The sequence below is a fragment of the Nuphar pumila genome, chromosome 12 (assembly GCF_984573655.1).
Source record: "Nuphar pumila chromosome 12, dmNupPumi1.hap1.1, whole genome shotgun sequence".
NCBI lineage: Eukaryota > Viridiplantae > Streptophyta > Magnoliopsida > Nymphaeales > Nymphaeaceae > Nuphar > Nuphar pumila.
Genome location: NC_143260.1, coordinates 106,738,882 through 106,810,970, shown reverse-complemented (window position 1 = coordinate 106,810,970; position 72,089 = coordinate 106,738,882). Strand labels below are relative to the sequence as shown.

Genomic DNA, 72,089 nt, shown 5'->3' with positions numbered 1-72,089 from the left:
TAGGCCGATGCAAAGAAAAGTTTCTTCAAGAAAAAGAATAAGAAGAAAACCTCTGAAGAGAGTTTAAACTCTCAGACGAAAGTCAAGTCCCAAGTAGGATGTTCTTCTATAAAGTATTTCTTTTGCAAGAAGAAGGAACATAAGAAGGTGGATTGCTTAAAGCATAAGAAATGATTCGAGAATAAAGGTAATAAGTCATTCATTTCTCATGAGTGCAATTTTATCTATGTTCCATTGCATAGTTGGTGGATTGATTGTGGTGCCATGGTGTACATTGCCAACTCTTTGTAAGCATTTCTGAATAAAAGAGAACTAACAAAGCATGAAAGAAGTATCTTCTTATAAAACAAGATGCATTTGCATGTCAAGAACGTTGAAACCTGCAGAGCTGTGTTGGAGTCAGGATTTATTTTGGATTTGGTCAATACATTTTATGTTTCGTCCTATAGTTAGAACCTTATTTAAATTTCAAAACTTGATAAGTTTGGTTTTATTTTTAAAATTTGAAAACTCCAAGCTTATCATTGATACAAAATTTATTCATGTAGGTTTTGCATATATATGTAATGGTTTGTATCGTATGAAAACTAAATTTCAGATTTAAGAATCTCACTCCATTGAGAACACAATGATTAGCAATAAATGTGACCTAAAGGAGGATCATTCCTAATTGCTGTGGCATCGAAGGTTAAGAAACATCTTGAAAGCGAGAGTCTAAAGACTTGTGAAAGAAGGAATTCTTGGATCTCTTGATTTCACAGATACAAAACCACGTGTTAAATGAATAAAGGCTAAACAATCTAACACATATAAGAAAGATAATGAAAAATTAGAAATCGTGCTTACGGATGTTTGAGGGCCTTTTTTCTTGTGTTATACGGCTAAAAATATTTTGTCACTTTCATAAACGATTACTCACAATATATGTATTTCTAATTATTTGAAAAATCAGAAGTCTTTCAGTTTTTTAAAGACTTCAAGAAAAAAGTAAAGAAACAAATCAATGAAATTATTAAAGTGGTTAGGTCTAATAGAGGTGACGAATATTATAGTTGTTTCACTAAGATGGGACAAAAGGATGGACCATTAGTGTGGTTTCTAAAAGAGAAAGGTATTGCACCTCAATATACCATACCTGATAGTACTTACAAGTTATGGACTAGTAGAAAACCTTTTTTGTCATATATGCGCATATGAGGATGTCCAACTAAAGCTAAATTGTATAATTCACATATAAAAACCTTTGATCCTAGGACAACTAATGGATTTTTCATTGGTTATCCAAAAAGATTAAAGTCCTTTAGGTTTTATTGTTCATCTCATACCCCACAGATAGTGAAAACAAATAAAACAAGATTTCTTGAAAATTGTTCTATTGGAATAGATGCATGTCAAAGTATTGAATTTGAGGAATTGCAAGATTCAGGTTCCATACCTGCGAAGGATAAAGACCCAATTTTTTCTATTATTGTCCCTTTGGATAATGTCACAGAAAATTCGGTCAATAAAAAATAATCCCAAATATAACATGTTGTTGATGAGGATATACAACAACAATAAGATGCAGAGGTTCATTTTAAACCGCTTGTGGCACCTGTATAGAGGTCTACAAGGACCACGAAATATGCTATCTATTCAAACTATATGGTGTATTTGCAAGAGCCCAATGATTTCATAGACATTGATGATGGTCTATTTACCTTTGCAGAAGCCATTAAAAGTGAAAGATCAAAACATTGGATCAATGCCATGAAAGAAGAGCTTGACTCTATGACAAAGAATTAAGTATAAGATCTTATACCTTAACCTGATGGAATTAATCCTGTTGGTTGTAAATGGGTTTTTAAGATCAAGACAGACTCCAAAGGGTAAGTAGAGAGGTACAAGGCTAGGTTCGTTGCAAAAGGTTTTAAACAGATAGAGAACATTGATTATAATGAGACTTTTTCTCCTGTCTCAAATAAGAAATCATTCAGAATAATGATATTTCTCGTAGCTCATTTTCATTTAGAGCTACATAAAATAGATATGAAAATTGTTTTCTTGAATGAGGACCTGAAAGAGAAGGTATACATGTAATAACCACCTAATTTCAGTGTAGATGACTCAAAGCATTTAGTTTGCAAATTGAAGAAGTCAATTTATACACTTAAACAAGCCTCTCATCAGTGGTATAAAAAGCTCAATCAGGTAATTCTGAACTTTGGATTAACGAAAAACATTGTTGATCAATGCATATACTTTAAGCATACTACATGAGACACACAATTTTGTTCTTATAGCTAATTATTTGAACATACTACATGAGTCACAAAATTTTCTTTCCTCTCATTTTGACATGAAGGACAAAGGTGAGGTCGTATATGTCCTTGGAATTGAGATCTGTCATGATAGAACTAAGGGTGTCTTTGGCCTCTCTAAAAAATCCTATATCCTTAAGGTTCTTAAAAGATATGGGATAAAGAATTATTCTCCTAGTTCGGCACCAATAGTAAAAGCGGATAAATTAAGCTTGAAGGACTATCCTTAGGATGATAATAAAAAGACTCAGATGGCAACTGTTCTATATGCTTCAGCGGTTGAGAGTTTGCAGTACACACAGACCTGCACATGACCAAATATCGTATTTATTGTGAAAATGCTTGGTATATATCAGTCAAATTCAGGCATTGAACACTGGAAGGCAGCGAAGAAGGTCATGTGTTATTTATAAAAAATGAATGACTATATATTGACTTATAGAAAGGTTGACCACCTAGAGGTCATTGGATACTCTGATGCTGACTTAGGAGGATGTCTCGATAATCAAAAATCCACTACTAGATACATCTTCCTACTAGCAGGTGGTGTCGTCTCATGGAGAAGCGAAAAGCAGTCTACAACTGTTGTGCTCATACTATGAAGGTGAAATTCATTGTTCTATACAAGACTTCATCTCAGGCTATTTGGATAAGAAACTTTATTATGGGTCATGGGATTGTGAACTCTATTGAAAGACTACTAAAGATCTTTTGTGATAATAAAGCAGTTGTGTCATTCTCAAATAACAACAAGAGTTCAACATCGTGTCGATACATGGAGTTAAAATACTTTATTGTTAAAAAAATGATTGAGAATAATCTTGTATGTATTAATACAATCGATACAAAAATAATGTTTGTGGATCCTCTTACTTAAGAGCTAACACCAAGATTATATTCCCAATATGTAAAAGGGATGCGTTTGTTTGATTCCTTCTGATGTATGACAATATATTATGATTATATATGAGAACATTTGTAAAACTAAATTGATTCTTTATGGCTTTGTGTATTGTTGATTCTGTATAAAGGATCCTCGTTTGATTAGAGAGAATAATAGAATAACAATATTAAATGACTAATAGAATGATTTAGAGACCAACTTATTCATAAAGGTAATCTTAACATGTTAAAGCATTAAAAATGAATTATATTAGTGCATGAAAATATGGCATTTCATAAAGAAGTGTTCATCTCCATGACTCATATGATTCGTTCTTGTGATACTGGATAGCATGTGAACCCACATAAAAACTAAGTCAAGATAACTGTATGAACCTCGATTTTGTATCTTTCTGTGCCAATTGGTCAAGTGGGAGAATGTTGGACATTTCGAATCGGGTCGAACCCTATGTGTGACTTGATTTAAAACTAATGAAGGCTTTAGTGAGAATTAGTAGAGAAGGGGTTACGTCACATTCAATATGGCATGTAAAGGGTTCACATACATGAATGCCATGTATGTAACCCCCTACTTTCCTCCCCATATAAATTGAGGCATGACTGCTTGATGAGTGCAACCAAGGTGTCCTCATTCTTCATTGGGTTCATGGTCCTACTCACAATCGACTTGATGGCCTGGGCTCATCGTGTGCGTTGATAGGTTGAGAAAAATGCCGTGTACCTATGCCAACACTCGTTTATTCCATGGCGAATACCGGTATGTGCTATTTGTTTTTACATTCCGGTTATGGTTTTATGTAACGCCAAAACTATGTACATATTATATTGGCAACATACATAACACAAAGGGTTTTACCTTAATCTGTAAGGTGTTGGGCGTTCATACAACAGACTTCTATTTCAAAACATTTTTGAGATAGAGATGTTAGGCTCGAGCAGGGCTGAACTTAGCTCAAGCTCAACCACATGCTATATATTCAAGCTTGGCTTAAGCTGAGGCCGAGCTTGAACAGCCAGTTTTTTTTATGAGCAAAGTTCGAGCCAGCCTAGCTCATGTGCTGCCCTAAGTGAAGGGTAACACTTAAATCTGTAATTGTAATAAGATGGTAGGTTACCAGAAAAAAACTGTACTGAGGTCGACCATCAAATTAAGAGCTTACAATCTTCTTATCCAATCTGGATTAGGTGCAATCACATTGCACAAAAAGGATGTGCTGCTGCACCGGACTTATGGGCTCACCTTTTCTGATCACATGTTCTGCGAGTCCCACTAACGCGCATGGAATGGTCATATGCAGCAGCACATTCTCTCTGTGAAATGTGATTGCATGCACCTGATCCAGGCTCTCCTGAACCTCAGTTGGATTTGGTCCCCTACTCCATCCCATTACCATCATCCCATGTCCAGACCTACACAGGCTGAGCTCCACATTCCTCAAGGATAAAACTCCACAAAGAGGCCACGCACCATTCAGGTTCATGTGAGAGTTTCTAGAGGTTAAAACAACACTAGCCAAAGCTTGAGTTTTCGGATAGGGATGTCAATGATTATCCAATACCAACCGAATCCGACTTGGGTTAGTCACATTTAGTAAACCGAAACCATATCCGATTGTTGTCGGACGCTGATAGGGTTTTTTATTTTAATCTAATAGATCTATGGATTTGGATGGATATTCAAATCCAATTACACGTAAAAAAGCAGATTTGGAATGAGCTTTTCACCATCTAAGTCCAAATAAGAATCCGAGTCCATTTAGGCAGCATTAGATTAGTCAGATATTATTTACCACATCTTACATTCCTATTTTCGTATGGTCTAGACCAGCGTTGTCAGTATGGGTGCACATCGGCGATACTTATCATATTGCCAGAAAGTTGATACGATACTGACCTGAATAGGCTATTTTTTATAAATATAAAAATAGCTTAAAATTATTTTTTTTATATTATTTAATAGCTTTAACACATGTCACATTTTAATTACACATAATATTTTTTAATTATTTTTTTGGCCAATTCAGAACTATTCACTTGAGAATCGGTATCCAATCGATTCACCCGAATAGTTGGCCAAACGATACAGGTCAGATTCCAATACTAACAACATTGGTCTTGACTCTAGATCCCATCAGCTAGTCTTGGGTGAGAGGAGATCCAGTGATCAGACCAAGTACATTGCAGAGTACTGGGTCCAATCACTGGATTCCAGGCATCCAAGGGAGGTCCAGTGAATGGATGCACAGCATCGGTTCCTTTCAAGGTACTCCGCAAGGATCTTCTCTCAATCTTGGCAACCACTCTTTTTGTTTTTTAAAGTCAAGTTGGGGTTAGGCGAACCCCCACCCGTTATTATTCAATGGTACCACTGAGGTTTTGAACCTGCAACGTCCCACCACATGGAGACCTGCACTTACAGCTCCTACCAACCACGCCCAGCCCCTGTTGGTATAACCACTCTCACTCTTGATCAGCAGAGTGTCACAAGACTTGGTCAGGCTATTTTCTTTATTTGAAAAGCAAGTTGGGGTTGGGCAGATCCCTACCCGTTAAATAAGGATACCATTGGGATTTGAACTTGCAACTTCCCAACACAAAGTGACGTGCACTAGCTGCTTCTACTAGACAAGCGGAGACCCCGTTGGTAAGACTGGTCAGAACATTATGTTGTCTCTACTCGCAAACTATCACTACTCTTTTTGTTGCTTTAGAAAAGCCTCAACAACAAACAACAACAACTACGCCTTCATTCCAAAACAATTGGGGTCAACGATATGAACCAACAAAGAAAATCATTAGGAGTCTTCCACATGAATCCTTCTCTTCCATTCATTTCTATCCAATGCCATGTTCTCGGTGAGGTTCAAAGCATTCATATCCTTTTCTATCACCTCCATCCATGTCTTCTTAGGCCTACTTCGATCTCTTTTAACTAATATATTTTTTCATTTCTTCATTCTTCTAACTGGAGCATCATTATGCCTTCGTCGAATATGTCCAAACCACTATAAATGATTCTCTCTCATCTTATTTTCAATGAGTGCAATGCCTACCTTCTTAGGTATCTTTTTGTTCCGAATCTTATCTTTTATTATATTTTCATACATCCATCTCAGCATACGCATCTAAGTTACGCTCATTTTTTGAATGTGATGTCACTTGACAGCCCAATATTCCGTACTATATAATAAAGCGGGCCTAATACTCGTCCTATAAAACTTTTACTTCAACCGCAATAGCATTTTAGGACCCCACCACAACACTCCAGTTGCACTCATCCCTGCAAATCTTATTGTAACTCTCCGTAATCTGATTAATAATATCTGTTATTTTTCTTAAAAATAAAACTGAAGGATGCGTTCATTGGTACGGATGACTTATAAACGTCACCAAGCTTAATGGACATCAGAAGTTCGAAACCCAAGACTAGCCGAACAAAAGGGACAGCAACGAGTTCGAAACACGGGATTTTTATAATGAATCATCGTGGTGGTTTTATCCGATCATTAAAAAAAAAAAAAATCGGAGTATGCCAGTAAGGCAATAATGCAGGACCATTAATGATGATGCAAGGTCCCCGTCATCATCATCATCCATGCCCCTCAATTATTATCTAACTACTTCAATGCAAAGTGGCTGCATTTCTTCCTTCTGCCTCTTCATTATCCACATTTGGAGACTTCTAAAAATATCAAAAATTCTACGTCATCGATAAGCACCGTCTCTCTCTCTTTATACAGAGAGAGGGAGAGAAAAAAGATAATAATGGGTAGGTGCTAAATGATAGGCTAAATGAGTTTTTCAGGGTTTTTTTGCTTTTATTTATAAAATCTGAATGTATAAATGTGATCTATGTACTTGATTTATAGGGATCAGCTCTTGAAGTATTCTATTCGGACACATCGGTAAATTTTTTATAAGGTTCAAAAAATCAACAGTCTTAAATCTTTGTAAATTTTGAGGCTCCAAATATCATTTTTTCATCGAAAACCCATGATCCAAGTGTGGATTCCTCGTAAATCGATCATGCCCAACACATTTAAGTGGTCAAAACTGCAAAAAAAATATTGAAAGGACAGAAAAACCCATTTATCATGAATCAATTTTGCACCTACCCATATATATATATAGCTGCTTGTTAGGTGCTAAATGATACATGTTAAATGGATTTTTATGTCCTTCTAGTATTTTTTTTTGCAGTTTCGATCACATAAATGTGTTGGGCATGATCGATTTACGAGGAATCTACACTTGGATCATGTGTTTTTTATAAAAAAATGATATTTGGAGCTTAAAATTTTTACTAAGATTTTGGACCGTTGATTTTTTGAACCTTATAAAAAATTACCAAAGTGTCAGAATAGAATACTCCAAGAGCTGATCCTTATAAAATCAAGCGCATAGATCAAATCTATACAGTCAGAATTTATAAATAAAATATAAAAAAAACTGAAAACCCATTTAGCATGCTCATTTAGCACAGCTACCAATCTCTCTCTCTCTCTCTCTCTCTATATATATATATATATATATATATATATATAAAAGCTGCGAACAACTTTTCTAGCCTACCGTCAGCTTATGAAGTTTAGAAAGGGTTGTTTTCCAAAATCTAACCATACATTGTGATCTACATATTGGATTAACTCTTATAAACTAAAAATATGCTAATTAAAGAAAAGAAAATAGAAACCTGATGACCTAGTTCACCAACAGGTTGAAATTCTATGAACGAGGAAACCAATACAGCCCAAATTGATAGTCCCTACAGAGAATGTGAATCCTAACCTAATTTATTAGAAGAAAAAACCAAATATGAAAATTTCACATAAATATATGATAATGTCGAGTTCCAACAAACCACAAGCCGGAGTCGCTTTTGAATCTGATTCATACATGCAGGTAAGTTTTTATAAAATTTAAAAATTGCTGGTCAATCATTTTTAAAAGAATTCAATGCTTAAAAAAATCATATTTTTTAATAAAAAAACATGATTCAAGTGTCATTTTCTAGCAAATCGATCGTACTGAACACATTTGGAGAGTCATATTTTGCACAAAACAACCTAAAAACACCTATTCAGTTGTGGTAGGGAAGCTCAAAAAGTAGTAGGCAAGTACCACTTTTCCTTATATATATATATATATGCTAATTGAGTTTTTCGATTTTTTTTTGTGAATTTAACTGCATAAATGGGTTGTGCATGGTCGATTTTGCTAAGAATCCATACCTAGATCATGTATTTTCGATGAAAAAATGATCTTTAGAGCTTCAAAAAATTATAAAGATTTTAAACCATTGACTTTTTTGAACCTTATAAAACTTACCCATGTGTCAAAATAGATGCTTCAAGAGCTTATCCCTATAAAGTCAAGTACATAGATCACATCTATATGGTCAAAATTTAAAAATAAAACAAAAAATGCCTAAAAACCCATTTAGTGGGTAAACCATCATCTCTCTCTCATGGGTGAATAATTCATGAAAATTGTGGTTAACAAAGTAGTTTTCATATTTCTAGTTCCGGTATTCTATGTATATGGGTTAGCACCAAATTATATGAAACTATTGAGCTAAAACCATAGGTTCAAGCTTTATCAACTCAACCTGAGCACATAAACGCATTCAGGAAGGTTTGTTTGCTAAGGATCAAGCCTTGGATGGTTATTTTTTGACCCAAAAATATAATTTTTTGAGTCATAAAATTTTAGTGCACTGTACACCGTTCATTGTTTTAAACCCTTAAAAACCTTATGTGTCACAAACTCATTTCCCACTAAACAAACAATGTGGATCAAAACCTTAAGATTTAATTGACAAAAAAAAAATCAAAAGTTATGATTTTCAACTCAATAATTCTATATAATTTGGTGCCTTCAAAGGCACCAAAATAGTAATCTAGTAACTAGAATACCAACTGGAAATGTGGGCGGGCATGGTGAATTTGCTAGGAATGAATTATGTATTTTTGATGGAAAATGTGATTTTTGAATGCTTGAATATTTATGAAGATTATGAGCCATTGATTTTAAAACCTTATAAAAATCAAGCTCATGCATCAAAATCTAATGATTCAGGAGAAGTTTCCTATAAAAGGATGTAGATCACATGAACAAAAAACCACGAAAATTGCATTTCACACATTAGGTCTTTTATATATATATATATATATATATATATATATATAGAGAGAGAGAGAGAGAGAGAGAGAGAGATGATTCAAAGCATCTCGAATAATTCAATTCCAACGACGCTGTCGCTTGGCATTATCGTAAACCTTTATTCACGTGGAGCAGGCAAAAATCGTACAGCAGCATGCCTGTCTGTCATCCCCACTTCCTTTCTCATATTGAAGCAAAAGGTACACATTTCAGCAAACAATAAAGCAAAAGATAAGATGTGAAAAAGGAAAAAGATGAAAAAGATTCAATTGATGCTTCCTTCATCCTTGTCTACAAATTGCAGCACTGCAGCAGGCAAATACGGTTTTCAATGGAAATACACACTACAACACATAAAATAAACACGTCACTATTGATGTACAAATGCATTGACTGAGGCCACTAAGCAAGCAAGCACAGAGGTTACAGGGAGAGAGATGGCAGTGATGGTTTACACTCGAAATAAACAGTACAATAGAAAAAACTGAAAGGCAAAGGTGGAACTTGGAACGCCTGAGAACTCATGGCCTGGACTTGAAGGGGATGGCCCTGATCACAATTTGATGGTAGATGGCAGCAAGGGCAGCACCAATGAAGGGGCCAACCCAGAAAATCCACTGCAGAGATGCAAAGTTGATCACAGTTTAGTATCTTTGATTGTTTTCACACAGAAAGAACAAAAGTAGCTATTATTTTCTGGGGTGTTTTGTGAAGGAAGTATTTAAAGATGAAGAGAGAGAGGATTAAACTCACATGGTCATGCCAGGCATGGGGTTTGTTGAAGATGATGGCAGCTCCAAGACTCCTAGCTGGGTTAATGCCAGTTCCTGTGATGGGGATGGTAGCCAAGTGGACAAGGAAGACAGCAAACCCAATAGGCAGAGGAGCCAAGATCTGTTCACCGATATCAAATCACAAACATCTTATTAAAACTAAAAAAAACACCAACCTATTCAAAAAACTGAAAAGATAAACAGAAAAACAAGAGGAAAAATAAAACTACAACTGAAAATATAAACAGAATAATAGTTAAGAAATCACGGGCTATGAAAGCAAAATTTCCCTATGATGAATGAAAGAGGAGACATGAAGGCTATGATGAATGAAAGAGGCGATAGGGAGGCTTTACAAGCTCTAGGCTGCTCTCTCTTCAAAGATTCAAACCCTTGAGAAAACCCCAATATACCCAAAATTCTTATAGCTCCTTTCAATATAATTAGCATGTAAAAAATTCCTAATCGCTCAATCCCTCTGCTACCACCACAAACTTTCATTTTTTTTTCTCCTGAATTATATTGAAATGGGTCATGAAGTGGATCCAGAATTCAAGGCGCACGTAACAAAAGGGAGAAAAACTAAAACCCAAAACATAAGTAGAAACAACAAGCAAGAAAATGCCATGGGAGCATAAAGAATTTCAAAGCTCCGCATCAACTAAACCCTGGTATTAAATAACGATATGTTGGACATTTAAAAGCCAACCAAGCAAATTTAAGAGAGGGAGAGCTTACAGGGACGTGAGAATCCCTAGCGTTTCTCTTGGCATCGGTGGCAGAGAAGACAGTGTAGACGAGCACAAATGTGCCGACGATTTCAGCACCGAGGCCGTCCCCCTTGGTGTAGCCCGGCTTCACAGTGTTGGCACCACCACCGCTTGTCTCGTACAGCGTTTTCCCGTAGCCTTTGACAACACCAGCACCGCAGATGGCGCCCAGGCACTGCATCACCATGTAGAAGATGGCCCTGGTGAGGGACAGCTTCCTCGCCAGAAACAGCCCAAAGGTCACAGCAGGGTTTATGTGCCCACCTGCATCCCCACCAACCAGAAAATCAACCCTTAAATTGTTGAATATTTTATATAGCTTTTTATGAAATCCATCTCAACAAATGCAACAAAGAGAAAGCAAAGCTAAGCAGCTTGTTCACATAATTTTATGCCGTCCGAACTGAGACCATGTGTATGGCAGGCTAAGACCAGCATGACTCTAAAATAATTAAGAGAGACAAAGAAAGTGGTGCATACCAGAGATACCGGCGGTGCAGTAGACGAGGGCAAAGATCATACCACCGAAGGCCCAAGCGATGCCTTGGATGCCGACGGTGCCGCACAGGCTGGGGGACCTGTTGACGCCCATGACGGTGAGGATGGTGATGTAGAGGAAGAGGAAGGTGGCCATGAACTCGGCGATGCCCGCCCTCCAGAAGGACCATGACTGGATCTCGCCGGGCTCGAACAGGGGCGCCGGTGGTGCCTCCTTGTAGTCCTTGTCCTGCGCGGACGTGCCTATGGGCTGCCTCTCCGAGTACTTGTTGGCTCCTACCCTTACGTCTTCCTCCTTTCCCTCCATTTCTGCTTTTTTTTTATCTCCTTCCTCCTCTCTCTTGCCTGTTTGGAGTTTCTCTGCGCTCTGATTTGGATAGAAGCAGGGCGCACATGGCGTGCATTTATAGGATCAGGGCAAATGAACTATCCAAAAGTGTGGGCCCACCTCTTTTGATAATTTATTAATTTAGGGTTTTTATCCACCACCTGGTGACCGTTCTAGATCACCAGAGGTTGAATTTACTTTGCCTGTTTTTTTTTTTTCCTTGAGGTAACTTTTCGTTGGGACTTTTGGTTGTGGACTTTTTACATTTCTTTTTTTTTTAATCGGCCCCGGAAGACAGTCTAAGCTAGCAGTAGGATTTCTGAAGTTTTTCATATTCAGTTTTATTCTGAACTTTTAATTGGCACTTTTGGTTGTGGATTATTGATTGTACGGTAAGGTGCAGCTGCTGATGATTTTTCTAGCTAACCGCTCTGCTAATTAGTTTTTTCAAGGATTTTTCTCATGTATTACTTAAATATGATTGTAAAGATGTGTTCCTCGATATTTGATCAAAAATATGAATTTTTAAGGCTTGAATATTTACAAAAATCTTGAACCATTGAATTTTTAAACCTTATAAAATCTAGTATCGGGATTGGATGCTCCAAAAATAGATTCTTATAAAGTCAAGCACGTAGAATGCATCTTTAGGGTCAAATTTAAGGAAAAAGATGAAAACTCCTTTGAAAAGCCTGGTTAGTATGACAGTTAACTAAAAAAGTGGTTAGTAGCCACAAACCTTCTCTTGATTGTACTTATAATCCAGTTGTGATCTCATGATGCTAGCCTATTTTGAGCTAATGTAACCTTGTAGATGTATTTAGCAGGGTTGATATAATGGGATGGAGATGGATCTTGTTTTTGATAAAAAAAAATTTAGTGTGTTTAATGCCGTGAATTTTTACATGACTTATAAAACCTATCGATACATTGGATTCTGGTGATCAAAAAGCCAATTCTTATTACTGAAGCATGTACAACACATTTATGAAGTTAGATTTTGTTATAAGAAAAGTTATGAAAACCAGTGTTAGAGGCTTACCCTCAGTACCCTGAAGGGTACGCCTCAGAGGCGAGGCGCACGCTCAAGGTACTGAGGCGTTGCTGTGATGCGCTTAAAGTAAATATAAAAAGTTTCTAACCCAAATCTGGGATTTCTGGGTTAGAAGCAGCCATGTTCACCATAATAATGATGAAATGTTTCACTAGTGCGAGGCGTTGAGTGTGATGCCACATATTTTTACTATATTTTAGATAATACCACGGATACTTGAGAGTCTCATGTTGTGAGAGGCGTACCCCTCAGTACCTGAGGCGTACACCTCAGAGGCGAAGCGCAGGCTCAACGCCTCGCTTCGCCTCATCGCATTTAACAACCTTGATGAAAACAGTTTTGCTAAAAATTGATTGTAAATGCAATGGGTCATAACAATAAATATTTAAGGAAACTGGAATATGTTTACCAAGCAAATATATTTGCTGGTATGAATCAAGAATTTTTGTTTGCAAATCTATCAGAGGTGCCTCTGACATGATCCTCTCTTTACAAAGTAGTGATGGAGAGTCCTTCTTAACCTAGCCCCCAAAAACACGAGTGCTTATGACATTTCATCTATGTTACTCACCGCAAGAACACATGATATACATGAAATAAATTCTGAGAGAGAGAGAGGAAAACTTTCATGGCAAAACAAGCAAGCAAAAGTAGGCCATTTTAGACAGGGTGGTCATGGGCTCCACTTGAGGTTTGGAGATGGGTCCATCAAGTAGCCGGGTTCTCTCGCTAAGGGTTTTTCATCATAAAAATAAATAAATAAATAAAAGCTATTTTTTATCTTCATATTCACGGCGGTTCTCAGTCTTATCAAGTGCTCTCCTTTTCTACCCCACCACTTAGCACGACATTGAATGGGCGGGGGTGGGGTTGCTCTTTTCCTCCTTCTCTTTCGTCTTTTCCTTCATTTTTTCCTGCTGTATATGATGACCGTTGGTACCAAGCCAGCTGGCCGCACAGGATAAGCTTGACACCAAAAAGGTAGTACCAAAATTGCCCTCCATTTCAAGTGAGAGAGATTCAATCATATTCCACATCACCTTTCTTGGTAATATCAAATTTCAGACCACAAAAGGAGCCCACCATTGAGTGTATCGCTGCACCTGGCTGCCCTCCATCTGCATTTGGGCCCCACAATTGACAGACTGTCAGTGAAAGATAGAGGGCATCGGGTAGAGCAGCACACTTCAAAGTGTGCCATGTGTGATGACACCTTATCCTGGCTCAAAGACGTATCCTCTATTGTCGAGGTGAAAAGATCAAGTGCAATGCGGTTGCACAAATATTTGTGCATTAAGCACATGATCACCCTCCATCTTGAGGACAGGACCTGTCATGTGTGAGACCTAAGACCTGATGGAGGTGCTTAATCCCCAAAATTTTGTGGAATCATATTGCACTCGATCCTGATTCATTATCGAGAGCTAAAAGCAAAAAAAAAAAGTATGATGCTGCATTCTCTGCGGTGACCACGATATTACAACTTTTTGGCGATATTGAATATGACTGGATCTCTTCACATGGGCGGTTCACTAAGTTTTGTTTTTACGTGCTTGAGAAGTTCAAGTGTGGGGGCATTGTATAAGGCTCTGTTTGGAAACTGCCCAAAAAGTGGATTTCATAATGGTTATAGATTTATCAAATCCTCAAGGTTATTTGGGAGCACTATTTAAAAGTCCACTAAAATTCCCTAATTTCATTGTCATGCTATTTTTTATGAAGTTTTTACCTTAAAAAATGAACTGAAAATGTCATCAGAACAGAAGGTCACCACTGTGGCCATCAGGAGTATCACTAGTTTAAGTGTTTGCTAATTATCGCCTCACTCTGGTGGTAGCTGAAATGATAAAATTTGAATTGCCAAAGGTCAGGCATGTTCCTAATTTATTCTTTTACTTTGGCTTTTAAACAGTTTTGGAAAATGAAGATTTGATGTACCCTCAAATTTACTGCTATCTACTCTTACACAAATTGCACTGCAAAAGCAAAAGAAATGGAAAAAAAAAATTAATGCATAATTAATTCAATAAAAATAACAATAATTCATTCCATCAACTTCTATTGAGAAACCCCTATAACGAGTATTTAGAAGAAAACATGAGAAACCCTAAGTATATTTTGGATTCAAGATAGATTCAATATTAAAAGGATCCAAACACAAATAAAAGCATAAACTAAAACCATATTCAAATGGATCGCTTGAACCCAGGCTGCACGCTGTTTCACGATTCCACACTTACTACTCCTATGACCTCCAATGGTCACTTTCCAAACAGCGCCAAGTCAAGCGCTTCATTTTCGAAGAATATCAGGGAAAGTTAACTGCAATCTGCAACATAATATACATTGCTTAGTGCAATTTTTTAACTGTTAATAACATGGCAGGAGGTGAGCCCATTAAGTGACCCGGTTCTCGGCGAAGGTTTTTCTTTGCCATAAAAAAAGAACTGTTAATAATGCTGATACTTTAAAAATAAGTACATTATCACTGGCTTGGATTAGAACGCCATTACTTAACTTTCTTATATTTGGTAGGCCGATGAATTTTTTTCCCCTCGACATTGTACTTAAATATGATAAGAAAGGGATACCGCCAGAATGAAAGCTCAAAAACAAGAAGGAAGACGTTTTTTTAAATACTCCAGGATTGCAGCGATGTTTGAATTAATACTGATATTTCGTGTTGGTTTTTCCTTTGTTTATGGTTGAGAATTTCATAGAAAGCAATCAAATCATATTGTGTAATTTATTGCTTTTTTGTAAAGAAAATGAATAATTATTGTTATTATTTGACATTTTCAAATTAAGAATTCTTTGCTCTCTTTATATATATATATATATATATATATATATAGCTACACAACCCTTAAGTGCGATAGCTACACAACCCTTAAGTGTGATAGCTAGTCGTCCATGGCAGTCTTGATGGACAAAAAATGCACAAAAACTTACTAAAAAATAAGTTTTCTGTTTTTTTAAGCTTTAGAGACTGTCAAAAAACCATCACTAAAGGTCTCAGTTTTCATTGAGATCTTTAATGACAGTTTTTTTACCAAAGCCCCAAAAAAAGTAAAACTATTTTTTTAACCTCTTTTGTTTGCATTTTTGTTGCTGTCCATCACAGGAGCCAGCGAAATCACGTAGGTAGTTGTTCAGCAATCACTCAATATATATATATATAGAGAGAGAGAGAGAAAGAGAGAGAAAGAGAGAGAAAGAGGGGAACAATTCACTTTTGGTGACGAAAGGGTGGGTGGCTATAGAAAATAGATAAGATGGCCGCTGTGACAACCGACTTCCACCGTCCATACCTAATTCTGTACTCATTCACTGTTTGTGTGGTAATCAAATTAAGTGAGAAGATCAAATTCGCAAATTCGAGATATGCCTTTTGTTGCCACGTGTCCTTAGACCCAATAGATGCTCTGCTCGGTGACATCATCTGATATCAAAAAATTCTCCGGAACGTTCTAAGCCTGCCACGTTTTCATATGACATCTTACGTGCTATTTTGCCGAAGTTTTTATATGACATCACCTAGTGGGCGGGGGCCTGATTGGTAGGAGCTGTATGTGTCTCCCTGTGGTGGAACGTTGCAAGTTCAAAACCCCAAGTGAGCCCGGGTCTGCCTAACCCCAACTTACCTTTCAAGAAAACAATGAGTTAAAACTAAGTAATATCTTATTGCTCATGTGTTTTAAGGTGACTTCAACATTATAAATATGATTTACATGGCTTATTTGGTGGGGATTGGATTTTGACTCGAAATTCCATGCATATACATGTTTTTGGTGATTGAAAATTCAAATGATTGTAAATACACTAAATTTGGATGACTTCAAAAACATGTTTTTATGATGAAAAAGTAAAATCCAAGGATTGATATCTAACAAATTGACTATGCTGAAGACATTTATAGGGTTAGATTTACTCAAAACAACTTGTACCTATGAGTCTCAACTCACAGATCCGCACCAAAGGATTATCCTTTGCATAATTATCATATAAACAAAATATTGACATTGACATGGCTGAAAAATTGAGTCTCTCTCTCTCTCATGAAGTCAAAAGTTGTCGGCTGTTGATTTGATCAAATCTGACCTCATATAGGTATGATTTACATAATCCGGTTACCAGGATCTTCTTGTGATTCAAAAAACAATAGTTACAAAAAATACTAAAATTTTGTAGGAAAACGCAATCAAAGGTTGATTCTTATCAAATTGAGCATGCTGAATCCATGTGTGAGGTCAGATTTGATCAAAACAACTTCCATCTTCCATCAATGAGATTCCAGATAGGGTACGACAAAAAGGAGATGGATGGAACCGAGTTGTCCTGAACCTGACCATGAATCCAAATTCAAACCCGATATCATTATATCCAAAAATAGGTTGTTTTTTCTACCATACCATACCAAGTTAATAACCAAATTTAATGCGATCCTTCACTTTACCTTTACCACAACCTTCCTGATATGAGCACCGCAAGACTCCAGGAACTAGTCCATGAATTTGGTCACATTTCATATGACCCCCAAACAAGGTCTCTCTCTCTCTCTCTCTCTCTCTCTCTCTCTCTAAAAATGGCCTACTCAGATGGGAGAAACCACAAAATCGAGGAACGCAGAACGATCAAACTCAACGTGGGTGGTCGATTCTTCGAGACCGCCCTCCCCACCATCGAATCCGGCGGCCCCGATTCCCTCCTCTCCGCCCTCTCGTCGGCCGTCGGCCGTCCGATCTTCATCGACCGCGACCCAGAGATCTTCTCGACCCTCCTCTGTCTACTCCGTTCCCGCCGCCTGCCTGCCTCTTCTTTTTGTCGGTTCACCACCCGCGAGCTCGCCGGCAAGGCCTCCTTCTACGGCATCGCCGCCCTCCTCCGCTCTGCCCTCTCCCCGCCGCCCGTAAACGCCATCGACGCCTTTCTTAACTGATCGAACAAATCATTGATCCTCGGCAGAGGGTACTTGTTTTTCACCGTCACTTGATTCAACATGTGGTAGTAAATACAAAGCCGCATAGAACCATCTTTCTTCTTAACAAAGAGGACCAGTGCACCCCAAGGAGACACACTCGGTCTAATAAATCCTTTGTCAAGAATCTCCTGCAATTGCTTCTTTAATTCTCCTAATTTTGCAGGTGCCATGCGATACGGAGCGCGAGACACCGGTGCCATACCAGGCACTAGCTCAATCAAGAACTCAATTTTCCGATGCGACAACAAGCCCAATAAGTTCTCTGAAAAGACATCCAGAAACTCGCAGACAACATCTACTTGATTCAAGGGTGTCGCCTGACTATCTTGAGCGGACACACTGGCCAAGAACACCATGCAACCCTGCTTGTAGTACTTGGAGACCTTCAAGGCTGAGACAATCTTTACCCCGTTGATTGGTCTCGGCGAAAGGAAAAACAATGTAGACAGCTCAGGGCGCTCCAAGATTAATTTTTTGCCCCGATACTGAAAAGTCGCGTCATGCTTGGACAACCAGTCCATACCCAAGATGACATCATAAAATGTCATATCCAAAATAACCAGATCGGTCATGACCCGAAGATCTTCTCGGCCTTCCTCTGTCTCCTCCATTCCCGCAGCCTGCTCGCCACTTCTTGTAACGACCCCAACTAATACCATTTGAAAAATGCAGATTTTTTTTTCATGTGCGAAAAACATCCCTGAGACCCGGGGTCCTCACAGTTCCAATTCCATCTGGATAGCCCAACACTACACAGAGACTTACAATTATCACCCACCATAATCAAATCAGACCTCTTTATTTATGAATAAGAGTGAATTTCAGAGACAAGGTTTTACTCAAATGAAAATAAAGCAACAACTAACTAAGCAAGAAAACTGAAGAGAACAGTAAAACTAAAAGATAAAAGAAAGAGTCACTCTGTCTATTACTAAAACTGTCAAGAACCAAGTGTGACTCTCGTACCCTCCCAGGAGCTAGTCAAACCTTACTGATCTCTGATTCCTTTGAAAAATCAACAAAGTAGGGTGTCATAACCGAAATTCTGAGCACGGCTACTTCTAAAGAAACCAGATGAGACGAAGAACATGGATACAATTTCATGTAATAATTTGAATGAGTGCAGATATAACAATTTGCACTGTTTAAGAAATCACACATGCAACAGATTTCCTATACTCCCTAGAAAGGAACAGTAAAGCAGTAGCATATAGCAAGAACTAAGTAACCAAGTCTTTCAGCATGCATTTAGGAAGTAAATAACATACACCCACCATCATATCATGATTTAGAGAACAATTCAAATATCCATGATCTAGTGCAAAACAGAAAAATGCATGAATCCTTTAATTATCTTACCTTTAAGTTCCTTTTTTCCTTTCCATATGCATGCCCTATTAAATGCATACAACTTTAAGTTTCTCTTTTTAATTACCATTGCCCGTGGATACACCAAATGGGTATAATCCCTGAGGTTGAATTAGGTTCTCAGAGTAGCTTAACACACAATTTGTATTTTATTACTGGGTTCCAACTTAGCCCTTGACCGAATCACCTTAAGAACATTATACCTCCATATCTAATGTCGGGAACACCAGGGACACCCCACGCCCACATGTGTCACTTCTTTGGTACCAAAACAATCACAATTGTGACAAACACACTACCCCAGGTAAAGTGGCGAACTCTTCCTAAAATCATTGCTAGGAGAAGGAATCTCAATATCGGGTTCAGAGGACCAAATTTAAGCACACGGAGTTTTTGTATCCTCACAGTCTTCCCAAGACCGGATCTCTAAGATATTCGTTCTCCATATGGAAGATCTCAAAATATATATTGCATTGTTCTTATTTATTATATTTTTATTAAAGTCAATTCTTTAAGTTTGCAACACCATATGCAAAAGTAAAGTGAAAACTCATATTCTCCCTTGCGGGGACCCTTACAGGATTCCACCCCGTAAGGACAAAAGAAACAGTGTAGTAGTGTGCCATACCAACTTGTGTGGTTTAAGTGATGTAAATCAATATATATATATATATATATATATATATATATATATATATATATATATATATATATATATATATATATATATATATATATATATATATATAACCAAAGTAATATTTTATTCATAACACTAGGCCAAAGTGCCAAAAGCATCTGCACTCATGCAAACATAAACCCAATTATAAGCATGTCATTTTTCAATCATATGCATTTTCACTATGTGTACTACCTTCATCACATACGTGTATCCACCAATGCATATCTCCTTCAAGTGTGTGCATATGCATATAAATTACATATTTTTTATCGAGTGTACATGCCTACATTAATTGCACAATATCAATAACTTGGGAGTTAAATGACAACACATGCTCACAATAATGATGGCATAACCAGGACAATGAACCACTGCTTAGCAAGATCAATCACGTATACATATCACTGGGCAGAACGTATAATTTCGTACATGTGCACCTATGTCAACCTAACATGGATGAACAATATTAGCATTATGAATAGCATCAACCTTGACAAACATAGGTAACTTATTGAGTGTATACCAACGCGCATTGGGCTGCTGTTATGCCTGTTACAGCTTAAGTGAGGTCAACACATCCCTTCAATTCCATACAGAAAGTTTATTTTCTGTTTGGCACTGGGACAATTTTTCCATGTCTTAATTCAAGACGGAATAGTCTGTTATCTATTATTTTGCATAGATACAGTATCACCTTAGTCTAGCCTCTGAAGATGTGAAATAGTTTTGATTAAAAGTACAAATATCAATCCAATCAACCATGTTTTACTCAGTCGTGAAACCTTATTCAGATAGGAATGCGTCACAGGCTACCAGGCCAGATTAATTTCAACCCAAGGAAGCAAACAACCAAATACTAACATTTCATTGACAAAAACATAATACCTCACACAATAACACTTTGGACTATGCAATATCAAATCAAAATAGGTACTAACAGTTCATTCACAAAAACATGATACCTCACACAACAACACTTTGGACTGTGCAATATCAAATCAAAATAGGTACTAACAGTTAATTCACAAAAACATAATACCTCACACAACAACACTTTGGACTGTGCAATATCAAATCAAAATAGGTACTCGTCCACCCAACCAAGCGGTGAAATGAAACCAAGGGATTGAACTTTTAACGAGATTGCATTGTACATTTTAGTCTCTTCCACAAACCTTAGATCTTAAAGGAATCCCCTTTAGCCATAGTTTATGGATATCACTACTAAACAACAATGTTTCATTGTTTTAACAGTTGATTATCTTTATATTTATATTTTTTCCTTTTTAATGAGAAAAATACAGATTTGATAAGCTTAACAGTCGAACTAACTGATTCCTATGAGATTCTAGTTGTTTTCCAGCATGAAACAGAAAGTACTTAGGCTATGGAAGATTGGAATAACCCTGTCAGGTTGTTCATAAATGGCACTGTACTGCTTACATATCCAAATTTTAATCCCTAAGGTCGAGACACCAAATAAAATCAAAGAAGTAGTTCAATAAACCCCAAATTGAAACCCTAAATCAAAGCCTCAAATCGATCGAACCCTGAAATTGGAACCTCAGATCAAATGGACAGCCATCTAGAGATGTTTTCAAGAACTTTCATCTCAAAAGATCACACGGGATTAAACCCATGTTCAATCCCTCGCCTAGGTTCAAGAGAAGCATTGTACCTCTTTCGACAATTTTTTTGGTGATCAGAGACAACTGTTACGAGAGAAGGGTCGGTTAAGGGCGATCTCCCCACTGTCGAACTCAGATAGAGGGGAAACAACGAGAGGGAGGAAGAAGGAGCTCCGCTTGACAAGGGTGGCGTGTATGTCTGCCACGGGTGGGAAGTTGCCGACGACGGTGGCTCTGACGATGCGCACGAAAATGAGATGGAGAGAGATGAGGGTTTGGGAAAAAACAAAGAGATAAGGGGGAAATAAAAAAAATATTGACCTACTATTTTAAAGGAGGACGCCCTCCAAACATGGCAGAGGCCATTACCATCTTGTCGACGGTTGCGGCCCATCCTCCCCCCCCCCTCTTTTCCTTGCAATCGAGGTTAAGGTTCACAGATTGGATCCGAATGAATCCAATTGTGGATCCCCCGAAAACTCTTGTATAAGGGTTATTTTGTCTCTATTCTTAAGGATGTTTTATGGGTCTTGGATCCCAAAATTGGATCCTAGGCCCAAAAACCTCCATTAACAAATGGGTTATTACATCCCTACCCCCTTAAAAGAATTTCGTCCTCGAAATTTGAATGTACCGAATAAGTGTGGGTAGTGTTGATGCATATTCGCCTCAGGTTGCCAAGTTCATTCATTCAACCCATGATACTGCCAATGTACCTTCACGAACGGAATCATCCTACTGCATAGCACCCTTTTCTGGCGTTTCATAATCTCTATCAACTTTTTGTCCATACTTAAGTCAGGTTGTACCTCGATTGCCTCATAGTGAACCACGTGAGAGAGATCGAGTACGTACTTTCTTAACATTGAAACATGGAACACATCGTGAATCTGCAAAAACTGAGAAGGAAGTGCTATCCAATATGCAGTCTCTCCAACCCGTCCAAGAACTTCGAAGGGTCCCACGTACCTGGGACTCAGCTTCCCTTTCTTTCCAAACCAGAAAATACTTTTCGTAGGTGATATCCGAACGAAAACATGGTTGTCGACCTCAAAATTGAGCTCTCTACGCCGCTGATGAGCGTAGCTCTTCTGCCTACTCTGAGCTGCAATCAACCTTTGCCGAATTAAGTGCACTTGATCTGCATAGTGCTGGATGATTTTTGGAGATTCCACTGCTCTCACCCTGACTTCATCCCAGCACACGGGAGATCTACATGGCCGGTTGTACAGAGCTTCATACGGTGCCATACCAATACTAGTGTGAAAGCTATTGTTGTATGAAAACTCTGCAAGCTTTACATGCGTGTCCCAATCACCTACTCAATCTAAGGCACACACTCTCAACATATCCTCGAGCGTTTGGATCGTACGTTCCAACTGTTCGTTTGTCTGTGGATGGAAGGCGGTACTGAACTTCAAAGTAGTACCAAGGTCCTTCTGAATCTCATGCCAGAATCAAGATGTGAACCTCGGATCTCGATTTGACACTATCGAACGAGGCACCCCATGAAGCCTAACAATCTCATCCACGTAGAGATCGGCCAAACTTTCCAAGCTTTGACTGATCCTAATCGAAAGGAAATGAGCACTCTTAGTCAAATTATCCACAATCACCCATATGACATCTCGTTATCATCGGGTCTTAGGCAACTCTACGATAAAATCCATTGAGATATCATCCCACTTCCACTCCGAAATCTTGAGTGGCTATAAAAGTCCACCAGGTCTCTGATGTTCAATCTTCACCTGCTGACAGGTGAGGCACCGGAACACAAACTCTGTGACGTCCCATTTTATCCCATTCCACCAGTACGTCCTCTGAAGATCTTTGAACATCTTGGTAGAACCAGGGTGAACGAAATACCTAGATCTGTGAGCTTCACTCATTAGCTTCTCTCGTAAGGCTTTCGAAACCCACCATCTATCCCCAAACATGATGGTTCTGTCCTCCACTTGGCGAAACTGCGCTTCTGGCTTCTTTGCACTTTCACATAACTTCTCAAAGTCTGGGTCTTATGACTGAAGTTCATCAATTCGATCTATGATCTCTAGTCGTGCTTTCATCCCAGCACAAAGGATGCGTACAGAGTCATCGGCAAAAGGTTGCCACCTGACGAACTCCTCGACCAGATCTCAACTGCACCCAATCAAACTAGCAGCTGTGACTGATGCCTTTCTGCTAAGGGCGTCTGCCACCACATTCGCCTTACCCGGATGGTAAGCGATGGAGAAGTCATAGTCTTTCAAGAACTCCAACCACCTTCGCTGCCTCAAATTCAAGTCCCTTTGAGTGAAAATATATTTGAGGCTCTTGTGATCGGACATGACTTCGAATTGTTCCCCATAAAGGTAGTGACACCAAATCTTCAACGCGAAAACTATTGTCGCTAGCTCCAAGTCATGCGTAGGATAATTCTTCTCATGCACCTTCAGCTATCAGGAAGCATACACTATAACCTTTCTATGCTGCATAAGAACACAACCTAAACCAGTCCCTGACGTATCACTGTACACCACAAAACCACCCATACCGAAAGGCAATGCCAAAACCGTTGTCGTAGTCAACCTCTTTTTTAGCTATTGAAAACTATCTTCGCATCGAGGGGACCACTCAAACTTCACTCTCTTCTGCAACAACCGAATCATCTATGCTGCTATATAAGAGAAGTCCTGGATAAATCGACGGTAATATCCCACCAATCCCAAGAAACTTCTAATGTCTGTCACCGTCTTTGGTTGTTCCCATGACAACACAACTTTTACTTTAGCTAGATCAACCTCAACACCCCTCTCGGATATCACGTAACCGATAAACATTACCCTATTGATCCAAAACTCGCACTTTGAGAACTTAGTGTAAAGTTGGTGTTCCCTCAGTGTCTGCAACATAATTCGCAGACGATCTCGATGATCCTCTACGCTCTCCGAGTAGATCAGAATGTCATCTATGAACACAATGACAAAAGAATTCAGCCACAACTTAAAAGCATGATTCATTAGATCCATGAATGTTGCAGGGGCATTGGTGAGTCCAAAAGACATCACCAAGAACTCATAGTTCCTGTACTTGGACCTGAATGCTATCTTCGGGATATCCTCTGTCTTAATTCTCAACTGATGGTAACCAGAATGAAGGTCGATCTTCGAGAATACCTTTGCCTTTCTTAACTGATCAAACAAATCATTGATCCTCGACAGATGGTACTTATTCTTCATCGTCACTTGATTCAACATGCGGTAGTCAATACAAAGCCGCATAGAACCATCTTTCTTCTTAACAAAGAGAACCGATGCACCCCAAGGAGACACACTCGGTCTAATAAATCCTTTGTCAAGAATCTCCTGCAATTGTTTCTTTAATTCTTCTAATTTTGCAGGTGTCATGCGATACAGAGCGTGAGACACCGGTGTCGTACCAGGCACTAGCTCAATCGAGAACTCAATTTTCTGATGCGTCGGCAAACTCAGTAAGTCCTCTAGAATGACATTCGAAAACTCACAGACAACATCTACTTGATTAGAGGGTGTCATTTGACTATCTTGAGCGGACACACTGGCCAAGAACACCATGCAACCCTGCTTGTAGTACTTGGAGACCTTCAAGGCTGAGACGATCTTTACCCCATTGGTTGGTCTCGGTGAAAGGAAAAACAACGTAGACAGCTCGAGGCGCTCCAAGATTACTTTCTTGCCCTGACACTGAAAAGTCATGTCATGCTTGGACAACTAGCCCATACCCAAGATGACATCATAAAATGTCATATAAAAAATAACTAGATTGATGAACAACTCATGGCCTTCTATTACAATGCATACTGTTGGGAAATACTTCCCGCAGAAAGAGGATGCACCCATAGGTGACATCACATCTAGAGCCTTTTCGAGGCTAAAAGGAACCAAATTGAGCAACATTGCAAACGTAGAAGAAATAAAACTGTGGGTTGCACCCGAGTCAAACATTATACATGCAAAGTGATCAGCAACTAAGAATATACCTTCGATCAGGTCAGTCTGATCACCCTAAGAGGTTGTTGTCGCTGCGTAGACTCGTTCATTGGTCTTGTGTTGACCTTGTTGTTGTTGGGGCCTCTATTGCTGCTATTGTTGCCCTTTCAAAGCTGCAGGCTTGTTCAGACAGAAGTGGGCAATGTGCCCTGGCTGCTGGCACTGATAGCAGACCCCCTTGAATGTTGGACAAAAACCTAGTTGATGGTTCTTGCCACACCTGTGACATGTCGGTTGGGCCTTTCCCTGCTGTCTCTATGGCTGAGGTTGACCCTTTTGCGCGCCCTGCTATCGCCCATCACGGGTCTGCTGCTTCTTTCTGCTTTGCACCTTCCCTACTGTCGGAGGGTTCTTCCTTGTTACGCCTGAAGAACTCCCTCCATTGTTGCCTCCCTTCTGGGAGCCTCCCCTGGACTGCTCCCAGTCCTCGGTCACAGCTGTGGCCGACTCTATCGCTTTGGCCAAGGTAGGAGGATGACTCACAAGCACACGAGTTTGCAACCCATCCTTCAACCCGCGCACATACTTTGTTGCTCTCGCCTTCTCACTCTTGAAGAGGCTCGGGTAGTATCTCTCGAGGCTTCAGAATCTGGTTGTGTAATCCACCAGACTCATGGTCCCCTGAGTTAAATCAAGAAACTTTTGTTGCATCTGCTTCTCAACGTAAGAAAGAAAGTATGCATCCAGAAATTTCTCTCTGAATGTCTCCCAAGGAATCTCATCCCAGTCAGCAAACTTCAACCTTCGCAGGGTGTCCCACCACTTCTTGGCATCACCCTTCAGACGGTACATGCCAAAAAGTGTCTTTCTGTCCTCTGAGATAGGTAGGACATCGAATGCCCGTTCTATCTCCTCGACCCAGCTCTCTGCTGTCTCTAGGTCTGCCTTTCTCGAAAAATTTGGCGAATCCAACTTCAGGAACATCAAAGAAAACTACGTTGGCATTCGGAATGACCTCAAAAAGATGATCACATGCTGCTACTTGTGTTGCTGCCTGTGCAGCTTGTGCCGCCTACACAACCTATGCTGCCTATATGGTCTGAGCTGCTTGCACCGCCTGTGTTGTCTGAGTCGCCTGAGCCGTCATGGTCTTGGTGAAGGTGTGAATGACTTCCATCATAAAGTCTTTCTGCTCCTACCAGTTCGTGGAAGCATCAGTAGAGGATGAAACACCTCTGCGTGAATACGACATCTACAACACACATATTTTTCACACAATTAGACCCTCACCGATCCTACCCCCTTGGGGTTGATCCCGTACAAAATACCTTTAAAAATCACATATGACTACTAGTATTCTATTATGAAAAATTAACCAAGGATACAAGTAAGCATACAAAATGTTAATGCCTACTTGAAAGTATTTAAATAACCTTACCATTGAAGAAGACTGCTCTGGTAGACGAGTCACAACTTGTTGACGCTTCAGGACAAGACTCACATACCAAAATAAAATTTAATACTCAAAAGGTGATAAAATTGTAAGTCTTTGTGGTGGCTCTGATACTGTGAACACCCCAAATTTTTCAAAAAATTTGTAAAAATTACCTTTTTGCCTCTGGTTCCATCTTCTGAGAAAACCAAAGCTAAATTTCAGTCATTCTTCAGATTTTCTAGATTGAATACCATCCAAACTCGATTTCAGAGCCAACCCCGATGTTTAAGATCCAAATTTGAGCCTCGTTACTCAATCTACAAATGGAAATTATAAAATATCAAAAACATTTTCTGAATGACTCAAATAGCTCATTCGACACCCATTTGGATCCACTATTTTATATTTTCTCGATTCAAGGTCCAAACCTCGAATATCACTTCACATTCCAGGTCCAAATTCGCTTTCTGAAGAATTTTTCAGAGAAATAGCTTTGGATTCTCAGAAAAACTCTCGCTTGTAAATACTTTGCAAAAATATAAAAAAAAATAGTGTCTAATCTTTGTTTTTTCGTAAAGTCTTAGACTTTTATTCCAAAAAATATAAAAAAAATTGAAAAATAACACAAAAAACCAAAAAAAAATTATTAAAAAAACTACGAGAAAATCAAATGATTTTCAACCCTTTTTTAAAAAAAAAATCTTTAAAGGGGAGCCCCCTCTTTGTAAAATCTTGAAAATCCAAGGGGCTCCTCTGTAAAAACTTTTTTTTAGGGTTTTAAAACCCTTCGTAAGCAAGGAAAGGGCAAAAGAAAGCCACCCCTCTCACTCTCGCCTCTCTCTCCCTCTCTCTTTCTCTCTCCTCCATCGCCCATCCACCTCGGGTTTTTCTGCTGGAACCCTTCTTCCCGAACCTTCTCCTCCACCTTTAAAAGGTGTACGCATGAGGCACCCTGGAACCATCCGCCTCCACCCTACCATCGCGCCCTTCTCTTCTGAACAACCTGTTTTCACCCTACCACCGCACCTACTCTTTCACAAACCGCGTTTCACCCCCCCCCCCTCCCTCTTCCTTTACTTCTTCCTCAGATCATTTCTTCCCTTCCTTTAGAAACCCGGCGATTTCAGCAGTAGAAGCCCTCCAGACCACCAAAGAAACGACAACTCTCTCTGATCTCAGAATCCCTGCCAACAAGGAGAGAATTGCTGGAATACCAGTGGAATCACAAACCAAACTGAAGAAGGACTCTTCTCCAAGGCATCGCCTCTGTATTTGCATAAAAGGGACATTGAATCCTCTGCAGAAGGTAGTTCTGATTCATTAACGCCTGTACCCATTACATTCCATCCCTCTTGATTCACGCGTCTCTTCTTAATTCAGACTGACTCACGGTAGGCCTTGGCTCTTCCCTCTGTTTACTTTCCTTCATCGCAGTTTTCGTTTGAGAACATAACTTATTTCTTATTGTTTCCTTTTATTTTCTTCTTTTTCTTTTCCTTTTTCTCTATTTGTTTCTGATTTCTTTTAAACCCTCCTATTATTATCCCCATTAATGCACTATCGAGGGCGTTGGGTTGTTTATGGCAACGATTAACCCTTCTCTCGTGCAATAGCAGAGGAACGACTCCATTCCCACATTTTATTTTTCTGTTTTCCTTTATATTTTATTGTTTCATTACATTCTAATCTGTAATTTGCTTCATTTTACTTTCCCTTGTCATTTCAATTCTTCTATTTACATCGGATACATAATTCTATTTTATCCATCGACTGATATTTTGATTTCAATCTCCCCGTTTTCACTTTCTGTTGGTTATGATAATCTCTCGTATTTGATTTCCTGTATCTTTTTTTTTATTTCTCTCTGACTTTTACATGTTGTGAATACCTACTCATGCCTGATCTTTTACTGCCATAATTTTTAGCTGTTTTCCCTGATTTTCTGATTGTATTTGGTTCCTTTTGTATATGGCATGGTATATAATCAACATTGATTCTTTATATATATGTTCTTGTAATATCCTTGATGTCCACAGCATCTCTCGTACATTCTGTATGGCAAATGGAGTGTACGTTGGGATTAAGAATTTTGACATCCTTGTCACAACCTTGGAGGAATTTTCTTAAAAACCATTGAAGGCTACCTTGATGAAATTTAAACTTGTAAACCTTGCTGAAACCTATGATGAGGATAGACAGACACCTCCAGAGGCTTCCATTCTTATCCTACACTAGAAGATCTGAGTAATAAGACATTGTTATCAGGTTATTAGATGCCTCTTGGAAAATCCTTCAGCATTGGAATTTCTTACTATATCTGGTCATTACCCTGTTGCTTAATTTCTGGAAAAGTATTCCGATCATTATGTTGTAGCTGAGAAAGAACGTGATCTGGCTGAGAGAAGTCCAGGAAAATTCTCCTGCTTGACTTGGCTTGGTGGAGCTGAGTCATCGAGATATCTAGTCGACTGGGTGATTTATCAGAACAGACCATTTGAATGGTTCGACGGAAGGTAAGATAGATTAAACTTTTCCAAGTAAAGAAGCAAAGAGAAGTTGTTGAGAATACTAATGAAGGGTTGATCAAGAAGTAAACTGCTGGGGAGTTACGGCTTCATAGAGGTTCATTTTCTTTTTCTTCTTGTACATGCACTCCAGGTTTGGCTACCTGCTTTGGTTGGACATTTATAATTTTGTTACATTGCTGGATATTGGCACGAATCATGATTCAGACCTTGTAAAAATCTAATCTTAAGAACAATTGTCATATTCTTTTCTTATTCTCTGTTATAGAAAACCTGGTGTGCATCGCGTGAGGCTATAAATCTTGCTGGTGACGGCTCTGTTTAAGGTCATATTTTCTGTAATTGTCTCAGAACTCAAAAAAAAATCATTCTAGAGGAAGTAGATCTAAGGAGAATCGTTCTTCAGGTGCACATGTGTTCATACCTGCGTTGGTGTGTAAAGTTGAAAGAAAATATCTATTAGATATTAGGTAAGTATTCCTATATTCCAAGATGTTATTATTGAACAACATTTCTTTGCCTCTTTTAGTGTAATAATTTCCTTTTTTATCTGCCTTTTCTTTTTAAATATGCCAATTTATCATTTAAAAATTCCATTCGGTGTATCGATTTGTTCCATCATCGGTCCATGTAGGACAATTTGTTTTTTACTTTTTGCATTTCAGTTCCCATTTAGATTCGATTTTCTGTTTCCTTTTAGATAATTTTTTTGTTTGTTGCATGCTCCCATGTTATGTGCATTAGAAGCTTCTATTGATGAGGTTGCTAACAGAAAAGGTCATCACCTTGCTTCAATGAACATACTATCTCCAAACAAAGATAGGATCATTAAAAAATTTAGCAGATGACCCTGCTAAATGATTTGAGACTGTTCAGCATCATGGTTGCTCAAAACAAATCCCCACTAAGGTTTTGTAAAAGAAGATGGAGGAAATGCTGATATGGAGATAACACCCTTCATCGCTGGGTTTGTTAAGAAGATCAAAACATTTGCATGAAGTCTGGACATCTGTCAAACCCTACTTTTGGGTTTCTATATTACAAATGTTTTGGTTAACTAACAAATGCACTATGGTTATGGGGATGTTCAAGTTCCAGGAAATTTTGCTTGTGATAGGCTGCACACACGTTCATTGTGTCATAACATAACACTGCACTTCACAACCCATATTACCCTTCACATTCATTCACTTAACTTGTCATACATTTGTGTCTTCCTATAGGTAACATTATTCATCATGGCATCTAGCCATATTGGGCCCAATTCAATGTAGGCATTAACTTTCATGCCTGTTGTAACTTACAGCAGTGATATTCACACTCTAGCATTTAGTACCAACTATATCCTTAATTCCTATATCTTCCACTTCACTGTCAGCACCCAATAGCACCCAACGACATCTATACTTTCCTGTGTACAACACCTTACCCTACACTGTTGCCACCATCTACAGCCCCATTACACCACATTTAAGTACCCTGTGTCACTTCACTGTATTATACAGGTACACGCAGTTTTTGCACAGCACATCACTATGCACACCTCTGTATCGCTGTGCATTTCCCACTTATGGCACATGGTCACCATCTTCAGCATGCTGTCACCATAGCACTGCCACACCACCTATTGCACCTGCTACACAACAACACTTCAAATCCCCTTAACAGGAAACAACTCTTAACCATGTGAAGTGTGCTGGACTTTTGGGAGATGGATTTGGTTCAACGCCTGAGATGTCTAGGAGAGATTTGATATGGGTTGTTACACGGATACAAATTGTTGTTGATCGATACCCATCTTGTTTCCATCTTTAAAGCATTCAATTGATTGAAAGCTGGAGCTTGTGCCACAAAGTTCGTGTATACAGGCTCTCCTGATCATCAAAATGCCTGGGTTTTCATCATTACTGAGAGTATGTAGTTTTTGTCCAGATATCATACTGGATTTGGAAAGTCAACAATGGTACATCTATGAGATCATCTGTGGCATAAACGTTTCTATCCCTATACTGCATTTGAAGCAGTTTATTTTCCCACATGTAAAGATTTTCTGGATCATGCTAATTGTAGATGAGTTGTCTTGAGTGCAGTGCCTGTTCTTGTTCTGCTGGTATAAGTTAAAATGTCTATGCACATAAAAATTCTATTATGTATGTTTATAAGTGTTAATGGTGGCATATGTGGAGATGTGTCATAAAGGATCAACAAGCTTACATAGTTGATATAACCTTCCCTATACATCTGGCATCACACACACCTTACTTCCCCAGTCTTCACCATTGCTGCATATATGCCATACATATTCATTAGATGATCACTGGTGTACCCTACATATAGATGTGTATCTAGGAGCTGCATCTCTTCAGTGGATTTCATTGTATTGTTATTAGCACTAGCATCTACTTTCTTCATGTTTATCTCACTGACACCATCATGCATGCATACATCTTATTAGCTGTATACCTGTAAATTTCCTTTTAGATTATTATTTCCATGAGTATGCCTGAGTGTTTTATTAGTTAGGCTTAATGTGATGTAAACCGTTTCCTATATGTATCTTTTATGTGGTACTAATCCTGTTTTGCAGAAAATATGTAATGCTATCCTCTTTCTGAAATCAGAAGCTTTGTAAATTATAATTGATGTAATAGTTAGGTCTTAATGAAAATCTACATTTCCTGTTTTAGATAGAATGAATGAGCATTGTAAATATCATAAATATTTATTTTCATGTTTTTTGCCTTTATTCCTCAAAATCTCACAATGGAGAAACCATGAATGGCACGTGCACCATTTCGTAAAAGGTAATTGATCCTAAGTTAATGATTTACATCAATGGCCATAGTCAGGATGTAAACAAAACTTAAGGTTTTTATCTTTTATAAAATAACACTAGATCCACACTGGATCCTTTTCAAAATTCATCATATTTTTTTTAAATATTTTTCTTATTTATCAGAGTTTAGTTTAAAATTGATTCAATACATATATCAATGGCCATAGTCAGGATATATTGAGAATTAATTTCATTTTAAACTCTATAAAAGCACCAAAACGTATTTTACTCTTCATTTGAATTTAGATGTGATTATTATATAATACATTTAATGACCATAGTCAGGAGTGTATTATATTATTAATCTTACTTAAATTCATTTAAAGAATGAAATATGATTTTCAAAATCCAATTTCAAAATTACTTAAATTCATTCATCATTTAGGATAGAATTGCATCATATTTTCAAAATTTCTTTTTTTTCAAAATTCCAAGTAATTCTTTTCTCAGATCAAATCTTGTCTATGAATTCAAATTCAATTCTATCTCATTTTCAAAATTCAAATTTTGACTTTGAAATCAAATTCAAAGTTTAATTCAACTTGATTCATTTTTTAAAATTCCAAAATTCAAGATCCAAAGTCCAATTTGACTTTGAAAATCTTGTGTATATTCAAAATTTCATTCTCAAGTCAACTTTGAAATTCTAAATTCATTTTCAAAGATCCAAATTCAAAATTCAAATTCAATTCAATTCCATTTTTTAAAGTTCAATTTAAACTTTGAAACTTCTGAGTTATCTTCTGATTTCACATTCGAAATCAAGTTCATCTTCAAAATCAAAAATCAAAGTTTAAGATTGATTCTAAATCTCAACACTTGACTCTTCCCAAAATTTAAATCTAATATGGGTTTTCAAAACCCAGATCCAGCTTTAAAAGTCCTATTTAGACTTTTCAGAATCTAAATCCAAAGTTAGAATCCTCATCCCAACTTGGATCCAGATTTCCAAGTATAAACCTTCACTTTTTGGATTTCAGACTTCAGATCCAAAAGCCCATCTTAGGATCCATAATCCAATATCATCTTGGATCTCAGACTTCAGATCCAAATTCCATCCCAAACTTCAAATCCAAATTCCATTTAGGATCCAGAATTCACTTTCATTTCGGATCTCAGACTTCAGATCCGAATTCCATTCCAAACTTCGGATCCAATTCCATCCTGGATCTCATATTTCAGATCCAATTCCCCTTAGGATCCCAAATCCAGAATTCAGTTCATCTTGGATTTCAACTCTATTTAGAATCCAAACTTTTGATTCAAAATTCCATTCTGAACTCCAAATTTCAAATCAAAATTCTATCTCTAAATCTAAATTCCATTCCAAGTTTACCTTGAATCCAAAAATCAATTCTATTCCTCAATTCTATTTTGATTTCTCAAATCTTATTTTAATTTCAAACTTTACAATTGAAATTCAAATTACATCTCTATCCAGATTTAAAATCCTAATTCAAAGTCCATTTATGACTACGAATTTTCCTTTCTTCTCCTTTTATTTCAACTTCAAAAACCATTCCTCTTAAGATCTAGCTTTATTTTCCCAAGCTCTGATTCTTCCAAAAACTTAGAACTTTAAATTTTAAGTTCTAAAGTTAAAACCCATTTATTCACTCTATCATCAGATTCATCTCAGAAACACTTGCGAAATTTCCAAAATCATTTTTGAAAGAGCATACATCCTTGCATTTGCACAAACATGATTCTTTGTGTATTTAGGCTTAGAATAAATTCTTAGATAATTTCTTAGCAAAGCAAAATGCATGAATTCGACCCTTGGTTCGATTATCCCTGGTAAAGGCGCCAGGAACAGTTGAACCTCGTACCGACGAGCAGATCCCGTCTCCTAGTTTTCCCGCAAATATTTCAAAACGGAGGCGAGTTATTTTCTTAAATATTTTCAAAATCAAGGTCAAGTGAGACCCCGCAAAAGAGTTCCTCCTCTCTTTTCTTTTCTTTTCTTTTCTTTTCTCTTCTCTCTTCTTTTCTGTCTTTTATTCTTCTCCCATCAAAAAGGAGGAAATAGAGGTTGGAAAAGAAAAGAGAAGGAAGAGAGAGAAACCACAAGAGAAGAAAAATTTTGCGATGATCACAGATACCAAACCTGTAACGACCTCGACTAATGCCCTTTAAAAAATGCAGATTTTTTTTTCTTGTATGGAAAACATCCTAGAGACCTGGGCCTTCATAGTTCAAATTCCATCTGGATAGCCCAACACCACAAAGAGACTTATAATTATCACCCACCATAATCAAACCAGACCGCTTTATTTATGAATAAGAGTGAATTTCAGAGACAAGGTTTTACTCACATGAAAATAAAGCAACAACTGACTAAGCAAGAAAACTAAAGAGAATAGTAATACTAAAAGATAAAAGAAAGAGTCACTCTTTTCACTGTTGAAGTTGCCAAGAACCAAGTGTGACTCTCGTACCCTCCCAGAAGCTACTCAAACCTCACCGATCTCCGGTTCCTTTGAAAAACCAATAAAGTAGGATGTCAGAACCGAAATTTTGAGCACAACTACTTCTAAAGAAACCAGGTAAGACAAATAACGTGAATAAGATTTCATGTAATAATTTGAGTGAGTGCAGATATAACAATTTGCAATGTTTAAGAAATCATACATGCAACATGTTTCGTATACTCACTAGGAAGGAACAATAAAGCAGTAGTATATAGCAAGAACTAAGTAACCAAGTCTTTCAATGAGCATTTAGGAAGTAAATAACATACACCCACCATCATATAATGATTTAGAGAACAATTCAAATATGCATGATCTAGTGCATAACAGGAAAATGCATGATTTCTTTTTAATGCATGAATCCTTTTATTATCTTACCTGTAAGTTTCTTTTTTCATTTCCATATACATGCCCTATTAAATGCATACAACTTTAACTTCCTCTTTTTAATTACCATTGTCCGCGGATACACTAAACAAGTACAATCCCCGAGGTTAAATTAGGTTCTCAGGGTAGCTTATCACATAATTTATATTTTATTACTGGGTTCAAACTTAGCCCTCGATTGAATCACCTTCGAAACATTAGACCTCCACATCTAATGTCAGGGACACAAAGGACACCCCACACCCACATGTGGCACTTATTTGATACCAAAATAATTACAGCTGTGACAAACACACCACCCTCAGGTAAAGTGACAGACTCTTCTTAAAACTATGGCCAGGAGAAGAAACCTCAATATCGGGTTCAAATGACCAAATTTACGCACACAAAGTTTTTGTATCATCACAGTCTTCCCAAGACCGGATCTCTAAGATCTCCATTCTCCAGACAAAAGATCCCAGAATATATATTACACTGTTCTTATTTATTATATTTTCATTAAAGTCAATTCTTTAAGCTTGTAATACCATATGCAAAAGTAAAGTGAAAACCCGCATTCTCCCTTGCGGGGACCCTTACGGGACTCCAGCCCGTGAGGACAATAGGAACAGTGTAGTAGTATGTCATACCAACTTGTGTGGTTTAAGTGATGCAAATCAAAATATATATATATATATATATATATATATATATATATATATATATATATATATGAGAAGAAATCAAACCCACGACTCTTCAGGCCAGTGATGGTTAATTTAAGCCATAGATGCATTACATAACAAAACCAAAGTAGTGTTTTATTCATAACACTAGGCCAAAGTACCAAACGCATGTACACTCATGCAAACATAAACCCAATTATAAGCATGTCATTTTTCAATCATATGCGTTCTCATTATGTGTGCTACCTCTATTACATACGTGTATCCACCAATGCATATCTCCTTTGAGTGTGTGCATGTGCACATAAATTACACATTTTTTATCGAGTGTACATGCTTATATTAATTGCATAATATCAATAACTTGGCAGTTAAATGACAATACATGCTCATAATAATGATGGCATAACCAGGACAATGAACCACTGCTTAGCAAGATCAATCACGTATACATATCACTGGGCAGAACGTATAATTTCGTACATGTGCACCTATGTCAACCTAACATGGATGAACAATATTAGCATTATGAATAGCATCAACCTTGACAAACATAGGTAACTTATTGAGTGTATACCAACGCGCATTGGGCTGTTGTTATGCCTGTTACAGCTTAAGTGAGGTCAACACATCCCTTCAATTCCATACAGAAAGTTTATTTTCTGTTTGGCACTGGGACAATTTTTCCATGTCTTAATTCAAGACGGAATAGTCTGTTATCTATTATTTTGCATAGATACAGTATCACCTTAGTCTAGCCTCTGAAGGTGTGAAATAGTTTTGATTAAAAGTACAAATACCGATCCAATCAACCACGTTTCACTCAGTCGTGAAACCAAATTCAGATAGGAACACGTCATAGGCACAAGCCAAATACTAACATTTCATTGACAAAAACATAATACCTCACACAACAACACTTTGGACTGTGCAATATCAAATCAAAACAGGTACTAACAGTTCATTCACAGAAACATGATACCTCACACAACAACACTTTGGACTGTGCAATATCAAATCAAAATAGGTACTAACAGTTCATTCACAAAAACATAATACCTCACACAACAACACTTTGGACTATGCAATATCAAATCAAAATAGGTACTCGTTCACCCAACCAAGCGGTGAAATGAAACCAGGGGATTGAACTTTTAACGAGATTGCACTGTACATTTTAGTCTCTTCCACAAACCTTAGATCTTAAAGAAATCCCCTTCAGCCATAGTTTAGGGATATCACTACTAAACAACAATGTTTTGTTGTTTTAACAGTAGATTATATATATATATATATATATATATATATATATATATATCTTTTTAATGAGAAAAATATAGATTTGATAAGCTTAACAGTCGAACTAACTGATTCCTATGAGATTCTGGTTGTTTTCCAGCATGGAACAAAAAGTACTTAGGCTTTGAAAGACTGGAATAATCCAGTCAGATTGTTCAGAAATGGCACTATACCGCTTATATATCTAAATTTCAATCCCTAAGGATAAGACACCAAATAAAATCAAAGAAGTAGTTCAATAAACCCCAAATTGAAACCCTAGATCAAACCCTGAAATAAGAACCTTAGATCAAATGAACAACTATCTAGAGATGTTTCCAAGGACTTTCATCTCAAAAGATCACATGGAATCAAACCCATGTTCAATCCCTTGCCTAGGTTCAAGAGAAGCATCGTACCTCTTTCGGCAATTTTTTCGGTGATCGGAGACAGGTTTTACGAGAGAAGGGTCGGCTGAAGGCGATCTCCCCACTGTCGAACTCAGGTCGAGGGGAAACAATGAGAAGGAAGAAGAAGGAGCTCTGCTTGACAAGGGTGGCGTGTATGTCTACCATGGGTGGGATGTTGCCGGCGACGGTGGCTCTGACGATGCACACAAAAATGAGAGGGAGAGAGATGAGGGTTTGGGGAAAACCAGAGAGATAAGGGGGAAATAAAAAAAATTATTGACCTGCTATTTTAAAGGAGGATGCCCTCCAAACATGGCGGAGGTCGTTACCATCTTGCCGACGACTGCGGCCAATCTCTCTCCCCCCCCCCCCCCCTCACCCCCCTTTTCCTTGCGATCGAGGTTAGGGATGGCAGTGGGGAGGGGCGGGGGACAAGGTCTCCACCCCCGCCTCGCCTCAAGATTAGAACCTCCATCCCTGACGGGGATGGATTTTAACCTCCACCCCCATCTTCATCCTTGTTTCATGTCCTCCATCCCCGGTTCAAATGGGGATGAGGCGGGGCGGGGCGGGGAAAAGTGGGCGCGACGAGGATGAGGCAGGGAAAAGGGTACGTCCATCCCCAAACGAGGATGGATTTTAACCTTTGTCCCCGCCTCCATCCCCCATTTCATACCCTTCATCCCCGGTCCGAACGGGGTGAGGCGGGGAGGGGCCCTGCTTTCCTCCGGTCCACTACCATCCGCTTTCCTCATTGAGTTGCCTTATTAAAACCTCTCCTCTTTTTTTATCATTTTAACAAGCGAACTGGGTCTGGGTCTGCGACTCAGGATCCAATCCCGGTCGTGGTTCTGGACCCACACCTCCCACTCGATATGGGTTCACGGATTGGATCTGAATGGATTTAATCGTGGATCCCCAGAAAACTCTTGTATAAGGGTTATTTTGCCTCTATTCTTAAGGATGTTTTCTGGGTCTTGGATCCAAAATGTGGATCCCATGCCCAAAAACCTCTATTAACAAATGGGTTATTACACTTTTTCCCGCCGGTTCATCACCCGCGAGCTCACCGACGAGGCCTCCTTCTACGGCATCGCCGCCCTCCTCCGCTCCGCCCTCTCCCCGCTGCCCCTAAATGCCATCGACGCCACCGTCGTCACCCCCAAATCCCGATCCCCACCAACCACATTCGCAGCCAGCGACGGCGACGATGGCTCCCTTGTCATCGGCCACGCTGGCCGGATCCCTACCTTCGATTGTTTGCTCTCCCCAGCCGGAACCTTCCGAACCCACCTCAACCCGGTCACTGCCCTCTGCCGGATCTGTCCATAAACCGCGGTGCTCGATTCCATGGACGACCCGGGGCTCCACTTCAACAACCTTGCTAGTGGCCGACATGTGGGTTCGGTCCTCTGGAATGACCCGACGGATCTCCGGGTCTAAAAGGCGTTGATCACGGCCATGGCATCGTCGCTGGTGGGTGTTGTCTTCTTCGGATTCGAGTTGCCCAACAGGGAAAATTGCGTCCTTGCAGTTGATTCGGCGACACTTCGGCCCGTCGCGGAGTTGGGGAGGCAGCCTGAAAGGTCTGCCCGGGCGTTTGCTGATTTGAGGAAGTTGGGCGAGAGGGACCCGTGGGTCTACTTGGAAGAGAAAAAACCCTGCTTGAGGAATTGCGGGTCGGGTGAGAATAGCTCCATTTTCCGTTACTAGAAGCAGGTCTTTGTGGGTAGAGGTGGTGGTGGGCTGGAGGTGTGGTCCAGCCGAGTGAACAGATCAGGTCGTTCGGGCAGAACTTCATCGACAAAGTGTTGCCGGCAAAGGGCACAATCAAGAAAATGGAGGGCAGCGACAACCGGTTTTTTGTGAGCAAAGGCCTCGATGGTGTAGAAGTATGGGAGACTGCAGATGGATCCGGTTGCATTAGGTGTTCGTCATAGGGATGGCAATGGGTTCAGATCTATCGAAACCCGTTTGGATTGGATAGAGTCTTAATCTCTGAAAGAGGTCCAGATCCAGTATGCGATACTGTGATTTGGGTCTGACAGTAGCTTGAATTGACTATATGACGATAATTCAACAAAATGCAGAATTCTGTAGTCTCCCTAAATGAAGCATGCGTTCTGCTAATATGATTTTTTTTTACTCGGAGACGCAAAGACCTAGCCACACTGGCTCAGCCTAGCGTACTTATGGTCTCGGTCCATGTTGGCCTAAAACTTTGAGGGCTTACCCCTTCACTGCAGGAATTGCCAGACTTCAGTTTATGTAGGGGTGACGCTCATGGGATTTAAACCTAGACTACGCCAAACCCCTTGGGTCTCTGCTCCAACGTAACTTATGCGTGAAATTATAATGAGTCATTCTATGAGGGCTCTGCCTCTGCTCATTTTTTAGGGGCAACTTTTTTCTATTTTATGATGATTAATCTCGCGTAAATCGAATCATTTAATTAGCTCTCCCCCGCCAGATAAACCCCGAATGAAATTACCAATACAAAACCCACTAATTAAAGGCACCCATACTCGTGGGAGTCGAACCTAGGACAAAGTGATCAGTCCTTTCTTCCTAAGCCCACTGCCACTGAGGCGAGCCAGAGAGGCCGAGTGGGGGCAGCTTTTGAAAGTCACCCAATTGGCAGGACATTATATGTTTGAAACTTAGTAAGTTATGTGTTTTTTTTACTACAAGGCTGAAACTGGGTGTATTTTTTGGTGAGCAAGGGGACCTAGGGTTTTATGCCAATGAATTCGGTGAGAAACACAGTTTTTTCTCCTATTATCCCTTCAAAGAAAATAGCGACTTACACAATTAATCTAAATCACACTAAAAAATAAACTATTAAAACAAACTTGGGACATTTTGAATAATACAAATTACAACCATAAGGCGTCACTTGGATTATTAAGGGTTTTGCAATTTAAATTGTAGTAGAGACCAACTCGATCCAATTGGTCCAAGCAGGGTTTAGTCATTATTCAAGTCACAATTTTAGCTTAAATGAGTGAAACCTACAGACATATTGAACTAAGTAATCACATTCAGAACTATTTCTTTCTAAGAACCACAATGATGCTTGTTTGAGTCGGTTCTTCAATTGACATCTTCTCAATGACTACATAAGGGAGCCTCCCATACAAGTCATTCAAGATTTCCTCTCCAAAATGGCATGTCACCAATGGTTATGTGAATACCCTACTCTCCTACTCCCTTTTGGAATAATTTGTCAACCTCCACCTCCCCATTTTTGCCTAGACCGAGCTTGTGTGACCAATTACTCTTTTTGAATTGTAAATGATATTCTCGTCGAGAAACTTATATAAGTTGTGTCAATTTGGACATAGGTAAAAATTTCAGCCTCAAAACTTTAGATACATTCTCTTTTATGTCTCACAAATCACGTTAGGAATATAAGCTTAACTTCTGATGATTAGAGTATCTTATTCTTTTTCTGCATTAGGGTCTCTTGAAGATAATGCCTTTAAGAGATAGACCTACAGTATGAAAAAATCACTTGAGGGCCTGACAGATACCATAGAACATATAACACACATGTTTGCAGTAGACCTGACATTGTCTCTCTGTCAATTAGACAATTATATATGCGTAGAGACATATAAGCTCTATTAAAAGGCAATGGTTAATAACCACACTCATTAATAGCCTTCGACATAGGATTAACTATGTAAACTTTGGTCTTAAATAATCAATGTGACCTATATTGATATTGTATATCTATATACTAGGTAACAAAGTTTTGTAATGCTCTAAATGGTAACTATCGTGAGCACATTATATTAAGGCCAGACCTTTAATATGTTTTCAATGTAGTTCCAGTTAATATACTAGTAAATATGTATATATTGAGTCAAAGTCATGATTTGGCAAAAAAAAAATTGTAAATCTTGTTTTTTGACATGTTCATAATTATCGTATTTTTAAAATTTTGTTTTTGATATTCTTGGATCTCTACAACTTTTAGAGTCACATTTTAATTAAAAATATTCATTATAAGGGATGACTTTGTTAATTAAGAAAGTGTGGTTGGAGGTTGACATCAAATGAGACTCATTTTCTTAATGGGAGACTAGAATCCACATATTCTATATATAAACAAAAGGTCTCACACTAGGAAGGAGCAATGGAGAAATCCTTCTTGGTAGCCTTGTAAAATGTAGTTAAGAGGCAAGCCCAGGTTCACAAGCTTAAGCTCGATTATCTTTTGATGGTGGCTTAAGTTAAAGTATTTTATCTAGCTTTGTGCTTTATTTTTATTATTTTTTTATTTAACGTGGGTTTGGGAGCTTTGGCGGGTGAAAGATATGTTTTTTCTTTCTCTTTTATTTTATGTTATTATTAATTTATATTTATATATATTATGTATTTAAATTCGTGTTTCGATCTTATACATATATTTAGATCAGATCATACCCAAAATTAAATAGCACTTTACATAGTCAGCTTGCGGAAGCCATAACTTCGCAGTCGTATTGTTGATAAATTTTTGTAAGTTGGAAAAAGTTTGACTTACCGAATTTTGCAAAATTATTTTGAAAGATGTAGGGACGCCGTATGCAAGACTTGACCATCCTTTCCTCAAAGAAAATTAAGGTAAAGCCCGAATAAGTTTTTCAATTTTTGTAACTTGAATCACACCGTCGAGAAACCCAGATATGCAATAAAAACCAACTGTGTATAAGTATCTGCTATAGAATATTGAAAACTGAAATGAAATAACCAACTTAATTAAATGATATAAAAAACACATTTTTCATATTCGAGGGTCCGTTTAGCTTTTATGCTCTTTTCGTCTGTCAGCACCTTCGCGTAGGTATAATGGTTCTCTGATGGCTTTGGAACAAAGTGCAGGTAGAGTTTGGGTAGGCTTCCTCTCCGGGCCAACACTTAGGTATGAGATTTTTTTTGTTTTCTGATCTCCCAAACTATACGGAGATACCCCTATTTGTAGAAGTTTTCTATGAGATATGGATTCCAAAATTACTGGGTTTGAATCTAACCAAAATAGATATGTTCTTATCCTTATAGAGGATAAGACTCATCCAAAAAAAGTTTTCCATGGGATAGGACTTTGGGTAAGATAAAATTCTTTTTTTTTTCTCTAGAGAGATAAGGATAAACTTTTGGTTGATTTTATCCAAATGGCACATGTGGATGAAGTTTTTAGAGGTTTTCTCTAGATTGGATAATAGAATTTTAGATCTCCATGCTTAAATAGCTTATACATTGGATATGTTATAACGTGGTAACTTGTTTTGACCATAACTTTCTCTCCAAATATCATATTGAGGCACCATTTAATGCATTAGAAATCTAACATCTTCAACTTTAATCATTTTGGTAGTAAAAAATGCACACAAAGTGAGACCTATCTAAAAAACCGAGTTTTCATTGAATAAGTTATATTGTTTTCATAATAACTTCCTACTTCGATATTGCATTGACCTGATGTTTAGTTTGTTGGAAAGCTAAGATCCTCTAGTTAAATTTATATTTTAAATAAAAGTCTAAAGGATGTTGTTTGAGGGTTCAAAAGTTTAAGCTAGCATAACTTTATAATGACTTGGTCAAAATTATGGTATTTACAAGTGCCCTCCCTTGGCATTAATCGAATACAATTTAATTTATGACAAAAAAGTAGATCCCTATGGAGATTGGCTAATTCTTGGTGCCACTGAGTTGTCGAAGCCTTTTTGGTAGTCTGGCCAAACAAGGTCGATCTAGTGCTATGATCACTAGGTTTTCGATACCGTTTGTGATCTCGCCGAGCAAGGTTGGGCTAATATTGGGAGGTGAATCGGGTTTTCGAGACCATCTGTGATCTCATCGAGTGAGGTCAAGCCAATTTCTAGATGATTTAATTGTCAAGATCATTCGGCGGTTTTTCCAAGCATGGTCGGTGCCAGCGCATGCACAATTGAATTGTCGAGACCATTTGATGGTCCCACCGAAAGATGTTGATGCCAGTGTAGGGACAATTGAATTACCAAATCCATTTGGTGCTCTCATTGAACGAGGTCAATGCCAGTATTAAAAAAAGAAAGAATTGGGATGTGGAGACCATTATGAGTCTCATTGAACGATGTTGAGCCAATTAAAGAACCACTTTATTTGTGTTAAACATAGAAAATGTTGGGCTTCAGGCAGGAGTAGCATAAGAGGAATGTTGCTCCATCTCTTGTCTGTTTGGCCTGTTTCGATTTTTGATGCATTTTGGTAATTTTCTTTTGAGAATTTGTAATGACAAACACCAAGAGTCCAACACCTTTTGTAGGCTCAAGGATAGGGTAAAGCTGCCCCAGTAAGGCCTTAGGGCAGAAGTGCCCTTGTTAGGATCATGCATCAGTCCGATGATGTCGATGAAAGGGCAGATCTTTTTGTGTACTCCTCTGACTTAGGATTCATATGACTAGACTCTTTGATGCATGCAATAATCTTTTATGATATGTAATGAGACTCATTTATTTATAATAGAGTGGCTAGCCTATGATAGTCATGAATGATTCATCATATAAAGTTAAGGATTTTTTCTCTTTATTTTTTCTTCTCAAAATTAAAACATTCTTAACTAGTTGATTCCTACACTTGAGATTTCTGCACTTTATACTTTCCTCATTTCAAGTTGCTTTAGGATAGCGACACTTGGCTTCACTAAAATGTTTTTTCTTTAATTCTACCTTGATTTCAAGTGATTAGTTATAGAGATATAAGATTAAGTCTCAATGCATTCCTATTAGGTCTGATGGTCCTCATTGAAACTTGAACTCAGAATAACTAAGGTTTGATAAAAATGCATTCAAGTACACTTTTTTCCTTAAGTAAGTTTCTCAGAGTCTTTGTTTTTAGCTTAGAGGGGCTTTATTCCTCACTTTTGCCATCATTTAAAGTGAGGCCTAACAACCATGAGCCTCATGGTTTCCTGGTCCAGGATAGATGCTCCTACCTATCTACCTTGTCATAGGTCTAGAGGTAAGTATCAACTTTCTTCTAGTATATAATTTTCTATTCTAACCTCTACCCCTTCTAAGTCAAGGCTGGAGTCTGTCACCTCACCATGGACTCAGAGTAGGTGTTGGCCTAAATACACTATTCTTTTTGTGCTTTGCTTTATTTTTTCTTTTTTCATGTTTTTTTAATATTTTTCTTGAGATAAAAAAAAAGATTACTCAGGGAGCCAACCTATGAAGCAGATTAGCATTGAAGGTATTCAACACCCAACCCTTTTCTTAGAGAATCAGTTTTCTAGGTAAGTTCCAAAGATTGTATACTTATGCATTGATAATGATCTTATGCCCCTATAATTCATCCTTATAGACCCACAAGCTAGAATTATTTGATAAAAATGTATTTGCCTTACCGTGCTACTTGCTTATCTTTTCTTAAGACTTATGCCTTATTTGGTAGACTCTCAGATGCATGGATATACTTTAGAGAATGACTATTTTAAAGAGAGTCAGATCCATTTTGAGACAAGATTGTTGACCTTTATTGATCTTTCAATGAGGTGCCTTGCATCATAATAAAACTCTATTATTTTCCTATGACTATTAGAGTTAATGTGAACTGGACAGTCAAGACCATTTTGGGTCTTGCTGAACGAGGTCAGACCAATTCAAAGACAACTAAGTTGTGAAGATCATTTTGTAATCCTGTCGAACAAGGTTGGTCTAGTGTTCAGGATAATTGGGATGTGGAGACCATTATAGATCCCGTTGAATAAAGTCAGACCAATGTCCAGAACTAAACCATGCTTTCAAAATCACTTATGTGTTGTCGAATGAGGTTAAGCCAGTTTAGGATTTATATGCTTGACTACTAAAGGTTTCTTCTTTCTTAAATAATTTAAACTTTGAAATGACTCTACAATGCCCTATTTCTGGGTTTTAGATAGGTTTAGACTCTTTTGATATACACCCACATGATTTTGACAGAAAGGCATATGAAAACAAAAGAAGGGTTAGATAAAAGCTTCCTTTGTCATGTCAATATGAATAGTCTGATCTTGTAACGAAGAGAATAACTTGGACCCTAGAAAGAAAAATCTTTTTAAATTTTCTTGGCTTTTCACTTTTTTTTTTTAGATTTTTGTAATATTTTATTTTTTTTTATTTTCAAAACATTTTTATTTTGTTGGTGTTTTTTGATTTTTTAAAAGACTATTTATAGAATTTAGGTTTTAATGGCTTACTTGGGGCCATGGGATAGTGATCTGTGTGAGATGTCATTTTCACTCCATACTAATGTGATTTTGCCCTGACTTGTGGTCACTTTTGCTTGAGCATGCTGACCTTTTTTAAAAGGAGAAGAAGAATAGCTCAAGTGCTTTTTTAACTTTTGTGAGCCTAAATGGAGTTGATACAGATGAAGTGTCAATCCAGTTTTCTCATATGCATCTAGATTATCTATCAAGCTAATGATGGTTGTTCCCTTTCTGAAGTGATTTTTCAGTGCCCTTTTGAGTTTTTTTCTTTTTCCCCTTTTTTATTCAGGCCCTTTGTAGCCTAGACCATGGATCCTTGCTTTCAACACTATTGGAAGAGGCTCTGTTATATATGTTGTTTTTTTTTCAATTCCTCGAATGGTTGGTACCCTATATACACAAAGACTATCTATCCATTATCATATTTTTGCACATGTTGATAGAGGGGATGACTCTTGAATTTGAAGTCATTTATTCTTCTTTTGAGCGTGAAGACATTGGGCCTTTTGGAGAGGTTTTTAAATGACACTTGGCTTGAATTGGATGATGTCACATTCATGACTAAACTTATCGATGGGGTTGTTTCCTTATTTTACTAAATAATCAACATGTCAGCTTGGCCCTCAAGTTTAGACAATACAGGCTAAACACTGAGGTCATCTTTTTCTGTGATCGACTTTTAGTGTTGGGACATTGGGAGAGAAATCTTGGTGTAATTATTGATTTATGGTGGTTCCAGACAAATTACACTTATCTAACTTGGCTCACTTGCAATTTTATGGCTTTTTCATAGAACATGTCTTGTACGATCTCATCCCTCTTTGATAGTAAATTTGAAGAACTATAGGCATCAGATAGAAACACTTATTGTGGGTGAGTACTCATGGAGCACAAATCACTGTATTGATAGATGCCCTTTGTCTCATAGCTTTTGCTGAGAACCATTTTATCTCATTTCACAAGGTTGAACTGCTATGGTATGATCATTGTGGATCACCTTTGGTTGTTCCTCATTCACCAATAGTTTTTCACTGTCTATGTGGTTTTAGATGATATCTGCAATATTTGGCTGGATCTTTGTCCTTCATCTATGGAAGATCTAACACCTATGATTGAGGCTATTCGAACTTGGTGAATATTCTGTCTCTGGTCTACTTGGGATTGCCCCCATATCCGTTCTCGTTCAACTTCTTTGGGAAGACCCTCTAGTTATCTGCATTTTGCCATCAACTACCATTTTTTTGGCCTTTTGCCCCGTGTCCTGTGTTATGTTGACCTAAGCTTTAGATGAGTTAGACTTTTTGTATATGTGGTTGTCTTTGTTTCTCTTTAAGAACCCATCATAAACTCCTCTTTTAATGCCCACTTTAAGGACATTAACTTTCTTAATAAGTTCGACATATGTTTCGACCTAAGCCATCAGAGGTTACAAGAAGTTATCCATGACAGTTGATGGTTATTTTGTAAGTGTTATTTCAAAACCTTATTTTATCATTGAAATCATTTTGGAAAATCACCCATCAAGTAATAATAAACCGACTTTCCACGAATGTGGCGAGTACGGGTCGAATCCACAGGGAACGGGATACATTTGCATTAAATCTAAAACTTCAATTTATTAATATCAAAATTGTTTACAACTATGTTAACATTATAATTCTAATTTAAATGACAATCTAAAAATAAAAATCAACTGAAACAGTTTGTTAAGTCTTCTCCAGATCGTCAGGGGTAATTTTGTCTTTCCACCACACATGCATCTGCACTTCACATTGTAAATACACCTGTAGACCTGTTTCTAACTTATCAACCTCACATTGTGATTGTTCGACGAATGAGAGGACGAGGTAGAACGGAATTTCTCTTGGATTTGCGCCAAAAGAACCCTCAGTGGTGCTGGGCTGGTCTTCTTTGTTGCAAGGTGTTGGAGATGGCAACGGGTGGCACACCGAGGATGGTGGGAGGTAATGGTGAAGAGAGACGGATGGGGGCTGGGCTGGCTAGCCATGGAAGGGCAGACTGTGTCCTTGCTGTGGCTGGGGTTCTTCCATGGCTGCTACAACCTGCACAAGGAGCATGAGACGTCAGTTTCAGCAAGGGGCGAAGAAGGGAAGGCGTGAAACGAAGGGAAATAGAAGAACGAAGGGCGGCGACTCCAATGGATGCTGCGATTTCTCTACACGTCCATGGATGATAAAGAAGGTGGCTGCAAGGGGCGACTGGGGAAGAAGATGAAGAAGCAAGAATCGGGCCCATAGGGCATGAAATCCCAAGCAAAGACGCCCTTCTCTTGGGCGTCTCTTTGGTTTGAAACAAAGAGCCCTCTTTCTGGAATTTTCAGAAAGAGGATTAAAATGCAATTTTTAGCTGGGCGCCTCTTTTTGAAAGGAGTATTTAGAAATTAACTTTAAAAACGAGTTTGGGGTTGGACTGGGTTGGATATGGTGCGTTTTGGCTCAAATCCAAGGCCCAGATGGGCCAATTGGATCCGTTTTGCCCAATTTCGCCCCCAGGTCCGACCCGTTTCACTAAAAATGCAATATCTCTCTCGTTTTAAGTTCGATTTGAATGAAATTCGAACCGTAGCTCAATGACATTTATATGCATCTAAGTGTGGGCTATAAACCTATAAATGATGCATTTATGTAATAAAAATACATTATATTGATGAGTAATTAATGCATCATCAACAATCATTAGGGCATGGGAGTCTGAGATTGACTCCATCCGATTGGTCATGGATCACTATTTGTTTATAAACTCATAGATGCCTTTCTCTTTTTTTTTATTCATATTATAAAGCTGACTTATGCTAGAGATTACCTCTAAATTGAAGTAGAAATAGTCTATAAATAGGTTCATGATCTGCTTAAACTCCCTGACCTATTGAAGGTTCAAGGTGGCAAACCATTCTAGGGCTTCTCCCTCTAGACTCTTGAGGAACCAATTGATTAATCTCCTATTGTTGTGTCAATATTTAGCTATGCTCTCTATGAGAAAGGTTATATGTGTTCTTTGATCCTCTTTTCTGCTAAGATTTAAAAACTTTGGGGAGGAGTATCTTTATTGTCATCATCATACCCCTTGGGCAAGAAATCTTATACAAAATACTCTTTTTGATTTATATTCTATTTGATTATGAATGTGTGGTCTGGACTGGGCAAGCCAACCTAGGTATGTGGATTCTCTTCTCTCAGTCAAATACCTGAGGCTCACTGTACTGGGTGTAGCCCTTCTCAAATTCTGACTCCTGGTTTCTCCTATCCCACTTGTAGGCATGTGCTTCTTCATGTTCTGACTTTTGGGATCTTTTATCCTTTTGTTGTATCGTGACTGTTCTTGTTCATGCATCTCTTAAATATCTCTCATTTTCTCTTTCATCCTCTCCATGTTTCTTCTTGCTTGTGCTAGCACATCATTCTTTGGACTGAGCTTTAAAATGTGAGGTCCTAGGGGTTTGTCTTTTGGTGGACACATCCATGTTAGAGTTGTCTGCCTCATAATCTGCATGAACACTTTTATGAGACTAGTGAGTGTATCAATATTCTAGCACTTTTCTTTTTGTTTCGGGCTTTGAAATGCGAGGTCCTATGTGTTTATCTTTTGATAGACTCATATATGCTATAATTACTCATCTTATAGCACTACAACAAAGTAGTAGATTAGCGACGATCACATTCCGTCGCTAACATGGTTAGCGACGGATTAGCGACAACGAGGCAACAATATGCTTACGTCGCGAATATTTCGACGCTAACTGGCGACAGAATTATTCCGTCGCCAAGTCCGTCGCTATTTGCGACGGAATAACGAGCGCTATATTCCGTCGCCAATCCGCCGGTACTAAACGGCGACCATGGCTTGGCGACGGATTTAATTCCGTCGCTAGATTAATATGAATAGCGACAGATGGTTCCGTCGCTAATCCGTTGCAAACACGAAAAAAAATAAAAAAAAAATTATTTGAAAATTAATTACCGAGAACTGTACAATTTCTATTTCCTGTACAATTTATATTTCCTGTAAATAAAAAACAAACCACACAAAAAAATTCATATAACAAGTATCTACAACAATTAATCGTTCCACCTTAAAATTAAGAAGTTTAATTATTTACAATTCAACAATTACAATTAGGAAAAATAAAAAAAATAGAACTTCTTCAACACAATCCTCTAATCATCGCCAAGATTTTGTGTGTCTTCTTGTTCATTGTCTTTATCTGTCCCTTCAGCTCTACTACCCTGATTATCGCTAGCAGCCTACACAAGAAAAGAACAGTCAGTATTGATAAACAAAATATAATGAAATAAATTACACACTATATGTGATTCTATCATGTGCTCATGTGTGATCTAAGGCAATAAAAAAACTCTATATGTGATTCTATCATGCTCATATGTGTGCTAAGACAGTCAAAAAATTGAATATGTGATTATAGCATGTTCATATGTGTTCTAAGGCATCTAAAAAAACTCTATATGTGATTCTACCATGCTCATATGTGCTTTAAGGCAGGCAAAAAACTATATATGTGATTCGATCATGCTCGTATGTGTGCTAAGGCAGTAAAAAAATTGAATATGTGAATATAGCATGCTCATATGTGCTCTAAGGCAGGCAAAGCCAAAAATTTTATATGTGATTCTATCATAAATGATATATAACATGTTCATATGTGTTCTAAGGCAGTAAAAAAACTCTATATGTTATTATAGCATGCTCATATGTGTGCTAAGGCAGTCAAAAAACTGAATATGTGATTATAATATGCTCATATGTGTTCTTAGGCAGTCAAAAAACTGAATATGTGATTATAGCATGCTCATATGTGTTCTAATGCAGTCAAAAAAACTTTATATGTGATTCTATCATGCTCATATGTGCTCTAAGGCAGACAAAAAGTTATATATATATATATATATATATATATATATATATATATATATATATATATGTGATTCTATCATGCTCATATGTGTGCTAAGGCAGTCCAAAAATTAAATATGTGATTATAATATGCTCATATGTGTTCTTAGGCAGTCAAAAAACTGAATATGTGATTATAGCATGCTCATATGTGTTCTAATGCAGTCAAAAAAACTTTATATGTGATTCTATCATGCTCATATGTGCTCTAAGGCAGACAAAAAGTTATATATATATATATATATATATATATATATATATATATATATGATTCTATCATGCTCATATGTGTGCTAAGGCAGTCAAAAAATTGAATATGTCATTATAGCATGTTCATATGTGTTCTAAGACATCTAAAAAAACTCTATATGTGATTCTACCATGCTCAGATGTGCTTTAAGGCAGGCAAAAAACTATATATGTGATTCGATCATGCTCGTATGTGTGCTAAGGCAATAAAAAAATTGAATATGTGAATATAGCATGCTCATATGTGCTCTAAGGCAGGCAAAGCCAAAAATTTTATATGTGATTCTATCATGCTCATATGTGTGCTAAGGCAGTAAAAAAATTGAATATGTGATTATAGCATGTTCATATGTGTTCTAAGGCATCTAGAAAAACTCTATATGTGATTCTACCATGCTCAGATGTGCTTTAAGACAGTAAAAAAAACTATATATGTGATTATACCTGAGAGGGACCTGGAATCGAAGATCCCCTATCCTGAACAGCGGCCTTGATCTCATTTCGGAGAAAGGGGGCGACGGTGTATTGGAAGTAGTTATTCAGTGATTCATTAATGATCTCGCGTACATCATCACCGGAAAGAATAGTCGGCTGCTTGGAGCTTATGTCGGCGCAAGAAGTCGGTGAGCCGTAACTGGAAGAACCAATAACTGGTGAAGTGTTCATATTACTCCCAAACCCGAACACGCGACCTTTTTTGGGTTCACCTGCTGTAGTCATTCATGCTGTAGGATCAAATGATGAATGCTGAGTAGCGTCTTCGCCATATCGCTCTACCATCTGTTGCTCATATGCCTCCTTCAAAATAATGTTTAAAGTATTCATTAATAATTAATGATAACATTATGATAACTTGCATATATATTGCAATGATTATTAATAGAATTAATACATACCATTGTCGTTCTCGCCTTCTCTGATACGAAGACTCCCGTGGTCTTCCGTTTATGTGTTTCTACAAACACATCCTTATATGGTACACTACCTCCTTTTTCTGCTTCCTGCGAAGTTAAATGACAAAAGATTTAGTACACAAGTTTGCAACAATACTTATAAAATTAATATTATATATTGATGAGTTACCATTTTCTTTAGGTGGCTCCCAAATGTCTTAGATCCACCTGTGTGTAGATGGGCTTCGGGCATCTTCGATCGATTTTGTGAAGCCTTCGCAGAGCGATTTTTAAATGCATCTCCCGCCCACTTATCGCACATTTCATCCCAGTAATCTCTCCTGATAGTAATAGGACCATGGCCCTTCCACAATAATGGATCATCTACTACGCCAGATGCTTTTTTTGCTGCAGTCTTCATAGTGTGCAGCATGTCTGCAAATCGATTGGCAGCCACCTTCTGCCACACTTTCCTTGCATCATTTTCTTTCACCGTAGTTGCGAAGCGATTCGAAGCCTACAAATATTTTCAGAAAGTTAGTAGACATTGCTTAAATAAATTAAATATGAAACACATTAACTATGAGGAACAACTGTATACCATGAATGAGGACCACAATCTGTCTAACACCTCCTTTGGGTACTCTTTTCATTGAGCAACTGGTTCTGGTAGATATTGAAGAAGTGAATTCCTAATCTCCCGTACTACTTCTTGTGGCTCAAACCTCGTGCTGCACATGAATTGTTACACAGTAAATATCAATATAAAATATTTAAAAGATATGCAATAATTGAAAACAAAATACTTACGATCGATTATCGATATACACTATTCGAATGAGTCTTCTTGTGCCAGCCTGAGAAGACCCTATTTCCTGTGTTGGCTGTTGACTTGTGTGATCAACTGATGTAGGTGGGTCGTGTACAGGCGCAACATCATCTGTAAAAAAATACATTAGAATTCTCAGAATGTGCATTTGAACTAATTAGTTATATGATATACCTATCACAGGAGCCCGTGAAGATGAAGGTTGAGCCTGGCTACTACTGGATGAGCGACCACTATAACCTCCATGAACCATATTCTAACAAATAACATAGGTCATACAATATATTCAAATAATTCACATCAAGTATTACAATGCATTCAAGTCATTCACATCAAGCATTGCAATGCATTCAAATAATTCAAATCATTGACATCAAGTATTGCACTAATTCAAATCATTCGTTAATTGCATAAATTATAATACATTCAGATAATTGAAATAATTCACATCAAGTATTACAATGCATTCGAATCATTCGTATCAAGTATTACAATACATTCAAATAAAATTTTTAATCATTCACACCAAGTATTGCAATACAACTCACATTAAGTATTACAATGCATTTAAATAGAGGTTTGTAGTATAAGATTTTGCTCACTAGCTTGAGAATTCTTCCTCGTCACTAGTTTGACTTTTTTCTTCTTCTTCTTCTTCTTCATTGTTTGCCCATCCACTTGGTACATCATTTGGATCACATTCCTCTATGAATGTTTCATCGGCCAATAGAGATATGACATGCATATCATGCGCAACATCGTGATCATAAGCGAAGTCACAGACATCATCTGATTGATATCACTGTCTTCAGCTAACTCATCTTCCTGTAAGTGATCATACTCGGGGTATAGTTTGGATTTCACCTTGCAAACTGCCCACCATTCATTTCTATCTGACTTTTTTATACTAGGATATGAAGTATAATAAACTTGTTGAGCTTGCGAGGCTAATATGAATGGTTCATATGTTCCAAACCTGGATTTATGATTCACCTCCACAATGCCTGAAGCTTTGTCGAGTCTTGTTGCAGTTGGATCAAACCAATGACACTTGAATATCGTAACCCTGTTATTCATGCCTAAGTAAGTCAACTCCATTATTTCCTCTATAACACCGTAGTAATCATGTTCATTTTCACCGTAGCTGCTACCCTTGACACACACGCCATGAGATTCTACAAATTGATTATTCTTACAAATCTTGCAGGGACACCTAATCCGACCTGTGGGATCTACCGTACTGACACTTGCCGTTGCAAATTCAATAAAACTGTCGACACCATCCATATATTCATGCGATAACTCATTGTCCACTATCCTACGGTACATCCATTCACGGTTTGCAGTCATTCTGTCGTATGATGTTACGAATAGTATCCTAACCAGTTAAAAGAGAACCATCAGAATGCTATGATGCAGAAAATATCAAATTTATCATGCAATATATGATGTCATACAATCACAAGAATTATGATGCATGCATTGATAACTTAATATTTTCATGTGCAAACTATTCATGACACGATACATTCATTTGAAGCATGCTTTCAGTATACAATTTCACATGGAAGACATAATCAAATTGAAAGTAACTACATGTAAGCATGGATACAATCACATCAAACATTGCAATACATCGAAATAATTCATATCAAACAAATGTCAAACATGTACCTGCAGCAAACACACTTCAATATCCCACTAACTACTACCATGCATAGCATGGACTCCGTACTCCAAAAATAATAATACTTCCATATTCATACATTAAAATCATGCTCAGCATGATCTCCGAACTCCAACAAAGCAGTCCTAGATATCAACAACTAAGTGAGTGTGTGAACAATAAAGTGTTACATTCAATAAATTAAATAACATGTGATGCGCTTGCATCACTTACTCACCACGGGTATTTACCCGATTTGCATTGTTTTTGTCACTTACTTACCACGGGTGGCGGGGCACAAGCGAGTTCTGTTGAGAAATCTGCAAAAAAAAAATGATGTTTTAAAATAAAGTCACCATGAAATTATTCGACCATATTAAATCATAAAACCTTAAAATACAAGAAAATAAATTATAAATAAACCAAAACATCATAAACTATAAGAAAAATAAACCATAAAATTAAATAAAAAAGCCACAATTTAAACCTTAATCAAACAAGGAAAAAACCTGCCCTAATCAAATACAAAAAAATCCTTAATCAAATTAACTAAAAAGTATTAATTAAAAAAATGTGATTTAAATCCCTAATTATAGAAAATAAAAATAAAAACTCTAAATAAATAAAAAAAAACCTAATCAAATTAACTATAAAAGCCTTAATTAAAAAATTTTGATTTAAAGTCCTAACCAAATTAACTAAAAATCCTTAATTAAAAAAATTATGATTCAAATCCCTAATCATAGAAAATAAAAATAAAAGCTCTAATCAAATCCAAGAAAACCCTAATCAAATTAACTATAAAATGCCCTAATTTTTAAATTTTGATTCAAAGCCCTAAAAAAACAAAATCAAATAAAAAACCCTAATTAAATTAACTACAAATAGCCTTAATTTAAGAAATTTGATTCAATTGCCTAATAAATGAAAATCAAAATAAAAAATCCTAATCAATGAAAATCAAAGAAAACTAAACAATAAAAATAAAATAAAAACCCTAATTTCTGAAAAAAGAAAAAAAAGAGCAAGAAACCAGGGGGTCGACCCCCGGCCGGACACGGCAGGGGGTCGACCCCCGGCCGGACATCAAAAGGGGTTGACCCCCTGGCGGACACGGCAGGGGGTTGACCCCTGGTCGGACACGGCAGGGGGTCGACCCCGGCCGGACACGGCAGGGGGTTGACCCCCTGCCGGACATCAAAAGGGGTTGACCCCCTGCCGGACACGGCGGGGGGTCGACCCCCGGCCGGACACGGCAGGGGGTCGACCACCTACCGGGGTCGACCGCCTGGCGGAGTCGACCCCCTGCCAGAAAATGCAGGGGGTCGACCCCCAATCCATTTAAGGTGAAATACATACCTGTGGTTGCTCCGGGCAGCGGCGGCGGCAGCGGAAGGTTAACGGAGATCGACTTCCGGCGAACGGTGGGGGCCGGCAGAGAGGTCGACGGGATGTATAGGGCGGCCGAAGGAAGAGGGCGGCAGGAGGGAGAGGGCGGCGGGCGGGAGCAGCGAAAGGAGAAAGGAAAAAGAGGGCTGGGATTAGGGGTAATGCGACATTTAGCGACGGCTTAGCAACGGATTAATTCCGTCGCTAAGCCATCGTAATTCAAAAAACGAAAAGGCGACAGAAAATATTTTGTCGCCTAAGTCGTCGCTATGTTGCGACGGAATTTTAGTCGTCGCTAACTGCCGTATTTATTGTGACAAAATATTCTCTCGCACAATCCGTCGCTAAGTAGCGACGGATTTTGCGAGGGAATATAATCTGTCGCTAGTTTCGTAAAATTCTACAAATATAGCGACGGATTCATTTCTCTCGTTAATCTGTCGCTAAGTAGCGACGATATAACTCCGTCGCTAAATTCCGTCGCTAATCAACTGTTTTTTTGTAGTGTAGCGTACATGGGGACCTTTACGAGACCGATGAGGATACCGACGTGAGCTGGACTAAATGTAGATCAGAGCCTTTTCCCTTTTGTTATTGTCTATGTATTCATCAGGAATATCAATATGAGTCCTTTCTTCAGGATCCTCATCGAATATGATGTCTGACATCATATAGGGTGGCATCTCATACATGATTTTTTTTCAGAGGTGGTTCCTCTGGGATAAATTGGATTTGAAGTTTTCAGATTTTGAATCAGATATTCATTATACCCTAAGCATTTGGTTCACACAAGCCCAAACAAGTAATGAGAGGTTTTCAAAATTAGTGATCGAATACCCTAATTATCCTCGAAAGATGTATCCATTGATCCATGAGGCCACTTTAGGTTCTATGAATTAGGACTTCCTCTCGATTTCAAAATTGATATACCCAAGCTAAATGCTTAAAAATACTGATAAATGAATTATTCTGCTCCAATGGTACCACCAGTGATATACTCAAGCTTACCGCTTAAAAGTACTAGCGGGATATCAAAAGATCCAAATGATAGTACATGAAAATTTAAAGAAAAACGCAAATAAAAGAGGTGTTCTAACCTAAGAGAAGATGAGATAAAAATATTAAGTGTGCACAATTAGTCAAACAAGGTCTCAATCAACCCTAGCTTGCTGGAGGTGATATTTTTCTTATTTTCTATGTGACATTAATTTTCTTTAGAAAGTGTTTCTAAAATGTGATAAAACCTAAACCTGATATGTATGTATGCACCTAATGCAAATTCTATATTCGATATTCAAAAAAAAAAAACAAGCAAGATACTAAGAAACAACCCTAAAGCGGATGATATTATCTCAAAAAAAAAATCATGAGATTTGGATCCTGAAGCATGAAGATACATTATTCAAAATGCCAAAACACCAATAAGCTTTTCTACCCAAAAATGACATAATAAATTTTTCTCGAAAATTTTTAATCAAGAAAATCATTTTCATAGATTTTCTCCTCAAAAGATCAGAGAAAGAGTGGGATGTCATCTTTTAAAAGAAACTGATTTTGTTCAGATCTAACACCTGAGCAAAAAGAAACACTTCCCAAAATATAAACTGCTATGTTGCCTCACCTGCTACCAAATGAGAAACAAAAACTCTCCAGGTGATTTAGATCCCAAAATTCTCGTTTTAAAGAAAAACTCATAGAAAATAAAATTGAAAAAGTGAGTTATCTTTCATCAGAAATAAAAATCATATGATTTCGATACCAGAGCATGGAGATCTTCTTTCTGGTATACAAACTATTGAAAATTTTATCTCAAAACATGAACATAAACTTTCTAGAATCTTTTGGGGTATAAATATATAGTTTGAGGAAAAATACCCAAAAGAAGAATGAAAATCTCAAGTTTCCAATGCATAAAAAATTGCTCTATTTTGATATTAGAGCGTGAATATATAACTTGCAGAAAACTAGCTATTCAGAAAAAATTACAAGGACCAAGCGACAAAAGAGTTTTGTTGTTTTAGACCCTAGACAATTGAAATGTTTTGTCATTTTGGTCTTGGATGATCAAAGAGTTTTTTTTTTGTCGTCCAAACCAAGAAAAATCTAAAATGTAAAGGTTTTACTGACAACGTACTTCTAACTATGGTAAATAAATAAATATGTATATATATAGTGACTTATTGTTATCGCCAAAATCAATTGATAAAAATTTGAAAGTTGAGAAATGTTTGACTTACCCATATTCACAAAATCCTTTTGAAAGATATGGGAACATCATATGCAAGTCTTAATCGTTCTTTGCTCAAAGAAAAGGTAAATCCCAGACAAGTTTTTTTATTTTCATAGCTCGAATCACACCATCGAGAAACCTGAATATGCAATAAAAACCAATTGTGTGTAAGTATATGTTCTAGAATATTAAAAATTGAAATGAAAGAAAAACTTAATTAAATGATCTAGAAAATTATCTTTTTCGAGCTTAAGGGCCCATTTAACTTTTATGTTCCTATTCATCCTTTAGCATCTCAATGTTGGTATGATAGTTCTCCGATGGCTTCAGGACATAGTGCATGCAAGGCTTGTTTAGGCTTCTTCTCTGGGCCAATACTTAGGTATGAGTTTTTTAGATTTTCTAATTCTCCATACTACAGGGGGTTACCCCTACTTATTGGAATTCTACATGGGATATGAATTTAGGAATTACTTGTTTGAATCCAACCCAAATGGATCTATTCTTATCCTTATGGAGGACAAGACTCATCCAAGAAAAGTTCTATTTGGGATAGGACTTTAGATATGATATGGTTTTATTTTTATTTTTTGTTCTTTAAGGAGACATGGATAGGATTTTGGTAGTTTTGATCCAAATGACACATGTAGATGGGGTTTATAGAGTTTTTTTATAGATTGGATAATGAAATTTCGAATCTCCATACTCAGATCAGGTCATAGTTCAGATCCGTTATGACAGGGTAACTTGTTTTGACCATAACTTTCTGTTCAGATGTCAGATTAAGGCACCATTTGATTTATTGAAAAACTAACATCTCCAACTTTAATTCATTTTTAGGTAGAAAACTAAATTTTATCATTTTGGTAGTAAAAAATATACTTAAAGTGAGACCTACCTGAAAATAAGATTTTTTTAATAAGTTACACTATTTTTGTCATAACTTCATACTCTGATATTGTATTGACCTGATTTTTAGTTTGTTGGAAAGCTAAGATCCTTTAGTTTAATTGATATTTTTAATAAAATTCTAGAGGATGTCATTTCTTAGTTTAAAAATTTAAGCTAGCAAAACTTTATAAAGACCTAGTCAAAATTAAGGTGTTTACACATATATCCAAATTAGCATTGAAAAGTCTTCTAAATTATGTATTTTTTATATCCTAAGTTGTATAAAAAATAAACCATTTTTGTTTTGGCAGATTCAATTGCTTATTTAATTAAGTTTGATATTAACTAAAATCATATTTATGATTGTCGATTATAATTACGTATTTGTTTTTAGTTGCAAGTATCTATTATTTAAAATTTTAATCAATCTAGATATGCTAAAATATTTTAATTAATTATTTATGATCATATATACTAATTTTAAATCTGATTTTAGTCATAAAGATTTTATTTGTATATTTAAATGAACATGTCATATGAATCATATATAAAAGTGTAGCTTCTCTCATTACTCTGATTATTTCAAATAAAAAAATATGATTGCTTCTTATAAAACAAAATAATAAAATTCTATACTTAATTTCAATCATATATGGATATGCTATACTCGATTAATAGTATTATTTATAGTATTTAAATTTTATAAATTTTATAAGTTATTTTTTAGATCACGATCTATCACATCTTCCAACACTTCTTGTAGTGAGAGGATGTAATATGGCATATAAAAATGTCTAGCTTTTGCTCTTCCACCAATCCCTGCAATTGATTGTGATTTATTATTATAATTGAAGTCCCTAATCTCAGTTTTTTTTTTAGTCTCTAGGCCAAGGGAAACCCCCCATTTGCAACCACATGTTAGCATACCTCTAATTGACAAAATCCTTGAAGTATTTCTTATCAATCAAAAAGTGCACCAAACTTCAATCTTCTGGCAAGGGATTCCCCTGTGAGTTTGGAGCCATGGTTGTACCATGGCAGTTGACAAACCACGGTTCCCCTTGGATCAAAAGCGGATCCCTTGTGAACTCCCGGTCTCAGCTGTCACATAATTGAAGTCATGAAAAATGTGGTACTTTTATACATGTGATACCATATCACTGAGAGCAGCAATCAAAAGTTCCCACAGGTCAGCACTCTTTTCCCTTGGATCTCTAGCCTTGCTGCCATGAAGAACCAAGACTATGCTACCATTTGCAACCATCTCTTTTGATCTTGAGCTCAGAAACAACACAACATCTACTTGAAATTGGATCAAGTAGGCGTTGTAGACAGGGTCAGGATTCATTTTAGAAATGTATAGCTTTCCCTTTTTTAATGGCAAGCCGCCTTCATCAGTGAGGCCTGAAGGAACCTGGAAGACAACATGCCTTAAATTATAAACAGGGTAACATGAGATCTTAATGTCCAATTATATTTGGAAACATCTTATTATAAATCTTAATGTTTATATGTATACTTTTGTGCCTTTTTAAACACTCGAATTAGTTTTGGGGCTTGTTTTAATGCCAAGTGTCTTGTTGTGTTCTGAGGTTCATACAAATCTTTCAAATAAGGTTACGGTCAATGTGACACCAATGAGACATCTAATCCAAAGCGGTGGGTTTTTTTCCATCATCATCAAGCCTATGGGGTAGGCTTTGAGTGTCCTATTTCTCCATTCCTATCTATTTGAAGCTACTTCGATAGCTTTACAATCCTTCATGTCACCTCTAACAAAGGTCTATATGGATCCAAGATAAAAATACAAAGGCCCCCACTCCCCCAACTGCATCACCTAGCTCAAATCCACAATATCGATTGGTTTTCCATCTTACCTGAGAGAGCCAGTGAGCACTGTAAAAGGCATAAACAAAATGCAATGCAGGGGGAGTCCCTTCCTCTCCCCACTTTTCCCCATTTATGTCGGAAGTGAGAGAGGATGAAACCCGATGAAGAGGGCTCTCCCCCTTCCCAAGTACTGAGTAGTGGGAAGAGGTAGGGCTCTCTCGTTAATGAGGGGTGAGTGGGGGATTGTAACCCCAACTCATCAATGGCATCGATTATTGTTTTGATAATCGGATCCAGTACCACTACCCAGGTTAGCCACGATATCAATATGTTGGGAGAGATTGTTTGGTAGATATCTACAATGGCATCCCTAATCATAGGTTTTGCATCAACTACCAATCTTCTATGTTTCAAACAATAGAACAACCATAGGTAAATTAGATCAAAAATATTATTATTTCAAGACCAAAAAAGAGAGATCTATTGCCCCACAAGAGCCCCACTCATCTGGGAGGGGCGACTTGCGATTGTCACCAAGTTGACAGAATATCATGAGTAACAACCATACCGGTACATTTGAAGACAAACAAATGAATCCAAATGAAGATCCAGCTCACCATCATATATGCATGTCCAGCGATTGCCAAGATTTCAGGAAAATCATGCTGGAACCTGAAGATGCCGATCTCAACCACATTAGACGATATCCTACAGATCGAGATCCTTGTAACAGCAAAGATCACAATGCTGATCCATTGAAACAAATGAATGTAGAGGAACAAGAGCCTGTATAAGAAAGCAATATGATCCTTGATTGAATAATAATAAAGGCCATCAGCTTATCGTGGACGTAGGTGATTTTGCCGAACCACGTACTCTCTTTTCTCATTTTGTTTATGGTATCAGAGCAGGTTATTTTTCCATAACTTGTCATGGCATCTTCTTCATCAAACCCTTCTGGAAGATTTTCATATCCCGCAACACTGAATGTTGCAAATTTTGTATCTCTCAAGTTGTCTCACACAGATTACCTATTGTGGAAGACACAACTCCTTGGATTGATAGAAAGCCAGGACCTCCAAGGCTTCATTGATGGAAGCTTAACTGTTCCCAACAAAGCCATTGTTACTACAAATGGAACCACATCTCCAAATCCAGAATATCAAGTCTGAAAAAAATCCGATCACCTTCTGCGCTAACAGGGACGCTATCCGAAGACGTGCTTGGGTTTGTTGTTGGACTTGAAACCGCCGTTCAAGTTTGGACTGCTCTTGGGGAAGCTTTTGCTTTAGACTCTCAAGAAAGAGAGTGCTTCCTTCTTCAAAAATTCCAAACCTTAAAGAAGGTTCTCAGTCTATGTTTGAGTACATAGCCTCATTTAAGGGAACATGCGACGAGTTGGTTGCCATAGGAAAGCCAGTTCCCGATCGAAATATGGCCTTCTCTCTTCTGAATGGACTTGGCCCAACATATGAAGCATTTGTCATGTTGATGATGAAACCGCTGAATCTATCCTACAAACAGATAGTTGCACTTCTTCAAAGTCATGAGACATATAAAAGTCTCCATGGATCGACTATTGCAACTGATCAACCAAACCAGAACATGACATTCTATTCTCAAAATCAAGGAAAGCCATACTTCAAGAAAGGAAATTATCAAAATCAGAACCAATTCACCTCAAAAGGATGCAGATTCTCTCAAGCCGGGCAACAATCTTATCGTGACAACAACAATAGGAATCAACAAAACTGGGCAAGAAATCAGAATCTTAAAAACCAAAAAGAAAAAGGTATTGTTTGCCAAATTTGTTCCAAGCCCAATCACAGTGCTATTAGATGTTATCACAGGTTTAATCAGTCATATCAAGCCGGAGATATACCTCAAGCTCTTGCGGCTATGGCTATATCCGATAACCAAGACCATACATGGTTCCCAGACACCGGCGCCACATCCCACATCACTGCGGATTCAGGATACTGCAAAACTCCACTACATATATTGGAACATAAACTATAATGGTAGGAAACAGAGACCGGCTTAAGATTACTCATGTGGGATCAAAGTCATTTAATTTTGGCAAAGGAATCATCAATTTGGATAATGTCCTAGTAGTCCCTCAAATTCAAAAGAATCTCATATAAGTGAGTCAGCTAACATGTTTGAATTCTATGATGACTGTTTTGTGATAAAGAACAGAAAAATGGGAACAATGATGGCAACAGGAAAACGACAGAATGACCTCTATGTGCTTGATCCATCAACAAAGCAAGCATTGTTCTCTACCAGGCAAAAATCGGTGAACAAAGATCTCCGGCATCATCGTCTCGGACATACTAGCATGGACATTGTTGATTTTTTGCATAAGAATAAGCTGATTTCCTTTTCAAATAAACACACCTCAGGCATCTGTTTTGCTTGGGCTATGGCTAAATCCACTAAACTTCTTTTTTCACCTTCCTCTTCATCATGTGATGAACCTTTTGAAAGGATATATACTGATTTATGGGGACCCTCATAGTTGCCTCTTTTCAAGGCTATAAATATTATGTCCTTATTGTTGATGATTTTAGTCGATATATGTGGTTCTTTCCTTTAAAACATAAATCTGATTCTCTCCACTTTTCGCATTTTTCACAAAGCGGTTAGAAATAAGTTTCAGAAGAACATCAAAATCTTCCAAACCGATGGAGGTGGAGAATTTTTCAGCTCACAATTTGAACACTCTTTACAAGAACATGGGATACACCACAATGTCACTTGTCCACACACACCCAAACAAAATGGTCGTGTGGAACGTCGACATTGAATCATAATTGAACTCGGCCTTTGTATGATCTTTTCTGCCCAGATACCTCTACAATACTGGGTTGAGAGTTTTCAAACAGCTATCTGGCTCTCAAATCGTCTCCCTTCATCAGTTTTAAATATGATTTCTCCATACGAGAAGCTTTTTCAAAAGAAACCCCGATATGATTATTTACGGGTTTTTGGAACACGTTGCTATCCTCATCTTAGAGATTATGCCCGGACGAAGTTTGATCCACGTGCTTTACCATGCACATTTATCGGCTATAGCGAGCGTTTCAAAGGCTATCGTTGTCTTCATGAACCAACTGGACAAGTTTATATTAGCCGCCATGTTATCTTTGATGAAACTTGTTTTCCCTTTCACAGGACCTCTACAAATACGTTGATGAATTCTCTAACTTATGAGCCTGCTATCCTCTCCGAATGGATTTTGGATCATATGTTTCTGCATAATCATGAGCCTCTCGGGACAACATCCACATATGATCCCCGGCTGCAAACCAGTATAGAGGCTGAGTCTCCCGCCTCTCCTTTAGACTGCATTGCACCAACCATTTTGGCTGGATCTACCATAGCCAGAGATGCTCTAGCCAAATTACCCCTGCCTCCTCTCGATCCACCTGGGGAATCGACCATTGCTCACATTATGGTCACTTGCGCTAAGGCCGGTATAATTAAATCGAACCTCAAATATTTTTTGGCTTCGCTTGACATACCCATCGAACCTTGCTCTTACAAGGATGCTCTCCAACATCCTGGATGGCTTCAAGCTATGCATGACGAGATGCATGAATTACACTCTACGAGTACATGGGAACTAGTCGAACGTCAACCCAACATGAACATCGTCAGCTGCAAATGGGTTTTTAAATAAAAAATTAAGGCAGATGGGACCTTGGAATGACTAAAAGCTCGATTAGTCACTCGTGGCTTCACACAAATTCTGAGACTCGATTTTCTTGAGACCTTTTTGCCAGTGATCAAACCCACCACCATCCGGATTGTGCTCTCTATTTGCCTGTAACAAAATTGGGCTATTCAACAACTCGATATAAAAAATGCTTTCTTACATGGCTATTTGACTGATCCTATCTTCATGGAGCAACCACTTGGGTTCAGAGATCCCGCCTGACCCACTGCCGTTTGTAAACTCCACCATGCACTTTATGGCCTCCATCAATCATCACGAGCATGGTTTGATAAATTCAGCACTTTTTTCCTTGCTTTAGGATTTTATTGCTCTGTTGCAGACTCGTCTCTTTTTATGTGCCAATCCAACAAAGGGACCATTTATCTTCTCTTATACATGGATGACATCATTATTACAGGCAACAATCAAACTTTTCTCTCTGCCATTATCAACGATATTAGTAAAGCTTTCATGATGAAGGATCTTGGTGAACTCCATCATTTCCTTGGAATTCAGGTCAACAAGTTTTCTAATGGACTATTTTTAGATCAAAGTCGGTACATTCACGACATTCTTACTCGGGCCAGCATGACAGATTGCAAACCCATAACTACCCCTATGATCAGTCAGTTACAACCGCCACAACATGTTGAACCATTTGAGGATATCCACCATTATCAAAGCATCGCTGAAAGCCTACAATATACAGCGTGAATTATGTGTGCCAATTTATGCATGCTCCCTCTAAGTTCCATTTTGTCCTTGTTAAACGCATCTTAAGATATCTCAAAGGGACCATTCATCTTGGATTACAACTCTTATCTCACAATTCTTTAGTTTTATATGGCTTTTCAGATGCAGATTGGGGCGGTTGCCCACTCACCCGTCGCTCCACTTCTGGTTTTTGTATTTACATTGGAGGCAACTCCATCTCTTGGAGTGCAAAAAAGCAGCCTACTGTAGCCTGCTCCAGCTCTGAGGCTAAGTACTGGGCCCTAGCTTCCGCTACTGCTGAGCTCACTTGGATTTCTTTTATTCTCAAGGATCTTGGGATTTACTTATCTGACGCTCCAACTCTCTATGGGGATAATTTATCTGCCCTTCATATGATCGTTAATCTAGTTTTTCACAATCGTTCCAAACACATTGAGATCGATTATCACTTTGTTCGGGAAAAAGTTGCTCAACAACAACTTGTCACCAAGTATGTTCTAGCCCATTTACAAGTTGCTGATATCTTCACAAAACCCCTTTCCAAAACAGTTTTTTGTGAACTTTGTACCAAACTTGGACTTTGGTATTCTCCCACACCCAGTTTGAAGGGGGGTAACAACCATACCAGTACATTTGAAGACAAACGAATAAATCCAAATAAAGATCCAGCGCACCATCATATTCACATGTCCAGCGATTGCCAAGATTTCAGAAAAATCACACTGGAACCTGAAGATGCGGATCTCAACCATATTAGACCATATCCTACTGATCGAGATACTTGTAACAACAAAGATCACAATGTTGATCCATTGAAACAAATGAATGTAGAGGAACAAGAGCCTGTATAAGAAAGCAATATGATCCTTGATTGAATAATAATAAAGGCAATCAACTTATCATGGATGTAGGTGATTTTGCTGAACCTCTGTTTACTAATGGGCAGGGTTTTGGCCATGTTCTTAATGGGCTCGAGATTGAAGAGAAGCCCATGACCCGGTCCATTAGCCCAACAGACCAATATGAAGTGGGCCGGGTCCGGCCCAGTCCGGTCTGGCCCAATCTTAAAATGCATAAATGCTTGACTGAAATTATGAGTTAACGAGAGAATAGCAAGTTCTCATGCAACTAATTAGGTAAATAATAATAATTAACAAATAACAAGCTTTCATGCAACTAATTAGGTAAATAATAATAGTTATCGAAGTTGCTATGTAATAGTTAATTTTAAAAAGTTTTATATTATTAAAAAATTAATAAATAACCCAGACCCATCGAGCCAGCCCGATAGCCTGTCACTACAAGAAACCTGTGGATTAGCGACGACCTAAATCCGTCGCTAAGCCATCGCTAAACAGTTTAGCGATGGCTTAGCGACGGATTAGCGATGGATAGAGGCCATCACGAATTTTTGCTCGCTAATTGGCGAAAAACTTATCTGTCGTTAATTCCGTCGCAAATTTGCGACAGATTAGCGCCGGACATTATCCGTCGCTAATCTGTCGCTAAATTTAAAAAATAAAATAAAAACAAATTGATCCATGTAGGGCGGTATTCCGACAGCAATAAGCCGGACTTATACCGCACCCGACAGGCATTTCACAGACTTGTATCGTCCTCCGTGAACCGGTGCTCTCCGGCATCGCCGTCCTCCGTGAATCGGCGTCGCCTTCCTCCAACAATCGCTCAGCCTCGTCGCCATCCACCATGAAATGGCGTCCTCCGAACTCGTCGCCGTCCTCCGTCGTCACCGTCGCCGTCCTCCGACGTCGTCACCGTCCTCCGACGTCGTCACCGTCCTCCGACGTCGTCACCGTCGCTGTCCTCCGACGTCGTCACCGTCCTCTGGTGTCGCCGTCCTCCGTGAAACGGCGTCCTCTGAAGTCATCGCCGTCCTCCATCGTCGCCGTCCTTCGTCGTCGTCGTCCTCCATCGTCGTCGTCCTCCGGCGTCGCCGTCCTCCGTCGTCGCCGTCCTCCGTCGCCGGCGTCGCCGTCCTCCAACAATCTGCCTCATCGTCGTCATGCTCTCCAGCGCGCTCTTTGACGGGGAGAGAGCGGTTTAAATCGCGCGGTCGATTTAAATTTCGAACGAGGAGAGAGGGAAAATTTCGCGCTCAGTTTAAATCGAAAATTAGCGAGAGATTTAGCGACAGAAATTTTCCGTCGCTAATTAGCGACGGAAATTTTCCATCGCTAATTAGCGACGGATTAGCGACGAAAAAATTCCCTCGCTAAATCCCTCGCTAAATGGTTTTCTTGTATTGAGAATTAGCGACGAAAAATTGTTGTCGTTAATCTATCGCTAATTAGCGATGGATTAGCGATGAAACAACTTTCATCGCTAATCCGTCGCTAATTAGCGACGGATTCATGAAAAAAGTTTTCTCTAGCTAATTTGTCACTAATTTGCGATGGAAAAAATCCGTCGCAAATTTCCGTCGCTAATTAACAATTTTCTTGTAGTGTGTGGGCTGGCCCAAGCCCAGTCCACGTATATAACGGGTAGGGTTTCGGCTTGGTACCTAATGGGCCCAAACCTAAAATCATGATCCAAACCCTGCCCATGGTGAGCCGGGTCGGCTTGGCCCATCGGGCTGCCAGGCTGGTTGCCCACCCCTAGTCACGAGTTCTAAACACAAGGAGGGTGTTATTGTCACAAGTTTGAAGTTGAGTGTATTGCCCCGTAGGCACGGGGGACGCCAAGGGTTTTACCAACTTGAGGTTTGTCCTTAAGGGGTTTGGCATTGTGAAGGGTGCCTTGGCAACTAGAGGGGTGGTCAGGCTTCCATTCCCATGAGTGTTAAACCCTTGTTTTAATGAGGGCAAGGGCAAGAGGTAAGCCATGAGTTTACACAATAGGGAAGGCAATTGTAAGTACAACAGGTTGAGCCAGCGCGACTAGGTCTTTGATCATGGAAAAAAAATTAGAGGTTTGTGCAGTCAGTCATATAACCCTCAAGAGTTTTACTGATCAGAGGCTTGCCAATGTGCAGACCTCTTCAACAAATATCTCAAGATTTATAAAAATCTTGTGATAATATTGTGAGGAATTGCCTGAAAATTTAAAACGGCAATTTTTAACATGATTTTCAAACCGTGACAAATTTCACAATATTTATGATTTTAGCAGATATTTATCATGAAAACCCTCAAGATTTTTATTTCTAAATGTGTTTTATTTATATTTTCTTATAAAAATTATTTTTTATATTTTTAAATTTATTTTTTATTGCTGAGATTTTGCCAAAAAATAAGCGAGATTTAAAATCTCTCAATTTTTTGACTCTCAAGATTTTGCCGTTTTTAACTTTTGTCACCATGGTGCAGACAATAATAGGTTATTTTTCCTTGCCTTAGCAAAAAAAAAAAAAAAGAAACCTATTACTGGAGCGACGAATAGACATGTTAGCATGGATCTTTACCAATATAACAAAATTAGTTTTCCATACAAGTACCAATGTAGCATATCCCATAGTCATGATTATTTTTTAATAAGAAAGCCAATTCCAAGAATCGATGTATTGGTTGTGCCTAATGAAAAAAATATGTGGTGCCTATTTTTTTTAAAGGCAAGCTGGGGTTAGGCAGGCCCCTACCAGACATCATTAGAAAATAAATAAAAAAATATAGTAAAGGCTATATGTCCCTTCTATCGAGGAACCAATCCGGAGGGTGGTCCTTCCAGGACTTGACAATATCCCACTTAGCAATCTTTGCTAACAATTCCGCTATACAATTAGAATTGTATTTCAAAATTTGTAAATTGAAACTACAAAAACATATACAAAAAAATGTTTAATATATTAAGAGACTTGACTGTAGTGACCCCTCCCTTACAGCACCCCTCTCGTTTTAGCCATAATGCCAAACCAACATGATAATGACTTGTGGCCTTAGGATCAATGAAGCTTAAGACCTTTGGCCAACCACATCATTCCGTGATTTCCTTGTCTTTATTGACTGAGAAATAGCCATCTTTCAAAAAGTGACCCCACATGGTTCTTAATTGTGTATTCAAAATACCATTATGTGTGAAATATGCTGCAGAAATTAACCATAGGCCAACCCTTGGTGGGAGGAAACCATCTGGCAAGATGGTGCCACCTTATCACAATAGCCTTAAACGATGGATACTAAGCTAGTGCCGTAGCTAACGCGCGTTAAGTATCTCACCTGGGAAGTACGTTCGCAAGAATGAAACTCAAAGGAATTGACGGGAGCCCGCACAAGCGGTGGAGCATGTGGTTTAATTCGATGCAAAGCGAGAACCTTACCAGGGCTTGACATGCCGCGAATCCTCTTGAAAGAGAGGGGTGCCTTCGGGAACACGGACAGAATTCTGAACGATTTTCAGAATTAGCCGCCGTGCCCCCTGACGACCTAGCCCCCTAATGATCCACGTTAATACCTTTATTGGGGTTTGATAGGGGGAAGAAAAAACTGCCCAAAGATCCAGGGCTGATAACTTTCCTGCAACCAGGGTCCTAAGATTCTGTGTGGATCTCCTCTACCATCTTCTGAACCTTGAAAGGATCCCTGTGATTAGTCACCAATTCTTTAAGGACATCCTAACTGTTACTAGGCCAGGGTTAGTGACTGCCATTCATGCTGAGGGGGGAGCCTTTACGTTTACACGACACACTCAGGGAGTTCCAACTTCCTGGATTTTGCTTACCTAGGGCCCTGAAGCAGGTCTTATATTTAGCCACTCCTTTATCGGGGCGGGTCCCACTCACATGAGTTTTAGTAAGATCCAACAATTGCTCACATGGGTTTGAAATGGATACATTTTAGCTCAAATCAATGCAAAACTAAATCCAACTTCTCTCGACTTGGATTTTCATCGTTTGAACTTATATTAGATTTTATGGCATCAATGTTTGATTTATTAAACACAGATCGAGCAAAGTACAGTCTAATTCTATTTGTTTGATAAATATTTACAAAATTGTTTTAATTTGTTTTTTAATGAATTGTATACATGAATTCATCCAAAAGCCTTGTTCATGATGTATAAATTCACTACAATTTATTCAAAACCTTATTTTTTTTGTATAAATTCACTATGATCTATGAGAGAGAGAGAGGGAGAGAGAGAGAGAGAACCCTATGCGGGCATTTAGGGATGTAGAGGGGTCCAACCCGATTCGGATCTAGGCATTATTAAACCTGATCTAATTGGATCATGCCTAACTGGATTCAGATTCGAAACAAGCTGAGAAAAAGATATTACCGAATCTGGGTCCTATTAGCTAACCATATATGTTTTATCTGTGACCAAGTTGGATTTGGATTCAAATACAAAGCTGCATACCAGATCCCAATATTAGTCGGACGGTACTTGCTTTACCAAATCAAACAAATCTGTTTTGAACTCTGGGGGATAACTGACACAAACCCAATCCATTGATGTCCCTACAGACCCTTCATGAGCAGGGTGGTCAACGGTGTGAGCTAGGTTTGCCCATCTAATTGACCTAGGAATGTCAACCGGTTTGTTGTAATCCGATATCCAACCTAAATCTTAATCCGATTAGTCGGATTCGGTGGCCAAATATAGATCTGATTAAAAATTGAATTAGGGTTTGGTATTGAGTTTTGCATTGAAACCCAAATCTGAATCCAATTAAGAACCGAATCTATCTAAAATCAGACTCCAATTAACTATAAATATCAGGTTTTAAGCTAGTCGTATCTGGATTAGATTTTTATCTTTTTTCATCCCACTCCGAATCTTAATGCGAAGCCAATGTGCTCGGTGATGGGGGTGGTGGTGGTGTTCTTTTAACTTTAGCTTAAACCCTAACAAGTATAGGAGGTCAATCAGACCCTGACCTAAAAATGTGCGCACACTTGATCGAGTTTGTCCAGATTTGGGCACATCTAGATCCAAACCTAACCTATCAATTAATTTGCACGCCTAATTATCAGACTCAGTCCGAGTTTTTTCATAACATTATTTCAACCGAGCCCACTTGGTCAGGCCAAGTCAATCTTAACTGGGTTTTGACCAGATTCGATTTCATCAAATCTATACGAGCCCATCATGTCTAGGTTCGATTTGAACGAACCCGCAACCGAACCAGCGGTTTCCTAAATGTCATTCTAAGACCTTGTAGGTTCGGAGTCCAGACTGACTTCCACTAGACATCCCATCTTGGCACAAGGGAACGGATAGCCGGTCCGAGTCAAAACCTTGACGAGCTAGGACTTTGACTCGACTCAGTCCCAAGCCCCAAGCCACAGTGAGCTCGGGTACACCGTGACGCTTAATTGCCTATATATACGCGCTACGGGCGCACCAGAGGGTTCACTCTCTCTCCTTCACGCTGTGAAACCCTACCTCCTCCTCTGCTCGTCATCGTCGTCGTCTTCCTCTTCTCCGGCGGCGTTGCAGAAGAGTTGAGGGTTGGGTTGTTGCGGAGGATGGCGAGCGGGCAGACGGTGCTGCAGTTCTTCCCGTCGCCGGCGAGTCTCTCGGCGAGGGTCCACCCTGTGGTCGTCTTCAACATCTGCGATTGCTTTGTCCGCCGGCCGGACCAGGCCGAGCGCGTCATCGGAACCCTCCTCGGTTCCGTCTCCCCCGATGGCACCGTTGACATCCGCAACTCTTACGCCGTCCCTCACAACGAGTCCTCCGATCAGGTTCTCTCTCTCTGTGATAAAGTCAAAGTCTTGTCTTTCTATGATAAAGTTGAATCTTTCTTTGATCGTATTAGAAAAAATTTTCGATTCTTTCTTCACTATCTCTCGCTTTTGATCTAGTTCTTCAATCATTGTTCGTATTTGTGATGAGTGGATCATTTTGAGGTCTGCTGGGTTTTTCACTATTAGATTAAGAGGAATTGGGGCTTTTGCTGTTTCCTCTAAGATTGGGGGTTGTGAGGGACACTTGTTTCTGCGGAAGTGCGATGAGCAATCCCTTCTAATTTAGCGATCGATACGGTTGGAGCGTAGACGTGTTGCTTCGTTGTTGATATCGTTTTGACGTTTATGGACTCCTCTTTGTTTTTTCTGTTTTCCCCCGCTTACATGTTGATTCTGCTTTTGTGGGAATGCAAATTAGCTCACGGTAGGTTTCACTCTGTCTATGCGGGAAATGGTAGAAAGATCATGGCATTTTTCTT

The 72,089-nt window shown here is 38.3% G+C and overlaps 3 protein-coding genes and 1 pseudogene across 3 annotated transcripts in view; 3 read left to right on the top strand and 1 right to left on the bottom strand.

Annotated features, from left to right (window-relative positions):
- Nucleotides 1-9,604: 9,604 nt before the first annotated feature.
- On the bottom strand, nucleotides 9,605-11,794 carry LOC149821495 (aquaporin PIP1-1-like). The gene is made up of 4 exons (XM_089982676.1): nucleotides 11,389-11,794; nucleotides 10,877-11,172; nucleotides 10,119-10,259; nucleotides 9,605-9,982 (listed from the first exon to the last, which is right to left on the bottom strand). The coding sequence occupies exons 1-4, from the start codon at nucleotides 11,711-11,713 to the stop codon at nucleotides 9,887-9,889; spliced, it is 858 nt and encodes a 285-aa protein (XP_089838802.1). The 5' UTR covers nucleotides 11,714-11,794; the 3' UTR covers nucleotides 9,605-9,886.
- Nucleotides 11,795-17,373: 5,579 nt separating this feature from the next.
- LOC149821494 (protein ENDOPLASMIC RETICULUM-ARRESTED PEN3 pseudogene) lies at nucleotides 17,374-17,727 on the top strand (annotated as a pseudogene).
- Nucleotides 17,728-38,424: 20,697 nt separating this feature from the next.
- Nucleotides 38,425-39,341, top strand: LOC149821493 (protein ENDOPLASMIC RETICULUM-ARRESTED PEN3-like). The gene is made up of 3 exons (XM_089981958.1): nucleotides 38,425-38,703; nucleotides 38,848-39,039; nucleotides 39,135-39,341. Exons 1-3 carry the CDS (start codon nucleotides 38,425-38,427, stop codon nucleotides 39,339-39,341), a joined length of 678 nt encoding a protein of 225 aa, XP_089838084.1.
- Nucleotides 39,342-71,278: 31,937 nt separating this feature from the next.
- Nucleotides 71,279-72,089, top strand: part of LOC149821492 (eukaryotic translation initiation factor 3 subunit F-like) — an 8,313-nt gene continuing 7,502 nt past the window's right edge. The window contains exon 1 of the mRNA XM_089982466.1: nucleotides 71,279-71,607. Within this exon, the coding sequence (XP_089838592.1) occupies nucleotides 71,389-71,607 (219 nt within the window). The 5' untranslated portion in view covers nucleotides 71,279-71,388. The remainder of the gene's footprint in view (nucleotides 71,608-72,089) is intronic.

Bases quoted from the DNA above. Each gene is read 5' to 3' on its own strand.
- LOC149821495 (XM_089982676.1), bottom strand. From the start codon at position 11,713: ATGGAGGGAAAGGAGGAAGACGTAAGGGTAGGAGCCAACAAGTACTCG. The intron at 11,173-11,388 runs GTATGCACCACT...GTGGGGATGCAG, and splicing joins CTGCACCGCCGGTATCTCTG to GTGGGCACATAAACCCTGCT. The intron at 10,260-10,876 runs GTAAGCTCTCCC...ATCGGTGAACAG, and splicing joins CTAGGGATTCTCACGTCCCT to ATCTTGGCTCCTCTGCCTAT.
- LOC149821493 (XM_089981958.1), top strand. From the start codon at position 38,425: ATGGGTTATTACACTTTTTCCCGCCGGTTCATCACCCGCGAGCTCACC. The intron at 38,704-38,847 runs GTCACTGCCCTC...CGGGTCTAAAAG, and splicing joins TCCGAACCCACCTCAACCCG to GCGTTGATCACGGCCATGGC. The intron at 39,040-39,134 runs GTCTACTTGGAA...CTTTGTGGGTAG, and splicing joins TGGGCGAGAGGGACCCGTGG to AGGTGGTGGTGGGCTGGAGG.